Below are 70,954 nucleotides of genomic sequence, written 5' to 3' on the forward strand. Positions count from 1 at the left end.
AGCCCTACCTGCTAGGGATTGAACCTGGGTGTCTGGAGTGAGTCCCCAATAAATCACACAGAGTCAGTGAAGTTAACTCTTTATTAGAAGAAACAAGGTCAGCTCAGGGGTGCCAGGCCTAATGAGCACAGCAACTCTTCTCAATGGTCCTGCCTCTAGGAGGCAGTTGTGGACAGAGTAGATAGACTAATAGAGTTGGAAGAGACCCCAAAAGTCATCTAGTCCAGCCCCTGGATTGCAAGAATCATAGCTCAAGAATCCCTGACAATTAGCCACCCAACTGCTGTTGAAAATCCTCTAATGGAAAATCCTCCATGGAAGTCTGTTCTTCTGTCAAATGGCTTCTATTAGTTTTTCCTAATATTTATTCAGAACTGCATTTCTTGACATTTGAATCCCTTGGTTCGAGTCCTGACCTCTGAAGTTGCAGAAAACCAGCTCGCTCCATCTTCCACGTGACAGCCCTTCAGGTAGTAGAAGATGGCTGAGCTAAATAATAGTGAGCTGGGTGGAGCATCACTGCAAGACAACTTCATGGACACTGACATCTAATACCAAATATATGGCTCTGACAATCTGGACCATTGGCCAGTCAGCTCCATCTTCCATGCCAAGGATAGACCATGTGGTGCCTTTCAGATATTGGTGGACTACATCTCCCATCTTCCCTGACCACTGGCCGTCCTGACTGGGCCTGGCAGAAGTCGGAATCCCAACATCTGGTGGCACAGGTCAGAGGCAGCCAAGGTGGTACACTACAGATGTTACTGGACCACAATTCCCATCACCCCTGACGATTGACCATGCTGGCTGGGGCTGATGGGACTTGGAGTCCCTCAGTGTCTAGAGGAGACCACCTTGGACACTTTTGCTCTACACCAACATATGCCGAGGGCTGTAACTAGGGTAACTTTTGCCGCGCAAGTTCATTCCGGCTCGGTTGACAGCTTGAAATCTTGTTGATATTCTATTATCAGCTTCCTAATGAGCATGTAAAGGAGGTTGTACACCGAGATTGCATTACACCAGAGACTCACCCCTGTAGACTCGCTTTCGCTTTATAATTCTATTTCCCCACATTATAGCACTCGATGGGTATCAGAATACCACTTACACTTTTACAAGACACAATAAAGCTTGCAGGAAATCTAATTGGTTTTCCTTGCAAATCTATGCTCCTCCCCCCACTCCCCATCTTGTAAACACTGTGTATACATTTAACGAAGTGCCATTCAGGAGCTGCACGGCTGAGATCTTAATGGCAGGTCTTGTGTTGCATCCGAGTGTTTAAAAACATATTAATAACGTCCCTTTGACATGAGGGCATCCCACCAGGATTCTAAACAGGAGGCTTGCTTGCAAGACAGCGGATCACAAGAGAGGGCTTTCCTTTGCGATGCCCTCTGTGTTGGTTTCTTCCGAGGCTGCAATATATGCATTAAGAACCCCTTGGAAAAGAATTGCTCCCTCTAGGTTTAATTATATGGGAGACTGGCTAAGCATATTTCATGGTTCCTAGGCTACATTAAGAAACAGGGCTAGATTAGCCAGTAAACCAGGAATGCTGCAACACAGAGCGTCTAGGCTTGCAGCATTTTTGGAGATTTCAGCCAGACTCTCCTTGGTTGTAATGGGGAAATAAAACATACTTTTCAGATGGCTAGCTTTGTTTCCCCCAAAGTTATTATTATTTTGTCCGGCCTTTCAAATAAATATATCTCTCCCCCTCGCATCACACAGGACTTGCAGACATCTGATGAAGATCCAGGACAGAGAAAACAAAGGACTTCTTCACACAGCTCAGAGTTAAACTAGAGAACTCCCTTCAACGGGAGATTGAGATGGCCACCAACTTGGAGGGCTTCAGAATATGATCAGACAAATTCATGGAGGAGAGGGCTATTAACAATGACTACTAGTCATCCTAGAAATGGAGGCAATGAGAGATTGTACTTTCTTGGGCTCCATGATCACTGCAGATGGTGACAGCAGCCACAAAATTAAAAGACGCCTGCTTCTTGGGAGAAAAGCAATGACAAACCTAGACAGCATCTTAAAAAGCAGAGACATCACCTTGCCAACAAAGGTCCGTATAGTAAAAGCTATGGTTTTCCCAGTAGTGATGTATGGAAGTGAGAGCTGGACCATAAAGAAGGCTGATTGCCAGAGAATTGATGCTTTTGAATTATGGTGGTGGAGGAGACTATCGAGAGTCCCATGGATTGCAAGAAGATCAAACCATTCTGAAGGAAATCAGCCCTGAGTGCTCACTGGAAGGGCAGATCCTGAAGCTGAGACTCCAATACTTTGGCCACCTCATGAGAAGAGAAGACTCCCTGGAAAAGACCCTGATGTTGGGAAAGATGGAGGGCACAAGGAGAAGGGGACGACAGAGGATGAGATGGTTGGACAGTGTTCTCGAAGCTACCAGCACAGAGTAGGAAGTGACGGAGACAGGATGTTTATGTTTCTGTGTTCCATGAAGTGGGACTATTGTCCTTTGTTCTTTTTCTATTTGCTGTCTGATGCTAGAGAGAGAGGGAGCCATGTTGCAGTGCTCCGTGTGTGTTTATATGTAAATATAGTAGATTAGCCAAAATGCTGAGTTGCTGAGGTCTGTTACACAAGCTGCAAAGACTCTGTGGATCCCTAAGTGTGCCGGTGTCGGTTGGCATTGGTTGCTGTGATGTTCAGGCTGAAGAAAGCTTTAGAAGCTCCTGAACGATCAACCAGGAGGGAGGGAACATGCCAGTCGGGTTTGTGTCTTTGCCAGGGTCCTACTCAAGTGTAGGCTGAACTCCTGACAGTACCGTGGGTTACAAACACCTCAGGTTACAAACCCTTTTGGGTTACAGACTCCGTTAACCTGGAAGTAGTACCTCGGGTTAAGAACTTTACCTCAGGATGGTAAAATTTTGAGGGTCTGGCATGGTGGCAGCAGGAGGCTCCATTAGCTAAAGTGGTACCTCAGGTTAAGAACGGTTTCAGGTTAAGAACAGACCTCCAGAATGAATTAAGTTCATAACCAGAGGGCTAATAATGGACTATAATAATAATAAAAAAAACGACACACAAGGGAAAGGGACAAGGAGGGATGAGGAAAATTATCTGTTAGGTATAGAAATGGAATAAGAAGAGCCTGGCTGCTGGATCAGAACAAAGGCCTGTCTTAGCCCAGCATCCTGTGGTCATCCAGCTGCCCAAATGGGAAGCCCACTAGCACAGAACCATAAAATTCTAGAATTGTAAAGTGGGAAGGGACACTGTGGGTCATCTAGTCCAACCTCCTGCAATGCGGGAATCTCAACTAAAGCATCCATAACAGATGGCCACCCAGCCTCTTCTGCTCAAACCCTGCTTGTGGGTTTCTCACTGGAATATGGGACAAAATGGGCCATTGGCCTGATATAGCAGGCTATTCTTACATTCTCAAGATGCGAATTGTAGCCCCGCAGCACTTTGAGGCCCTGCAGTTTCCCAACCCTGCATTTAAGAAAGCATATTTCATCCCTAGGAACTCTCCATCCCACTAACTATGGAAAACCTAAAATGAAATCCCTATGGAGATTTTACATTCCACAATACAACATTTGAATTGTGGGTGCGGGTGTGCAGTGGGAGATGCATTCAGGTGAAGGTCGGCGATGATTTCACAAAGTTATACATAAAAATGGTAATAGGGAAAAATGACTGGGTCCTCCTGGCAAATGTTATCTTTATTAATGCATCATCTGCATCTGCTTTGCCTGGATTTAATTTCATTTGCTCAACTGTACTACCGACATTTACACAGAGATGAACGCCAGGCTTGCTGCATTGCTATGAGCTATTTTCCTAATTCTCAATATTTGTCCTGTTGTTTACATCCACTATATTTTCAGTTAGGTCTCAGGTGTCGTGTTTTTCAGCTGCTCTCATTCATCTCAATGGAGCGAGCTCAGGAGAAAGTCCTGGTGATTTAAATTAATTGCAAATGCCCGCCTTTGCATAATTCAAATTCCAGGAATCTGGATAAATCCTTACCATGTTTCTACCAGCTGCCACATTTCACTCAATTCTCACCTCCAATTCCACCCGGCTTAAGCTCACACCTTACCGGCAAGGTTGCAAAGTTATCTAACAGGTTGGCAATGAAGGTTTCTAGTCCACAAGACCAAAGGAGCTGTCCAGCCATAGCCACAGTGAGCTGAGCTATACAATATGTGTCAGGAGCTCAGCCTACACTCGAGTAGGACCCTGGCAGAGACACATGCCCAACTGGCATGTTCTCTCCCTCCTGGTCTTTCATTTGGGAGCTTCAAAAGCTTTCTTCAGACCAAACATCACAGCGACCGATGCCAACAGACACTGGCACACTTAGGGATCCACAGAGTCTTCGCAGCTTGCGTAACAGACCTCAGCAACTCAGCATTTTGGCTAATCTACTTTATTTACATATAAACACACATGGAGCACTGCAACATGGCTCCCTCTCTCTCTAGCATCAGACAGCAAAGAGAAAGGACAAAGGACAATAGTCCCACTTCATGGAACACAGTAACACAAACATCCTGTCTCCGTCACTTCCCACTCTGTGGAGTCAAAACATACACCGTCATGTAAAAGACAACAATCCCATGACTGCAATCATAGAGCAGGAATTCTAACAGGTACCACTGTATAATACAAGCCACAGCACCAGCGAGTGCGGGTTGTCACAATCATGCCCTGTTTCTGAGGCCAACCCCAAAAATGGTGCCCTGCCAGGGAAGAAGGGGTGAAAGAAGATCTACATCAGGATCAAGGGGGGGGGATGAAAGATTGACATTGGGATCTGCTGCGCCAGTGGACCCTGCCACCTGAGGCAGTCATCTCGCCTTGCCTCGTGGGTGGAACAATGTAGGGAAGGAGACTAGAAAGGGTTTTGGTGTAACCTAGCAAAACTCTGCTTCTGCCCAAAAGAACCAGAAGCAAAATAAATCTGCCCTCTTTCTTTGATGTTGGTTTTAATGTGATGTTCATTTGCATGAACAAGGCAGCAGATTTTAATGAGAACCCCAATTAACTCCCCTCCCCCCTGCCAACTGTTGTCAGTACTATTTTGTTGATGCTGTTGGTTTGGAATTAAAAGTAAATAAATGAAAAAGCTGATAAAAGCTACAGAGCCATTAGCTTTTTTAAAATGACTTTTCAAACAACAACCCACAAATTAGTGAGCCCAGAATATGCGGTGTTATTATATGCAATTAATCAATGCTTTTTAAGCTGCACAGCCATACCTGATTAATCAATGCTCTTTAGCCATGTGCTCATGCCAGACCCTCGAAATTGCATAAAATCTCAGACGTCTGTAAAAATGGTAATGGGTGCCCAGGCGCAGGGGTCACAGTTTCCTTTTGTGTTGGTCTGGCTGATGGGTGATTCCAGAGGCATCGGCGACGAAGTGTAGAAGAGAAAGGGGCCAGATGTGTCAAGTGTTTTATCTTTTAATTGAGCTCCATGGCTCTCTCTGCTTCTGGAAGGGGGGAAACATCAGCGAAAGCATGTTTTAGAGTAGGAAAAGTAGCAGATTCAGGCAGCTGAAGGTATCAGAGGGCTGGAGCATTTTCCAAATGAGAAAAGGTTGCAAATAATTGGGGCTTTCGAGTGCAGCAAAATAGCAAATGCTGGAAACATGAGAAAGGTCTGTACAATTAAGCACAGTGTAGCAGTGGCGTAGCGTGGGGGGTGCCAGGGGTGCCGGCCGCACCGGGCGCAACATCTGGGGGGGCGCGAGTCCAGAGGGAAGGGACAAGATCCTTTCTCCGCCGGGCTCCCCTCGGCCCAGCCACAGGTGGCGGCTGCTTCTGCCGACTGGGAGGGAGGAGAGCTCCGAGGGGCCTCGCCGCGCCCTGCGCTCCCCAAAACCCTCCGAGAGGAAGCCGGCGGGCAGGCGAGGGTCTCCCGGCGGAAGGGGGCGCCGCTGGCTCCGGCTCTCAGCGCAAGTCTCAGCCAAGGGGGGGGCGGGCGAGGACGGAGCGCGGCTGGAAGCCCCCGGACCCAGCCGGGAGGAGGAGAGGCGCTCGCCAAGCCCGGATCTGGAGCGCCTCGGAGCGCGGGCTCCACCTACAGCCCAAGGAGAGGAGGGGGCGGGGAGGCGCCCGAGGGGAGGGGGCTTCGGCTGCCTCGGCCCGCAGGGGCTCCGCAAATAATAAATTTAATAAATTCCTGCTGAGCCTTTGGGGGGGGTCCTTGGCTCCTTCGCTGGCCCCAGCCCCAGTGGCGTAGCGTGGGGGGGCGGGGGGGCGGCCGCAACATCTGGGGGGGGCGCGCTCGCACTCGAGTGCTAAAATCCACGGGTTAGGGGGCGCAAATTACTTGCCTTGCCCCAGGTGCTGACAACCCACGCTACGCCATTGCAGTGTAGAGAAAATGGATAGAGAGACATTTCTCCCCACTCTCCCATAGGATTAGAACTCAGGGCCATCCATTTTCTGTTGCAGGATGGGAGATTCCGGGCTGGCAAAAGGAAGGTGGTATTTGACCCCTACTATGCTGGCAAAAGGGATGCAGGTGGCGCTGTGGGTTAAACCACAGAGCCTAGGGCTTGCCGATTGGAAGGTTGGTGGTTCGAATCCCTGCGACGGGGTGAGCTGCTGTTGCTCGGTCCCTGCTCCTGCAAACCTAGCCATTTGAAAGCACGTCAAAGTGCTAGTAGATAAATAGGTACCGCTATGGCGGAAAGGTAAACGGCGTTTCTGTGCACTGCTCTGGTTCACCAGAAGCGGCTTAGTCATGCTGGCCACGTGACCCGGAAGCAGTATGCCGGCTCCCTCAGTCAATAAAGCGAGAGGAGTGCCGCAACCCCAGAGTCGGCCACGACTGGACCTAATGGTCAGGGGTCCCTTTACCTTTACCTATGCTGGCAAAAATGTATAAGTCAAGTACAAATACCTGCTGGAAATGTAAAGAAAAAGAAGGTACCTTTCATCATATGTGGTGGGTTTGTGAGGTAAAAAAGCTTTCTGGGAGATGATATCTAATGAAGAAGAAGAAGAAGAGTTTGGATTTGATATCTCGCTTTATCACTACCCAAAGGAGTCTCAAAGCGGCTAACATTCTCCTTTCCCTTCCTCCCCCACAACAAGCATTCTGTGAGGTGAGTGGGGCTGAGAGACTTCAGAGAAGTGTGACTGGCCCAAGGTCACCCAGCAGCTGTGTGTGGAGGAGCGGGGAATCGAACCTGGTTCACCAGATTATGAGTCTACCATTCTTAACCACTACACCACACTGGCTCTTCAGTAGCTTAGGGCCTCATCAAACCTAAATCCGGCCCTGCTGATGAGCTTATGTCCGGGTTGTGGGCTTCCCAGAGGCACTCTGGTTGACAATTGTGGAGAGACAGGTGGTCAGACTAGAATCATAGAATTATAGAGCTGGAATAGAACCTGAGGGTCACCAAGTCCAACCCCTTCAATGCAGGAATCTCAGCTAAAGCATCCATGACAAATGGCCATCCAGCCTCTGCTTAAAAACCTCCAAGGAAGGAGAGTCCATCATCTCCTGAGGGAGTTTGTTCCACTGTCCAACAGCTCTTACCTTCATAAAGCTCTTCCTGATGTTGGGCCTCCGTTGGGCCTCCGTTGGATAACAACCATTCCTAGACCTGTCCTTCATGCATGTGTCTGTTTCTGAACACATAGCTTTTGCATCTGCATCAAAGTTTCACTTGTCCTCCAAAATCTCTCTAGTTTCATCTAAACTCTTTTTGACTTCCTTCAAAATTCCTCAGATGTCTTGCCTGAAGGGGAGAAATCACTTTGTGGCCACTTTCAGTATCAGTTGTAATACATGCGCACACTGGAAGAAATGATGTATCTAAATAAGTATTGCAAATAACATGCTAGATACTCTGGAGAAGAAGAAGAAGAAGAAGAAGAAGAAGAAGAAGAAGAAGAGGAGGAGGAGGAGGAGTTTGGATTTGATATCCCGCCTTTCACTCCCTTTAAGGAGTCTCAAAGCAGCTAACATTCTCCTTTCCCTTCCTCCCCCACAACAAACACTCTGTGAGGTGAGTGGGGCTGAGAGACTTCAGAGAAGTGTGACTGGCCCAAGGTCACCCAGCAGCTGCATGTGGAGGAGCGGAGACGCGAACCCGGTTCCCCAGATTACGAGACTACCGCTCTTAACCACTACACCACACTGGCTCTCTGACTGGAGAGACAGTCCCACAATTTGACAGTCCCTGTAACTTGACTGCAATCTGGTTTCTTCATCGGCTGATGTTTCCTCTCACTTCCAGTGAGTGTTCTGGTCATGAAAACACACAGTTTCTCTTTTGCATCTGCATCCCATACACTAAGGTATAGAGTGAATCATTGCAGGTGTGTTGAGAAGCTCAGTATGAGCTCAAGAGATCTCATCAATATGAGAGCAATGCTGCTCTCTGCATGCGTCTTGCTTTGCCAACTGAAGAATCATTGAATATTCAAGTTCTCACGGAACAGGATGACGTTCAGGAAGGTGAGAAGGATTAAGTGAAGAGGTTGTCAATCTCGAACTCTCGGGGTGGAATAAAGCATTGCAAGGAACTCAGGGCAGCTAAAAACAAAAGGCATGTGAAATGTTCTCCTACGTTCAATGTCTGGAACAACTCACTCCATGACCTGACATCAGGAGATGATTCTAGCAATGCTATAACTAGCAATGTAATTGGGTGATGTGGATGGAGGGGGAATCACAGTCCTTGTGAATGGACAAAACACCTTCTGTCTAAGAACATACAAAGAGTTCTGCTGGCCCAGGTCAGCATTCTGTTACCACAACTGCCGACTACACATCTATGGAAAGTCTTCAAGCAGGACCTAAACAACAGCATTCTCCTGCACCTCTTTCAGAGGCATGCTGCCTAGTAGTGTAGCATGGGTTGCCAGTGCCTGGGGCAACAACAACAAGAAGAATTTATTTATACCCTGCCCATCTGGCTGGGTTTCCCCAGCCACTCTGGTGGCTTCCAACAAAATATTCAAATACAATAGTCCTTCAGATATTAAAAGCTTCCCTAAACAGGGCTGCCTTCAGATGTCTCCTAAAAGTCTGGTAGTTGTTTTTTTCCTTTGACATCTGGTGGGAGGGTGTTCCACAGGGCGGGCGCCACTACCGAGAAGGCCCTCTGCCTGGTTCCCTGTAACTTTGCTTCTCGCAGTGAGGGAACTGCCAGAAGACCAGAAAATCGCTTGCCAGCAGCGCAGCAGCAGCGAGGGGCCCCATTAGCTAAAGTGGTACCTCAGATTAAGAACAGATTCAGGTTAAGAACGGACCTCTGGAATGAATTAAGTTCTTAACCTGAGGTACCACTATAGAAGGAAATATATGGGGAGGAAAGGCACCCCTTGTCTCAGTCGGGAGGGCCAGAGGAGACACAATGTCTCCTACCCCTGCTTCCTCGTGGTTATCTAGAGTTATATACATATACTGCGCAAAACTCTATTTCCACATTAGCCATGTCCCCATACTTATTCGGGACTGGGTTCAGGGCAAATAGTGTTTCCAAGGTACAGCCGGAGTGGGTCAGCTGTTCCCTCCCCACAGGTCAGAGCCATGGGGCAGATCAAGGTGTGCATGTGTTTGGGCATAGCCCTAGTTAACACTGACTCCCTTTCCAGCACATGATGTGAGGAGAGGAGAGGTTATAACTCTACAAGCCCTGTGTTTTTTTGATGTGCTCTGTTCCATCCATCCTCTATTCCAGAATTAAGATTGCTGGAAGAAATATCAACAACCTCAGATATGCAGATGACACAACATTGATGGCAGAAAGTGAGGAGGAATTAAATAACCTTTTAATGAGGGTGAAAGAGGAGAGTGCAAAATATGGTTTGAAGCTCAACATCAAAAAAACGAAGATCATGGCCACTGGTCCCATCACCTCCTGGCAAATAGAAGGGGAAGAAATGGAGGCAGTGAGAGATTTTACTTTCTTGGGCTCCATGATCACTGCAGATGGTGACAGCAGCCACAAAATTAAAAGACGCCTGCTTCTTGGGAGAAAAGCAACGACAAACCTAGACAGCATCTTAAAAAGCAGAGACATCACCTTGCCAACAAAGGTCCGTATAGTTAAAGCTATGGTTTTCCCAGTAGTGATGTATGGAAGTGAGAGCTGGACCATAAAGAAGGCTGATCGCCGAATAATTGATGCTTTTGAATTATGGTGCTGGAGGAGACTCTTGAGAGTCCCATGGACTGCAAGAAGATCAAACCTCTCCATTCTGAAGGAAATCAGCCCTGAGTGCTCACTGGAAGGACAGATCCTGAAGCTGAGGCTCCAAGACTTGGTCACCTCATGAGAAGAGAAGACTCCCTGGAAAAGACCCTGATGTTGGGAAAGATGGAGGGCACAAGGAGAAGGGGACAACAGAGGACGAGATGGTTGGATAGTGTTCTCGAAGCTACCAGCATGAGTTTGACCAAACTGCGGGAGGCAGTGGAAGACAGAAGTGCCTGGCATGTCCATGGGGTCATGAAGAGTCGGACACGACTAAACAACATTCCATCCTGATGTTACAGAGCATCACATCTCTAAGCATTTTGGGGTGAAGGGCTTGATGTTCCTTTCCCCAATTCTCTCTCCCCATCGCTTCTTGCCTTTCTTAATAGTCCTAATTTCCTGAATGCACTCCACACCCCCAGCCTTGTTGTTCAGTAGCAAACTAAGTAGCTTTTAACTGCTGGCTGGATATTAATTTTACCTCTCTGAGCTTTAAGAGCTTTGGGGAGTGTGGGGTAGGTTTGGGAGGAGGATGGAAGAGTAGCTTTTAATAAAGGGGAAAGCATTGGAATGGCAATCATTTCACTTTTCTCCCTGCCTCTTCAGCGGCTGCAGAGAGCGCTATTTAATTAGATTAATTCATAACTCATATGCAGAAAGCTTTTCTCCCCTTCCTATTTTTCCAACCTCTCAAACCACCTGAAAGGTATTCAGCCACCTTTGCTCAAGAGCTGCCTGCCAGCAACAAGTACCCTCATTTACTCTTTCGGTAACAAGGCAGCCGGCCAACGAGGACAGAGCTACATGCCCAATTACTCCAAAAGAGGGGAAATGGATCGCATTCATGCAAAGAGGACGGAGATGCACGCACGAAAATTGAACACGCTAATGGATGGGTGGGTGCAAATGCAGACACAATCACGATAATTTAAACACCACGCAGCACAAAATAGTGGAAATGATCTCCAAAGTCCCTGCTCGGTCTGCAATCTGGGTGCTCACTGTGGATGCGTAACTTCAGGGCCCCTCCTGCTCCCCCAACTTAGAATTATTGACCTACAAACTGGACTCATACCAGACAGCCTTTCACACAAAGGGTGCCTTTGTTTGAACAGAGAGGACATCCTCTGTAAAGTAGGACACTTGGACACCGCAGGAGACACAGGGACTTGAGTGGCGCTGTGGACTAAACCACTGAGCCTCTTGGGTTTGCCAATCAGAAGGTCGACAGTTTGAATCCCTGTAACGGGGTGTGCTCCTGTTGCTCTGTCCCAGCTCCTGCCAACCTAGCAGTTCGAAAGCATACCAGTGCAAGTAGATAAATTGGTACCACTGTGGCAAAAAGGTAAACAGCGTTTCCGTGCGCTCTGGTTTCCGTCACGGTGTCCTGTTGCTCCGTAGCGGTTTAGTCCTGCTGGCCACATGACCCGGAAAGCTGTCTGTGGACAAACGCCGGCTCCCTTGGCCTGAAAGTGAGATGAGCGCCACAACCCCATAGTCGCCTTTGACTGGACTTAACCATACAGGCGTCTTTTAACTCCCCGCCCCAACCTTGTGGCTAGTTGCCACTGATAGCGTTCTCCTCCATGAAAATTGTCTAATCCTCCTTTAAAAATCTCCATGTTGGGAGCCACCACTGCCTCCTGCACTGTCCTTCCTTTTGTCTTCCAATGTTCCAATGTTCAGGAGAAAGGGAAGAAAACCTCTCTTGTCCATTTTGCCTTATCGAGCATCATTTTACACACAAACACACACACACACCAATAATATAGTCACAACCATTTGCAAACATAGTCTTGCTTAGCTTGAGGCAGATCGCTGCATTTTGTGCCTTCAGAGCATAACTGTGGCTCGATTTAATCTCAGTCATAATAATAATAATAATAATAATAATAATAATAATAATAATAATATGTTATATCCCACCCATCTTGCTGGGTTTCCCCTGCCACAGCATGTATAAAAAAACAACAAAGCATCAAACATTAAAAAACAAAATGTCCTATACGAGCAACAAACAAACCAATAAATCAATTGAAACCAATAATAACAACAATAACAGTAATAATAAGCAGTTTGCAGTTATACCCAAATTAATATAACCTCCAACCCCAACTAAACATTTAACCAACATCAGCCTGGTGAAAACAAAACAGAGGAATCAAAATTAGAACCGTTTAAAACATTTTAAACCATTTTAGCCAACCCAAGAGTGCATGCCTGAGAAAGTAATGGGGGGATTTCTAGATCTGAATAACAAATGACCTGACTTGTTGCGCCCTGATAGCACATGCTTTGGTGATCCTCTGATACATACTTGGTGCATATATCTTCCCCCCACTATAATATGCACCTCCGATGTTATGCAGACATTAGCCATTGCAGAAACAATAACTCTCAAAGTTAGACTATTTCGAGGAAAAGAAACGCCTGAACATTTCTACGCTGCATGTTGGGACTTTATCAGCCACAAAAGAAATCTGGAACTTATAGTATAAATGATTCTGATACTTAAACACACACATATCCATACTGAGGCGACTGTTTTGACCTGCATATCTATTGCTTTAGGAGTTGTTGCTTATCGGGTTCTTTGAGATATACAAGGCTAAATAAACAAAGATTATAAAATACAGTGGACGCTTGGGTTGCGAACGTGATCCGTGAGGGATGCACGTTCACAACCCGCAGCGTTCGCAACCTGCAGCTGCGCATCTGTGCACGCATGGGTTGTGATTTGGCACTTCTGCGCATGCGCAAAGTGCAATTTAGCGCTTCTGCACATGAGCAACTGCTGAAACCCAGAAGTAACGCAGCATGAAGCATCTGTAACCCAAGGTATGACTGTAAGATGAAAAGTAGAACCTAAGCTATGTACGCATGGTGGCATATCTTAGCCTTCTGAAATGTGAAATGCCTCTCTCTGTGTCTAGTATTGCTGTCGTTTTGACTAGTGACTGTAGGAATCAAGCCTTGTCAGAGGAATTGGCCACTCTCCAGGCACCCGGCTTGAGTTCCTTGTTGACCTCCCCGTCTGCAACTCCCGACAAGATCAGGCGAGATCTCAATTGGCGATCCTCCTCTAACGTGAGAAGAACACACCACTCCTCCCCTGCCATCCCCAGGGAGGGGAAGGAGACAGGCAGAAATGTATTTACATGCCTTTATTTCTGTCTTTCCAGCAGTACAGAAAAACGTGTCTGCACTCTCTTAACACCAACAGCAGAGAGAGAAAACTCCTCCCATGTACTTCCAGTACAGGTCAGATGACACTCTGAGCTAACATCCGGTGCTCAGTACTATGAATAGACTGTTCCTTTGTTCCCACGGTACAGTCCCAAGCATCAACATCCTGTTTGGCTTTCCAGCCATCTGGAGCTCGCTGCTGCATTGCTCCTTTTTCGTAACAGTGACTGGGTAGATGACTGGTAGTTGCTCGAATCTTCTCACAGTCACAAGTGGTACAGTCATCTGCAGCTGTTGTACTGCAGCACAACCACAAAGCCAGGCTCCCCATCGCCAGCACAACCGTAGTTTACCTGGACGGAGCTGGGGTGGGCCAGGGGTGGGGTGGCAAGTTTGGAGCTGGTGGTATGGGCAGGGTGGCTCAACAACTCCCTAATATCCAGAAGCTGAATGCAAGAGAGAGAAGGAATCCTCTCCATGTGAAGAAGAAGAACCCCCTTTCGCAGAAAACTTTTTAATGTAGGAAGCATTTCAGATCTTTTATTGAGATTGCCATGACAACGGCACTCCGAGCTTGGTCATCCTCATTTTATGGGCAGAAAGTAAAGGATTTCTTTTCCCTGGCTCTTTTCCACAGCTGGATTCTAGAACATGCTGGAGAGAGAGAGCTCAGACTCCAGATTTTAGATGCTGTGCCCTCATTAAGAACTCCCTCTCCCTTGCTTCCAGGAAGGCGATAAATATCTCGTGGAAGAGATTCCAGCTTTGACAGATGCATCTCTCGTCCAGAATTCCTTCTGGATATGTGGGGCCAAAAGCCGCATCCCATTCGCCAAGCCTTTCAGCCGCACAGCTGCACACCCTCCAACATTTCTCTGATCGAAATAGAGACATCCCATTCCATACCCTTTAACATTTCTCTGATTCAAATAGAGACTTCCCCCCTCCAACATTTCTCCAGCGGAAATAGGGATGTCCTAAAGAAAAGTGAGACATTCCGGGATCTAATAATAATAATAATTTGTTATTTATACCCTGTGCATCTGGCTAGGTTTCCCCAACCACTCTGGGCGGCTTCCAACAAAAGATTAAAAGTACATTAAAACATCTGAATATGAAACCAGGATGGCTTCTGTAAATCCGGGACTGTCCCTGGAACATAGGGGCACCTGGAGGGTCTGGCAACTGTAGAATTGGAAGGAACCCAGAGGGTGAAATATACTCGGAGTCGAGTGTGGATTTCATGCTCTTTATTCAGATCATAGTAGTGAGGAATGGAAGTTCCCCCGAAATGTCTGCTTTATATACATTATTTACACAATGGGTCCCACGTGATTGGCTAATTCTGAGCTTCTCCTGTAGGCTAATCAGGTTGCGGATTCACTTCCACCTGGAGTTGGATTGGGTGGTTCCTGTGGACCAATCAGACTGCTGCATTCTGGATCCTATTGTTCTAGAACCAATCAGACTGCTGCATTTTGGATCCTATTCAACTCAGTACATAACAGATGGTCATCTAATTCAACCCCCTGCAATGTAGGAATCACAGCTAACTTTTTAATTTCTCCATCCTCATCCCCATACGAAATGGAGCCTATCGTCACTTGTGTTTCCTCCACAGTTTCCAGGCATGGTCCACATTCTTTTCTACACCGCAGAGCTTTCTCAGCGAAAACTGGCTCTTTACTGCTGAATTGGAGCAAACTCGAATCCATCTGATATGCAGGCTGAGACCCTACCTGCCCACAGACTGTCTCGCCAGAGTGGTGCATGCTCTAGTTATCTCTCGCTTAGACTACTGCAATGCGCTCTATGTGGGGCTACCTTTGAAGGTGACCCGGAAACTGCAACGAATACAGAATGCGGCAGCTAGACTGGTGACTGGGAGCGGCCACCGAGACCACATAACACCGGTCCTGAAAGACCTACATTGGCTCCTAGTATGTTTCCAAGCACAATTCAAAGTGTTGGCGCTGACCTTTAAAGCCCTAAACAGCCTTGGTCCTGTATACCTGAAGGAGTGTCTCCACCCCCATCATCCAGCCCAGACACCAAGGTCCAGCACCGAGGGCCTTCTGGTGGTTCCCTCACTGTGAGAAGCAAAGTTACAGGGAACCAGGCAGAGGGCCTTCTCGGTAGTGGTGCCTGCCCTATGGAACACCCTCCCATCAGAAGTCAATGAGATAAACAGCGAACTGGCCTTTAGAAGACATCTGAAGGCAGCCCTGTTTAGGGAAGCTTTAAATGTTTGATGTATTATCGTGTTTTTAATATGCTGTTGGGAGCCACCCAGAGTGGCTGGGGAAACTCAGTCAGATGGGCGAGGTATAAATAATAATATTATTATTTGTTGTGCTTCGGTTTTAATGAGCAAGTTTTCACTGGGAAACTTGGGCGGGGGGAAAGAGCTTTCGGATATGGAGCTTTAAATCTGTGCCTGGAAAGGGTGAAGCAAAGGATAAGTGTGGATAAGCTCAGATCTAAAGGCAGATGCAGAGAGACCCTCCAGAAATGGCTGAACTACAGCTCCCATAAGCTCCAAGAAGCATGTACAATAGCCAGGAATCATGGGAGTTGTAGTTCAGTAACATCTGGATGGCCAAATAGGGCTTTAAACAATACAGGAGATGGTATACCGCCAGCAGTAAAGCATTTGAGGCTTTTTCAATTTCAAAAAAGAGATAAAGGAGGAGATGCAGAAAGAAGATTACACCCCAAGCTTGATATTCATACGTCCCTGGGATTCCCAATGGACTATTGTTCGATCCATCCGTGCAGCAAATGATGAGTCTGACTCGTGCCATTTTCTTTTTAAATTTCTCCCCGCAGAAGCTATTCACCAGCCAGCTGCCCTCACACTGGGAGACTGAGCCGCAGAGGCAGTCAAAACATCTCAGCGGAAAAAACCCAGCAGTCTGGCTTCCAGAGACTGCCTGCCACCTTGTGGCTGAGAGACTGGATAGCTGCTCTGCTCTCAGATGGTTTTGTTTCCAAACCAACAAATGGCTTCTGAAGGAAGGACGCTTTCAGTTGGACCAGATTCAGTAGCACGAAATCTCCAGTAGGGCCGGCCCTTCCGTTAGGCTATGTGGAAAAGCTGCCTCGGGTGGCAGATGCTGTAGAGGAGGGCGCAGGCAGCGAGGTGAGGTGTTGGAGAGCATCGTAGGTGGGGTACCACATTTCCAGCAGCTTCCCCTAAGCTCGCCTGCTGCACGCTGGTGTGGTAATGGATGCTCACAAGGCAACAAGGAATGCTGGAGAATTCTGACAAAAGCAGAAAGAGGAACAAAGTTTGCTGCTGTTCGCTTGTTCAATCTGTGTTCAAGTCAGGATTCAATTCAACGAATATGAGCTCAGTATTGTTAGTTTGTGAGCACAGGTAAACAGGAATATGTTGTTGTTGTTTAGTCGTTTAGTCTTGTCCGACTCTTCGTGACCCCATGGACCAGAGCATGCCAGGCACTCCTGTCTTCCGCTGCCTCCGCAGTTTGGTCAAACTCATGCTGGTAGCTTCGAGAACACTGTCCAACCATCTCATCCTCTGTTGTCCCCTTCTCCTTGTGCCCTCCAACATCAGGGTCTTTTCCAGGGAGTCTTCTCTTCTCATGAGGTGGCCAAAGTATTGGCGCCTCAGCTTCAGGATCTGTCCTTCCAGTGAGCACTCAGGGCTGATTTCCTTCAGAATGGAGAGGTTTGATCATCTTGCAGTCCATGGGACTCTCAAGTCTCCTCCAGCACCATAATTCAAAAGCATCAGTTCTTCGGCGATCAGCCTTCTTTATGGTCCAGCTCTCACTTCCATACATCACTACTGGGAAAGTTTAGGAACTTAGAAAACTGTTTGGTCACATCTGTATTGTGCATGATGGCATTTACTAAGTCAAACAATCTCTACTACATTTTCTTTTGCTGTGGTAAACTGAATCCCATACCCAGCAGGGACCACTCTGGACAACCCTTTGCTCCCACTGGTCCACATACATGGCTCTGTCCATAGCTATAGATTGATCTATTAACAGGTTTAAGGCATGACTGCCCTGGTGGGACACAATCTTCAGATGGAGCAATGGGAAAGACTATGGAAGAATGAGAATGCGCTCTGGGAAGATGGATGCCAGTGACATTTATATACCGCCTTTCCTCCAAAGTGCTCAAGGTGGCATGCATACTTCTCCCCATTTTATCCTCAAAAAGAACAACCTTGTGAGGTAGGCTGAGAGTGAGGGACTGGCCCAGGATCACCCAATGAGCTTCATGGCTGAGGGGGGATTTGAAGGAGCAGGTGCACAGCCTGGGAGTCATTTTGGACTCACAGCTGTCCATGGAGGCGCAGGTCAATTCTGTGTCCAGGGCAGCTGTCCACCAGCTCCGTCCTGCCCGCAGACTGTCTCGCCAAAGTGGTGCATGCTCTGGTTATTTCCCGCTTGGATTACTGCAATGCTCTCTATGTGGGGCTACCTTGAAGGTAACTCGGAAACTGCAACTAATCCAGAATGCGGCAGCCAGACTGGTGACTGGGAGTGGCCACCGAGACCATATAACACCAGTCCTGAAAGACCTACACTGGCTCCCAGTACGTTTCTGAGCACAATTCAAAGAGTTGGTGCTGATCTTTCAAGCCCTAAACGGCCTCGGTCCAGTATACCTGAAGGAGCGTCTCAACCCCCATCATCCAGCCCGGACACTGAGTTCCAGTGCTGAGGGCCTTCTGGCGGTTCCCTCGCTGCAAGAAGTGAGGTTACAGGGAACCAGGCAGAGGGCCTTCTCGGTAGTGGGCTCACCCTGTGGAACACCCTCCCAGCAGATGTCAAGGCAATAAACAACTATTTCACTTTTAAAAGACAACTGAAGGCGGCCCTGTTTAGGGAAGTTTTTAATGTTTGATGCTGTATTGTTTTTAATATTCGGTTGGAAGCTGCCCAGAGTGGCTGGGGAAACCCAGTCAGATTGGCGGGGTATAAATAATAAAATATTATTATATTAGCCTTGTCTCCAAGGTCCCATTCCACTATATCACACTGGCTCTGACCCCACACGCATAGGTCGAGAAGGAGGTATCTGAGTCCAGGGGAGATGGGAAGCATAGGAAACTGCCTCTCATCATCTGACCATTGATCCACCTACCTCAGTATTGTCTATCTGACTGGGAGTGGATCTCCAGCATTTCAGCCCAGGAGTTTTCCCTACATTTATCTGAAAATACTGGGTATCAGACCTGTGACTTTCTGCCTGCTCTACCACTACAACTGCATGATGCAACAGTCAACAAGGAACATCGCCTGCAAAGAAATTGCCTCCCACCGACTGAAGACATTTCCAAGAACTGCAAGCTGGATGTCATCTGAAGTCCGCCATTCCACTTGATTGAAGAGGTACAATTACATTGTTGGGTGGAGGGCATGTCCCAAGTCCAGCGCTCACGTGCCCGAGGTTCCTGTTATGAGGCACTCAAGAATGAAATTACCATCCAATTATTCCGGGGAGGATAACACATTTAATCAAGAGCTATTCTCCAATCCAAATCACACAGCCCTTGAAAGCTTGATCTGGAGTCGTTTGTGGGGGGAGAAGATGGGCTATTTGATGAAAATTGTCACATAATTTAAAGGTCTGAGACCAATTACAGATACTTTGCCAGAGGAGAAGTGGCAGTGGGGTAGAAATTTCTATTCCGTGTCAAAGCAAAGTTCATTAAACGCTTTTTCTCAGGATGGCCAGAGGGGCTTATGATCCTTGGGGTTATATATTTCTTAATTTTATTACATCTGCATTCCATTCTTTTCCCCTCCAGGGTAGGTTGAATATAGCACGCATGGTGTTTGCCTAACATCTTAGACTCAAGGAAATGTTAGGCTTTGCTGATGGAATTGCAACAACTGACTCCTGGCCATGCCCTAGACCAGGCACCCCCAAACTCAGCCCTCCAGCTGTTTTTGGGACTACAACTCCCATCATTCCTAGCTAACAGGACCAGTAGTCAGGGATGATGGGAACTGTAGTCCCAAAACAGCTGGAGGGCCAAGTTTGGGGGTGGCTGGTTTAGACCAGTGTTTCCCAAACTTGGGTCCTCAGCTGTTGTTGGACTACAACTCCCATCAACCCTGACCACTGGTCCTGCTATCTAGGGATGATGGGAGTTGTAGTCCGAAACATCTGAAGGGCACCAGGTTAAGAATGTAAGGTGAGTCTGCTGGAACATGACCCATCCAAAATTCTGGAAGTTGTAATTTGTTAAGGGTGCTAAGTGTTGTGAGGAAAACCCTATTTCCTTCCTGGAGCTACAATTCCCAGAGTGGCTCAACAATCAGTGCCTCTTTCCAGGGAACTCTGGGAATTGTAGCTCTGGGAAGGGGAAAGGTTTCCTCACTGCAAGAAGTGAGGTTACAGGGAACCAGGCAGAGGGCCTTCTCAGTAGTGGCGCCCACACTGTGGAACGCCCTCCCATAAGATGTCAAGGAAATAGACAACTATCTGACTTTTAGAAGACATCTGAAGGCAGCCCTGTTTAGGGAGGTTTTTAATGTTTAATCATCTATTGTGTGGTGTAGTGGAGGCAGTGTGGTGTAGTGGTTAAGAGCGGTAGTCTCATAATCTGGGGAACCGGGTTCGCGTCTCCGCTCCTCCACATGCAGCTGCTGGGTGACCTTGGGCCAGTCACACTTCTTTGAAGTCTCTCAGCCCCACTCACCTCACAGAGTGTTTGTTGTGGGGGAGGAAGGGAAAGGAGAATGTTAGCCGCTTTGAGACTTCTTAAAGGAAGTAAAAGGCGGGATATCAAATCCAAACTCTTCTTCTTTTTCTTCTAATATTCGATTGGGAGCCGCCCAGAGTTGCTGGGAAAACCCAGCCAGATAGGCGGAGTATAAATAATAAATTATGATTATTGCCTAACCGCTCTCAGCATCCATAACAAACCACAGCTCCCAGATTTCTTCTGAGGAAGCCATGACTGTATAAATTAGCATTATGCATTGCAGGAGATTGGACCAGATGATACCTACCGTCTTTTCCAACTCTACAATTCTATGATTCTATGACAGTATAATATTTTAAACATATGGTGTGAACATAGCCTCAAATGACAACACTTAACAAATGTCTTTTTCTTAGTGCGGTCAAGATTCACCCACACACCACACAAATATAGATTTATACAACTGCATCTGTCCTCCACTTTTATGTATAAATTTAGACAAATAAATTTTGCAGATAATGTAGATTCCACTGTGGTAGTAGGGCCAGGGCGTGAGAGTGCCAGAGCTCTGTCTAGTCAAGTTGTATGGGATCAGTTTCAACCTGTTAGCTCTGAGGATATGGACAGACTGCTTGGACAAGTGAAAGTGGCCGCCTATCTCCTTGATTCTTGCCCATCACTCATAAAATTAAGCCAGGCAGGGCTAGGCAAAGGGCTCCATGGGCTGCTGAATTCTTCCCTCTGTGAGGGAGTCTTCCCAGACCCGCTTGAACAAGCGGTTATTAAGCTGCTTTAAATATATATATATATATATTTTAAAAAACCACGACCTTTGGATCTGGCCTTTATGGCTAATTATGGCCCAGTCTCAAATCTTCCATTCCTGGGCAAGGTGGTTGAGCAGCTGGTCTCTGAACAACTCCAGGCACACCTGGAGAATGCAGACCATTTGGATCCCTTCCAGTTGGGATTCAGGCCCCATTATGGGGCTGAAACGACCTTGGTTGTGCTGGTTGATGGTCTCCAGCAGCCCACGGACAGAGCCATGTATGTGGACCAGTGGGAGCAAAGGGTTGTCCAGAGTGGTCCCTGCTGGGTATGGGATTCAGTTTACCACAGCAAAAGAAAATGTAGTAGAGATTGTTTGACTTAGTAAATGCCATCATGCACAATACAGATGTGACCAAACAGTTTTCTAAGTTCCTAAACTTTCCCAGTAGTGATGTATGGAAGTGAGAGCTGGACCATAAAGAAGGCTGATCGCCAAAGAATTGATGCTTTTGAATTATGGTGCTGGAGGAGACTCTTGAGAGTCCCATGGACTGCAAGAAGATCAAACCTCTCCATTCTTAAGGAAATCAGCCCTGAGTGCTCACTGGAAGGACAGATCCTGAAGCTGAGGCTCCACTACTTTGGCCACCTCATGAAAAGAGAAGACTCCTTGGAAAAGACCCTGATGTTGGGAAAGATGGAGGGCACAAGGAGAAGGGGATGACAGAGGACGAGATGGTTGGACAGTGTTCTCGAAGCTACCAGCATGAGTTTGACCAAACTGCGGGAGGCAGTGGAAGACAGGAGTGCCTGGTATGCTCTTGTCCATGGGGTCATGAAGAGTCGGACACGACTAAACGACTAAACAACAACAACAACAAACACACTATATATAAACAGTTGCTTGAGGAAGTCTTCTCTCTCTCTGAGTCCAGAGAGGGCTTTCGCTTTCAAAGCCATTGCTTAGGCAAAGCTCACAAAGCAAGTATAAAGTCCACTTGCCAAAGTCCTGCAGCACACAGATCTCCAACTCAAGTTCTCCAGTGGTCTTCCGATTCTCCAGCTTCTCTCCATCTCCACACTTCGTGTTATGTACTGAAGTTCTCGCCCTGGGCCAGCAGGGGGATACTGTAGATAGTTCAGGTCCACATATGCAAATAAGGGATCGAAAGTGACGTTCAGTGATTTACAGAAAGTTGCTACAGTTACGTTGTACTGGAGCTCTATATAAGCAGGCTGGCTGAACCCTTCAGTTCAGTTCTGTTCTGGCCTGTGAATAAATAAGAGCTGATCAAAGAATCGCTGTGTCGTCTGATATGTTCACCCACAACTTAACACTTCGTCTTCACACGTCTCCAGAATTTCTGCCTGAAAGGAATGCTGTGAAGTGAGCCTCTTACACAGGCCAGCAATACTTGCCAGGCAGCCCAGCAACAGAGATCAGGAATCTTGTATTGGGAGAGCAGCGCCACTCTGCTACTGGCTGGTGATGCCATCATCCTGAATCTTTTCGCTATAATGGCATAATAAGCTATAATGATAATGTCTCATCTCCTGTCAATTTGCTGGGTTTTAAATAGTTGTCGTGCTTTCATTTCACTTATTTCTTGCATGGTTGTTTTTGTATTTTATCTATTATAAGCCACCTTGAAAGGCAGCCTAAAAATACATTCATATATAAATACAATTATTTGCCTCCGCTGAAATGCCGCAATTACTGTTTGTTTTTCTTTAATGCAGTTTTAGATCAGATTATCCAATGACATGCAAACATCCATAGGCAACATTTTTGCTTTCTGCCTTGAATTCTCTTAACTCAGCAGAACATGTCGGCAGATTCTGCAGTTTCACCTTTCCCAACTGTGGCCGGTGTTTAGTTCAGCTTAATTTGTTGTATGTTCACTGATGTAATTGCTGGCAGCTGTATCTAACTTCCACATCACTATTGATTTAAGGTTTGTCTTAATCTACAGTTTGTAGATAAAGATTTGAACTTTTTGTGCTTGGGGCCCACTCTGCGGTTCTTTTTGTAATGAAAAATGGGCTGGAAATATTTTTAAACAAATATTAAATTATTATCATTTTAAAATAATTTGGGAGTGTCAGCTTAGGGTTTATGTAGCCTCAAAGGCTACATTCTACCTATCCTGTCACAAGCAATATGCTTCTGTCAATCAGTTACTGGGAATAATAATAATAATTTATTATTTATACCCCGCCTATCTGGCTGTGTTTCCCCAGCCACTCTGGGCAGCTTCCAACAAAACATTAAAATACAGTAACCTAATAAACATTAAAATCTTCCCTGAACAGGGCTGCCTTCAGATGTATTCTAAAAGTTTGGTAGTTATTTTTCTCTTTGACATCTGGTGGGAGGGCGTTCCACAGGGCGGGTGCCACTACTGAGAAGGCCCTCTGCCTGGTTCCCTGTAACTTGGGAACCACAGAAGGATACAATGCTCTTTTACTCTGGCTCCTGCTTAGGGGCTTCCAATAAGCATCTTGTTGGTCACTGTGGGAATATGATGTTGGACTAAATGGACCATTGGCCTGATCTAAGAAGGCTCCTGGTGTTCTTAACCAAGCAGGCAGGTGTGGAGGACTCCCTGGTCCTGAATGGGGTAACTGTGCCCCTAAAGGACCAGGTGCGCAGCCTGGGAATCATTTTGGACTCACAGCTATCCATGGAAATGAAGGTTGATTTTGTGTCCTGGGCAGCTGCCTGCCAGCTCCAACTGGTACGCCAGGTGAGACCCTACCTGCCCGCAGACTGTCTCGCCAGAGTGGTGCATGCTCTGGTTATCTCCCACTTGGACTACTGCAATGCGCTCTATGTAGGGCTACCTTTGAAGGTGACCCAGAAACTACAACTAATGCAGAATGCGGCAGCTAGATTGGTGGCTGGGAGCTGTCGCCGAGACCATATAACACCGGTCTTGAAAGACCTACACTGGCTCCCAGTACGTTTCTGAGCACAATTCAACGTGTTGGTGCTGACCTTGAAAGCCCTAAACGGCCTCGGTCCAGTATACCTGAAGGAGCATCTCCACCTCCATCGTTCTGCCCAGACACTGAGGTCCAGCTCTGAGGGCCTTCTGGCGGTTCCCTCACTGTGAGAAGCCAAGTTACAGGGAACCAGGCAGAGGGCCTTCTCAGTAGTGGCACCCGCCCTGTGGAATGCCCTCCCCTCAGATGTCAAAGAGAAGAACAACTACCAGACTTTTAGAAGACATCTGAAGACAGCCTACACACTGTCTCAATAGAGTGGCACACGTTCTGGTTATTTCCTGCTTGAACTACTGCAATGCACTCTACGTGAGGCTACCTTTGAGGGTGACTCAGAAACTACATCTAATCCAGAATGAGGCAGCTAGACTGTGTTAGGAGTTCGTCCTACACTCAAGTAGGACCCTAGTAGAGACACATGCCCGACTGGCATGTTCTCTTCCTCCTGGTCGATCGTTCAGGAGTTTCAAAAGCCTTCTTCAGCCCAAACATCACAGCGACCGATGCCAACCGACATCAGCACACTTAGGGATCTGCAGAGTCTTCGCAGCTTGCGTAACAGACCTCAGCAACTCAGCATTTTGGCTAATCTACTTTATTTACATATAAACACACATGGAGCACTGCAACATGGCTCCCTCTCTCTCTAGCATCAGGCAGTAAAGAGAAAAAGAACAAAGGGCAATATTCCCACTTCACGGAACACAGTAACACAAACATCCTGTCTCCATCACTTCCCACTCTGTGGAATCAAAACATATACCGTCATGTGATAGACATAAATCCCATGACTGCAATCACGGAGCAGGAATTCTAACAGACTGGTGACTGGGAGCACCCTCCGGGAACATATAACACTGGCCCTAAAAGATCTACCCTGCCTCCCAGTGCATTTCTGAGCACAATTCAAAGTTTTAGTGTTGACCTATAAAGCCCTAAACAGCCTTGGCCCAGTATACCTGAAGGAGCATCTCTACCACCATCATTCAGCTTGGACACTGAGGTCCAACTCTGAGGGCCTTCTGGCAGTTCACTTACTGTGAGATATGAAGCTACAGGAATCCACATTCCGCACTCTTCAGATCCAGACCAGTCCCTGACAGGTGGTTGAGTAGAGCCAAAGACAACATCAGAATAACCTCCTCAGAATGCCAGTATACTGTGCACCTGGTCACATTACTATTTAGTTTAATAGTCCTACTTATACCCAACAATTTACTAGCTATGGTTCATGGTGGAGGAGATGGGTGTAGTTTGGAGAAGCAGTGGCTGCAAAAAAGTCAGCCTTGGATTGAAATGGCTTGCAATAATAACAATAACAACAACAATAATAATTTATTATTTATACCTCGCCCACCTGGCTGGGTTTCCCCCCTACTCTGTGCGGCTTCCAACAGAATATTAAAATACAATAGTCTATTAAACATTAAACGCTTCCCTAAACAGGGCTGCCTTCAGATGTCTTCTAAAACTCTGGTAGTTCTTTTTGGTAGTCTGGTAGTTGGATGTCTCAAATGATTATTTTCTGCCCATGATTTGCAATGCTAGTGACTAAAGGAGCACCGATATGCTCTGGCTCTTTCATTCCTGAGTAATAAAGCAACTTCTTTTCTACTTCCTGGTGTGACAAGTTCTTTATTAGGCACAAGTTTTAAAGGTATACACACATATTTTTAACGGGCACATGTCAAAATGTTGCATTCTTCTCAAGAGCGGACGCCAGGTCTACACGAGTGGTGAACACGTACGCAGGTTCAGACATGCACCTTATAACAACAAACACACAAGAAATTGTGAAAGCAAATTCATTTGGTATGGTTCTTCTGTTTCATGGCAGACATATATTTTAACAAGTAAGGATGAGTACTTTCCCACAATTTCCAATCACTTCTTGATGCAAACTTATCCAACCTTGTCCAAGTTTACTCACAGGACCCCTTGAGTTCGACAGACCCTAGACTACGATCCTAAACACATTTATTCAGGAGTAGGCTCCATTGAGCAGAGGTGGGCTTACTCATGGGTAAATAGCACCCAGAGGATTGGGTTCCATGGCTGCTGAATCATATGCTAGCTTACTCAGAGGCCAGACCACACTGAAGTCAAAACGAATTTAGCGGGGCGAAACAGAAGCAGAAATTGTCCGCGATGATATATCTGCGGTGATTCAAATATTCACATCAAATTTGTGTTCCGGGAGCCTCAGCGACACATTTCCAAATCTGGATTGTTTTAAACAATGCAGACAATGTCAGGCTGTTAGCCTTCTCGCATCATGGGGAGAGAAGTAATCATATTGAAGCTGGATAATTTCTGTTGTCTGGGTTTAAAAACTCAATTAATTGCCTGGGGGTTTTCATATGACAAGCCCTCTGAATTAATTCTGTTCCTTACAGATCACACATTACATAAGGCCCTCAGCTAGGGGGAACTCCCTCTTCTGGAGACATTTACATTTACATGATGAATCTAATGCTCCCCGCCACTTAAATGTGCGGTATATTCCCCCCCCCCCAGGTGCTCTCGGCTGAAAATCCTCAACCTTCCCTGCGCATATTAACCCGAAACGCCCTCCTAATCATGATTAACGATCCTGTGCCCTCCTCCAGATGTCTGGAGGGAACTGTAAGGGGCGGCGTTGCTATGGCAACATCGAGTCCATTCCCAAGGATTCCATTCCACAGAGCCGTCTTCTCCTGAAGATTACAGCTTATTCCGCACTTCACAGAGGGCGAAACAGCCAATGTTGACCCAGGCTGAAACTGGGTAAATGGAAAGCTGTGAGAAATGTCCTTGAAATGTCCCGTCCAAACTGGATGCGGTGGCCTGTTGCCATGCAGTTATTTCCACAGTTTAGCTTCTGGAATCTTGTTGCAATTCCGATAGTAAAGCATTTGTAGGAATGAGCCGAAAATCCACGCTGAGCCAAAATGGCCTCCCAGAATTCAATGCACCATTTGTGGGTGATAAACAAATTTGTGGAGGTGGAAACCAGCAACGGCCACCAACCCTAGTGGCTATGTTCTACTTCCACGGCTGGAGGCAAAATGACTCTGAATTCCAGTTGCCGGAATGTCCACAGGACAGGACATTAGATGTTCTCAGACTCCAATTCCCATCAGCCCCAGGAAGCATTCCCAATGGTCAGGGGCGAGGGGTTTTGTAGTCCCCCAACATCCAGCAACGTGCTTCCCAAACTTAGGTCTCCAGCTGTTTTTGGACTACAACTCCCATCATGCCTAGCTAGAAAGACCAGGGGCATTCCAGAGGGCAGGGGTGGTGTGGTCCGCTCCAGGTACCATTCCAAAGGGGGGGTGACAAAATGCCAACCCCTGATTGGCGACACCCCTGAGGGCATGCGCCGCTTACCGCACACCACCCCCTGGGACAAGCGCTGCTCCAGGTACAGGAGCAGGTTGCTTCGCCTCTGAGCAAGACGAGTGGTCAGGGATGATGGGAATTGTAGTCCAAAAGCAACTGCAGACCCATGTTTGGGAAACGCTGGCCTAGCGGGTCCCATGTCCCTCATCCCTGTGTTAGAGTCCTGGCTGGCGGTGACTCTACCGGCCCACAAATAGACTGGCGTGACCATGTGACAAGATGAGCAACCTCTTCTCCTATATAAAGGAGAATCAGGACATACATTTGAGGGCTGGGAAATAGCCAACATGGAGTCCAATCAGCGGACTCCAACTCCCATCAGCCACAAACAGCAGGGCCAATAGTTGGGGGTGATGGGAGTTGTAGTTCATCTCTAGAGGCCCATCTTGACTACCCCTTTCACATCGCAGTAGGGCACAGCTAATCTATTTTTATTTTATTTTTTGTTCTGAAGTTTCCATGTTGTGATGTATCTTGGCAACACCGTGAGTTACTATGGCTTTATCGAATTGTATTAATTGTTTGGATGAATCTGGTGATGTAGATAAATAGGTACCACTCTGGCAGGAAGGTAAATGGCGTTTCCGTGCACAGCTCTGGTTTTGCCAGAAGTGGCTTAGTCTTGCTGGCCACATGACCCAGAAGCTGTCTGCGGACAAACACCGGCTCCCTCGGCCTATAGAGCGAGATGAGCGCTTAACCCCAGAGTCGTCCGCAACTGGACCTAACGGTCAGGGGTACCTTTACCTTTACCTTGATATTATAGCAATTGCAATGTTTGGGACGTTTGTGTGTTTTCAAGGTTTTTGTGATTATTGGGAGCCTCCCTGAGCTCAACATTTGTCGCTGGTACAGCAGAATACAAATATTAAATCAAATCCAAGTCAATAATCTGCTCCCTGATCTTGCCAATTGTTGAATTTTGCTTGCAAAGCAGGGGCTTGAGCCATAGTCTATTCCACAAAGCAAAATGAAGGAGCTGAAATAAGCAGGATGCAGCGCTCTGTATACCACAATTTGAGGAGGGGGGGGGACAATGGAGATTTCTTAACCATCATTTCCACTTCAGAGGCAGGTGCAAGAGATCCAAAATCTGAGAAATGAGGTCAGAATGTTCTATGCTGAAGCCACAATCTTTAAGCGATGGAGGTGCTTGGTTTAGAGAACTAACTCTCAGCTTAGTGATGAATCTGGGTGACAGCTTCTCCCAAAACTCCACATTCCTTTCTTCTGGTCCTTCCTGTTTCTTTTTGCCTTATCAGTCACGCCTAACACACCGAGGTTGTCATCTTGATGCCAGAACTCGATGGCACCGTCCACCTTGTCCTCTTCCTCCAAATCGGCATAAATCCATAGCTGTTGCCACGCCATTTCCGACAAATTTCCGCCTGTACCTTGAAAATCAAAGAGCTGCCATTACCAGAAAGCTGCCATTTCAGTTCTCAGACACAGTCAGAGTAAAAGTGCAAGGCTCTGACGGTGACATTTGTTATATGTCAAGAACAGAAGGAATAAACCTAAAACCTTTGGATTATGCTTAGCTATTTTGCACTTTGACTGAAATTTGTCAGTGCCAACAAATGCAAAAGTTTAGGTGTCAACTGTTGGCATGAGAAAACACAGTGGGCACTTTGGGGGGGGACTTTATGGTTTTTCTAGTGTTGCATCATTATTATTTTCTTAGTTTCACTGTTTAATATCTATCTACCTTAGAGACTGAGGGACGCAGGTGGTGCTGTGGGTTAAACCACAGAGCCTAGGACTTGCCAATCAGAAGGTCGGCGGTTCGAATCCCTGCAATGCGGTGAGCTCCCGTTGCTCGGTCCCTGCTACTGCCAACCTTTCAGTTTGAAAGCACCTCAAAGTACAAGTAGATAAATAGGTGCTGCTCCGGCGGGAAGGTAAACGGCGTTTCCGTGCGCTGCTCTGGTTCACCAGAAGTGGCTTAGTCATGCTGGCCACATGACCCGGAAGCTGTACACCGGCTCCCTCGGCCAATAAAGCGAGATGAGCGCCGCAACCCCAGAGTCAGTCACAACTGGACCTAATGGTCAGGGGTCCCTTTACCTTTACCTTAGAGACTGTTGTGATATTAAGCAGCAAATAAATATATGGAAGGAAATAAGCAGAAGCTTCCATAGTATCAGGTCATTTTGATTGATTGATTGATTGATTGATTGATTGAATCACAAAATCATAGAGTTGGAACCGTCACTTGGAAGATGGAGCAATCCTGTTTTCTCCTGCTCTGGAGGGCAGGACCCAAACCAATGGCTTCAAGTTACAAGGAAGGAGATTCTGACTAAACATTAGCAAGAACTTTCTGACAGTAAAGAGCTATTCAACAGTGGAAGGGACTCCTTCAGAAGGTGGTAGACTCTCCTTCCTTGGAGGTTTTTAAGCAGAGGTTGGGTGGCCATCTGTCATGGATGCTTTAGCTGAGATTCCTGCATTGTAGGGGGCTGGACTAAATAACCCCCAGGCGTCCCTTCCAACTCTACAATTCCATGATTCTATGGCCCTGCTGATGATGGAGGCTGGGGGAAGCAATAATTTGTGTAACCACAAGAGGGCCACATCTTCACGAAGATGAGAACAGGGAAGGGTTTCTACCAGGCTTCCTCAAACTCGGTCCTCCAGATGTTTTGAGACTACAATTCCCATCACCCCTGACCACTGGTCCTGCTAGCTAGGGATCATGGGAGTTGTAGGCCAAAAAATCTGGAGGGCTGAGTTTGAGGAAGCCTGGTTTATACTCTCTGCTTCTGTGTCTTGTTGCACTTAGGATTTGCCGGCTGGATTTTGAATCGCTCAATTTTGTTTTCTGCTGCAGTCGTGGGAATCGCAAGCCTTTGCTTCCCTGAAAACTCAGCCCAGGAAAAAATAATGCAAAGTCCCCGGCCCCAGCCCTCCTTACCTCTTGATTTAGGAAGCAGTACAGAACAGCAACAATGAAGCCCTGTATAACAAGGAGGAAAAGCACAGAAGTTAAATACCTAAACCGGCAGCTGGGGGAACTCAGGTCTGTGGGCCAAATGGATTCCTCTGGACCTCTCTACCTGGTCCCTGGGATTCTCCATTGGCCGTGTCTCCTCCCCAAAACCACACCACAGTCCCTCTCCCACACCCTCCTCTGGTCCCCCTCCCCTAAGATGTAATTATGCTCCTGACAAGGATGGACCTTAGTAATATGGTGCCCTTGGTGAGGACAAAATTTGAGGCTCCCCCCCCAGCTCCCAGTCTTCATGTCACCTTCCAAAGTCAGGGAAGTGAGGCGCTGGGAGTGGAAAAGGAGCTGTGACGATCTGGCAGGGTCCTTGAGTCCTCCTGCCTCCTTCCCAAAGCTGGGCAAGTAGTAGTAGTAGTAGTAGTAGTAGTAGTAGTAGTAATAATAATAATAATAATAATAATAATAATAATAATAATAATAATAATTTATTTTTATACCCCCCCCCACCTGGCTGGGTTTCCCCAGCCACTCTGAGTGGCTCCCAACAGAATACAGTGGTACCTCAAGTTACAGACGCTTCAGGTTACAGACGCTTCAGGTTACAGACTCCGCTCACCCAGAAATAGTACCTCGGGTTAAGAACTTTGCTTCAGGATGAGAACAGAAATGGTGCAGCGGCGGGAGGCCCCATTAACTAAAGTGGTACCTCTGGTTAAGAACAGTTTCATGTTAAGAATGGACCTCCGGAATGAATTAAGTTCTTAACCCGAGGTACCAGTGTATTAAAAACACGATAAAACAACAAACATTAAAAACATCCCTATACAGGACTGCCTTCAGACAAGTCAGATAGTTGTCTATTTCCTTGACATCTGATGGGAGGGCGTTCCACAGCGTGGGCGCCACTACCAAGAAAGCCATCTGCCTGGTTCCCTGTAACTTCACTTCTCGCAGCGAGGGAACCGCCAGAAGGCCCTCAGAGCTGGACCTTAGTGTCCGGGCATAACAATGGTGGTGGAGACATTCCTTCAGGTATACTGAGCAGAGGCCATTTAGGGCTTGAAAGGTCAGCACCAACACTTTGAATTTTGCTCAGAAACATCCTGGGAGCCAATGAAGGTCTTTCAGGACCAGTGTTATATAGTGCTAACTAGGCTTCAAGAAGAAGGACTCTAGGTCCCTGTCAGAGCCCTCACACCTCCTTCCTGAAGCAATAGCTTACTAGGCTTTGGGAAGGAGGCAGGAAGTCACCGCTTTGGCTCATCAACCTGTGTTTTGGGCGGCTGGGCCAGGGACACTTACTGACAGAGATATGTGATCCTTGGGTGTTTGAACCACTAGGGAATATGACCCCCAGGCTGAAGCAGGCTACTTAGCAATGGTCCAACTCTTATAAAGGCAACTTCATCCATGATCAGAACTTTTGTCTAGTCACTGCTAGACTATAAAGTGGTATCCCTGGTTGTGAACAGGATCCATTCCGGAAGCCCATTCGTAACATGAAAAGCGCACAACCTGAAGCGCCGTATCTGCGCAGGTGGGCGACGCGATTTGGCACTTGTGCGCATGCGCGAGCGGCGAAACCCGGAAGTAACCCTTTCCAGTACTTCCAGGTCACCGCGGGACGCAACCTGGAAAAACGTAACATGCAGCAAATATAACATGAGGTATGATTGAGAGCCAGTGTGGTGTAGTGGTTAAGAGTGGTAGACTCATAATCTGGTGAACCGGGTTCGCTTCCCTGCTCCTCCACATGCAGCTGCTGGGTGACCTTGGGCTAGTCACACTTCTTTGAAGTCTCTCAGCCCCACTCACCTCACAGAGTGTTTGTTGTGGGAAAGGAAGGGAAAGGAGAATGTTAGCAGCTTTGAGATTCCTTTGGGTAGTGATAAAGCGGGATATCAAATCCAAACTCTTCTTCTTCTACCAGAAAATATGGCTGGGGCTGATGGCAGTCGAAGAGACAAAGGTACCTCAAGATTAGGAGGCCCTGACGCTATAGCAGCATCGGAAACACCCATGCTGTTACAAGATTTAATCTCTGCAACAAAAACAAAAAATCCTACACTTGCACTATAAAAAACTTTACTTAACAGGAAGAAATATGATTTAGAATATGAAAGACAAGAATGGAGTAAAGAGCTAGGAGTACAGATAACAAATGATATATGGGAGACAAGTATAAAATCAATAGAAAAAACCTCTATGGATTTAAGGCTGAGACTTATTCAGCAGAAGATAGTATTTAGAGTTCACTGGACTCCAGCAAGGTTATATTAGAAGAAAATAACAAGTGCAGATAATTGCTGGAGATGTGGGTGTAAAAACGCGAACTTCATACATATGTTGATTAACCGCCCGATGATCAGACCATTCTGGAGCAAGGTGAGGGTATTTATAGCAAAAGTAATAAAAAGAAATTGTTATTTAGTGGAACTGAATTTAATTCTAAATTATATTCCGGAAACTTGGAAGATCTTGAGGGGCCAAAAAAGGTGGTTGTATATTAGAAGGGACGCGGGTGGCGCTGTGGGTAAAAGCCTCAGTGCCTAGGGCTTGCCGATCGAAAGGTCGGCGGTTCGAATCCCCGCGGCGGGGTGCGCTCCCGCTGCTCGGTCCCAGCGCCTGCCAACCTAGCAGTTCGAAAGCACCCCCGGGTGCAAGTAGATAAATAGGGACCGCTTTCTAGCGGGAAGGTAAACGGACAGCGCTGGCCCCCGGCCTCTTGAGTGAGATGGGCGCACAACCCTAGAGTCGGACACGACTGGCCCGTACGGGCAGGGGTACCTTTACCTTTTTTTATATTAGAAGCAAAAAAACTTGTTTTGATGAATTGGAAGAGTCGCAAAAAGATTCCACTGAGCATATGGACTGATAATATGGACAGATTAGCTACATACAAAAGAATTGCTTGTCGATGCAAAATAAGAATGGATAAATACAAAGAAATTTGGAACGAATATCTAAGTGACAAGGCAGATAACAGTGGGAAATAGAGGGGGGAGAGAATGGTGATAAACAAGGAGCAGGCATAGAGACATCACCTTGCCAACAAAGGTCCGTATAGTTCAAGCTATGGTTTTCCCAGTAGTGATGTATGGAAGTGAGAGCTGGACCATAAAGAAGGCTGATCGCCGAAGAATGGATGCTTTTGAATTCTGGTGCTGGAGGAGACACTTGAGAGTCCCATGGACTGCAAGAAGATCAAACCTCTCCATTCTGAAGGAAATCAGCCCTGAGTGCTCACTGGAAGGACAGATCCTGAAGCTGAGGCTCCAATACTTTGCCCCCCTCATGAGAAGAGAAGACTCCCTGGAAAAGACCCTGATGTTGGGAAAGATGGAGGGCACAAGGAGAAGGGGACGACAGAGGACGAGATGGTTGGACAGTGTTCTGGAAGCTACCAGCATGAGTTTGACCAAACTGCGGGAGGCAGTGGAAGACAGGAGTGCCTGGAGTGCTCTGGTCCATGGGGTCACGAAGAGTCGGACACGACTAAACGACTAAACAACAACAAGGCATAGGGATATTACTGTATCTAAATTTGCGCTGTCAATTTGTGTTATTATTGTTATTATGGTTTTTTCTTGTACATGTCTTTTTAGTTTGGTGTTTGTACTGACTGGAAAAAGTGAATAAATAAATAATAATAACTCAACAGTGGCAAAGCACACTTGTAAAATCCCTTAAGTCCATACTTCACCTGGAATGATCCAATGCAGAGCTCCAGGGAGAGCCGGACCCCCACGTTGGCGTAATCGGGAAGAAAATTGAAGATGATGTAATGTGTCCCAAACAGAGGGATGAGGAGCAGAGTCGACTTACAGAGGCGTCTGGGTTTGGGAGGAGAAATCGGAAGAAAAACACGGTCATGACAACCTGGCTTACAGAAAACAGGCACAAGATGGCGCTCCCAGCATCTCAATTGATCTAAAGTTATGATCGGCCCGTTGGAACTGGCAAGGCAGGAGATGAGGAGAGCCGCCAAATGGTGGAATTTGAGCCAATGGAAATGAGAGCAAACAGATCCTAGCTTTGTCCCCGCGCCTACCTGTTGATGGGAGACAGCGTTAATGAAATATACTCGGAGTTGAGAGTGGATTTCATGCTCTTTATTCAGCTCATAGTGGTGAAGAGGAATGGAAGTTCCCCCATAATGTCTGCTTTATATACATTATTTACACAATGGGCCCCACGTGATTGGCTAATTCCGGGATTCTCCTGTAGGCCAATCAGGTTGCGGATTCACTTCCACCTGGAACTAGATTGGGTGGCTCCTGTGGACCAATCAGACTGCTGCATTCTGGACCCTATTGTTCTAGGACCAATCAGACTGCTGCATTCTGAATCCTATTGTTCTAGGACCAATCAGACTGCTGCCTTTTGGATCCTATTCAACTCAGTACATAACAGCTAACAAGGAGGTGCAGCCATTGGCACCTGCTGCGCTGGTTGTAAGTAAAGAGGCAGGTGGGTGTGACATTAACATATGAGAGTGCTGGAGGTGAAATAGTTAAACAGGTTACCCAATCAGAACCCGGGGGTGGAGTTCAGAGGGACTATAAAACCAGCTCTGGGAGGGGCAAAGGGAGGAGTTCGTTGGGAGTTGGGTGGTTGGTTGGAGTGGGAGTGCATTGGGACAGAGTCTGTGGGTAGGTTGAGTTAGTGTAGCGAAATAAGCTGAGTCAGGAACAGGAGCTAGGAAGACAAGTAAATATCTGAGAGGTGGTTTAGTGAGGGAGAGCAGGTAGCGGAAGTTATAGGTCTGGATAGGCACCCTATGAATGTAATTGACTGATACCGTTTATGAAACCACACGCTTGTTAAACTGCAATAAATAAACAGAAGTTTATGTTCCAGTTTAACCCTGACTGGACTCAGTATTGTACCAGGTAGGGCCTGGGTGGTGGCAGCAAGAAATCAAGTGGTGGCACAGGGATCAATAGACGGTGAAACGTCCAGGGACCCTGTGTGATCGCCACAGTGGGGACTGACTGAGATTGGTGGATCAGTGCCCCATTCCCTCATACTCTGTGGCCATGAATCCTGCACATTTGCTAAAGGAACTTCCTTCCATCCTAAGCTTTCTACCACTCAGGCAGAGAGAGAGCAGGACCACACTACTGGCCGAGAGACTAGAAACATTTGGCTTCTCCTCTCCTCGAACTGTTTATACTCCACTTTTATAACTAAGAACCAAGTGCCTGGGTTTGCTTGTTTTTCCTCCTCCCTCCTCCTCCCTTTTTTCCTTTTGTGCTGTGCCTCTTAGATTGCAAGCCTGGGAGCAGACACTGCCTCATTATTGAAATGTACAAGGCACTCCAGGAGTCTTTTTAGCCAAAGAGTAGGGTTTTTTTTTAATGCCTGAAATAAATAAAATAGTACATAAACAATAATTCCCAATGTGTCACACCCCCACCCCAGATGTTCTAGAATTAAGGAATGAAAAAGAAACATTCCACTACCTTCACCCCATTCCAAATTCATAGGAACCTCAGATCTTTCTCTAAGCCCTCTGCTCAAAAATAGGTTCACAGTATGCAGCCTGCAAGCCCTTCATCATGCTGGCTGGTTCCACTCAATTCACCTGTACTGAGATGAGTTGTTGAAACTGATTTGTCCCGGGTCCAGTTTTTTCAGCAGGATTCTGATTATGTTGATAAAAAGAATGAAGTTGACCTGTCCCAGATGTAGGGAGGAGAGAGGGGAAGAGGGAAGAAAAGAGCACAGTTAATGTTAAGACAATATATTTTTTTATTGATTGATGGATTGATTGGCCGCCCTTCACCAGATTGAAAATATATCCTCCGAAATGTTCTGGATGGAGAAATGATCTTGACGGCTGAGGGTCTGCTTTGCGGGAATGGGGGAAATATTCAAATCGTATTCTGGAAAACACACTCGTTTTCTTTCTTTTCTTTTCAGATATATTTACAGCGGTACCTCTGGATGCGAACGGGATCCGTTCCAGAGCCCCATTCGCATCCTGAAAGGAACGTATGACGCGACTGCACATCTGCGCTTGTGCAGGTCACGTTTCGCCACTTCCGCGTATGCGCGTGACATCATTTTGAGCATCTGCGCATGCGCGAGCAGTGAAACCCGGAAGTTACGTCTTCCGTTACTTCCAGGTCGCTCAACCTGAAGCATATTCATCCCGAGGTATGACTGTATTGATACTCGCCCAAAGATATACAAAAGTTCATACCCAATACAAACGCTCTCTTTTTCTATGGGAGTTAAAAAGAAAGAAAATTCTCAGGAAACCCTCTTCCGAGAAGGTTTGGCTTACTCTGCAATAAACCACGACATTAACAACAACAACAACAACAACAGCCAAATAACCATTAGAACCACCGGATAAAATTAAGCTGTAGGCAAGATTTAAAAAGGCCTTGATCAGCAGAGACTGGGATGAAGCGTTAGCAGTCTTTGAACTTCTCTCTCTCTCTCTCCTTAACACACACTCACACACACACACACAGGTATGAAAGCCAGAACTTCCCACCATTCAAATGTACAAAAAGGCAAATAGTATACATACCCCGACAGAAAAGATAATGGGTCCTTTGATTAGCCACCAGTAAGGAGAACCTTGGTTTGCATCCCAGCAACTGGAAAGAACATGCAATGGTTAATGCAAATGAACGTGTGATCTTTTCTGAATATTGTATGACTGAATTATTTATCCTTCCTCTTGTGTCTCCCTCTCCATTGTTATTGGTGGAGTGGAGGGTGGTTCATTCTTAACAGGGCCGGCCCTACTATTTTACAGAGACAACTGCCTCAGGTGACAGAGAAGGCAGCAGTCAAATGTGGGAAGACAGTGCTTGTATGTGCAACACAGCCGACCTGTGGTACCCTCTAAACAAGGCGGTCTTAAATTTGCTTTGTCTCATTTTTGCATCACTTTACAATCTCTTTTGTTTAAAAAGTCCTCCTCCCAAATTTGCCAGCATTTTACTGTGTATTTTTACACACTGCTTTGCCAAAATCAGGGATGTTCCTGGAAAACAGGAACACTTGGAGGGGCTGAGACGAGAAATGCCATAAGGGACCTCCGGTGTGGCGTAGTGGTTAGGAGCGGTGGATTCGTAATCTGGTGAACCAGGTTCACTTCCCCGCTCCTCCACCTGCAGCTGCTGGGTGACCTTGGGCCAGTCATACTTCTCTGAAGTCTCTCAGCCTCACTCACCTCACAAAGTGTTTGTTGTGGGGGAGGAAGGGAAAGGAGGATGTTAGCCGCTTTGAGACTCCTTCGGGTAGTGATAAAGCGGGATATCAAATCCAAACTCTTCTTCTTTACCTGAGCAATAATGATCTTCCAGGCATTTTTTTTTTGGATTTTTGTGTGTGTTAAGCATCAGCCCAACACTAATCTGACCACTTTAAGCCTGCACAACTTGTGATACACACACATTACAATCCAATCACAGGCCAACAGCCACCACTTGCCACGTTTGCAATAGCAGGTTGACCACCAAAAAGGAGATGAGATGAACACCTCCAGGGTGAGTAACCTTGCATGGCTCATAGATCCATAGCTTGGTGGGCCAGTATTTCTGAAAGCCTGGATTACATTCTTGTCTCCTGTGCCCTCCCCCCCCCTCATTTTTATGAATCTGAACATAGGACATGACTCACGAAATGTCTTCGAAATGCACCTTGACTAATATCCACAGTATGGTAAAAAACGTTGGAACACCTGTAGGATCGAAAACAGAGGACATGGTGATTTTTATGGATGCAATCAACCTGCATCATTTTCCAAAACCGACCACCTACTTGTTAAGGGGACAGATCCTTGATCTGTGTCTCTACAGCAGGTGTGATGAACCTTTGGCTCTCCAAATGTTGCTGTACTACAACTCCCATCATCCCTAGCCATGCTTATTGGGGGCTGATGGGAGTTGTAGTCTAGCAACATCCAGACAGCGGTGGTGCATATGCCCGCACTGCCCAGGGCAGGCACTCACCCGAGGAGGGCATGACATCCTCCCAAGGGGGAGTGTGGCACGGAGGGTGCCCTCCCAGGCACGGGATAGCCGCTCGGGTGCCCGGTGTTGGGATTCCATTCCACCCTTTGGTGCAGACATGGGATTGTTACATGTCACATGTCTGTTTATATTCCAGCACAGATTGCTGGCGTGAGCAGAACTTCCGCTCTGTATTGCTTCTGTTTTCTGTCTCTCTCCGAGAAGACAGCAAGGAGAGATGCCATGTTTTCTTTGTCCTGATTTATGTGTAATAAATGCGTAGTTTAGTATGTGTCTACAGCCTCAAGCCTCTTCTGTTGCAGCAGTTACACTGCTGAGTAAAGTGTGCTCAAGTCTGCAATCTTGAGTCACTGATGCACATTGGAGCAAAGTTCAATGGGTCTCTGCAGCAGCAAGGCTGAGGGGAAATGCTCCAGCTGGGGCCAAGCCAGCTGGCCTTTTTGACCCCTGATTCCGACATTGAGGTTATGGGCCCAGAACCAAGGCTTTACACCGGAGTAGGACTGCTGTTGGCTGCTGCAGCATTCCGGGGATTTATGAGGTAATGTGCAGCATGCACAGGATCAGAGTTCAAGGGCAAATTCCAGCCAGGCAAAAGCACTTGCGGGTGAAGCAGAGTTAGTGAGGGGAGTGGCCTGGATAAACATCTAGGGGCCAGACTAGGGGTGGCTTGGAGAACAGCATTTGGCTTGCCAGCCTGAGGTCCACCACTGCTGCAGGTCCTCCTCACTTACCCCAGCCAAACAGCATGAGCCACCAGTAATATTTTCTTCCATGGGGAAAGGAGGACAGCAGCAGGCAGTTGAGGTAGAGAGCTTCCACCAGCAGCCACATGAAGTTAGCCATTGTGAAATATTGACAGAAAACAACCGAGATCTTGCATTCGGTCTAAAGAACACAGAAAGTGAAATTTCAATGAACACCTTCATTTGTAGGGCATTGCTTTTTTTGTTTTTTGTTTGTGTGTGTGTGTGTGTGTGTGTGTGTGTGTGTTATTATTCTTACTATTATTTCTTCAATTTGCATACTGCCCTTCATCAAAGATCTCATGGCAGTTCACAGCATAGAAATACAAAACAGAAACACAAAAGACATAATATGAACAAGAACCAAACAAACCCAGAACCCTTCTATAGGTGCCCCGACAGCACAAACGATAGGCTCCCATATTGCACAAACTACCTCTGAAACTCAGGGGAGCTTCAGAAGGAAGTTATGGAGAGGGTAGAAACATTCATTCGAATCTGAAAGCAAAGGAAAAAACCTCCAGGTGTTGTGCAGTACAGCTCCCATAATCCATGGCCATTGTCTGTGCTTGTTGGGGCTGATGGCAGTTGGAGTACAACATTTGGACACAGGTTCCTCAGCCCAATTCTAACAGCATCCATGTTTAGGATTTGTAGATTTGGGGCATATCAGTTTTCAAATTCTCCACATTTTGCAGCAATTTGTGAATTTTATTTTTAAAAGATTTGTTAGGCTAATCTTACTGTATGCTTATGAAACACGGACCACTTATAAACGCCATCTCCAACTCCTCAAAAGATTCCATCAATGGTGTCTCCAGAAATTTTTACACATCACTTGGGAAGACAGGCGAACTAATACAGTGTACTGGAAGAGGCAAAGATCACCCGTGTTGAAGCAATGATTCTTCAACATCAACTTCATTGGACTGGTCATGTTGTGCAGATGCCTGATGATCGTCTTCCAAAGCAACTACTCTATTCCGAACTTAAAAATGGAAAGCGTAATGCTGGTGGTCAACAAAATAGGTTTAGAGACTCTATCAAGGCAAATCTTTAAAAATGTAGTATAAACACCGACAACTGGGAAACACTGGCCTGCAAGTGCTCCAATTGGAGAACAGCCTTTTCCAAAGGTGTCATGGGCTTTGAAGACACTTGGACTCAGGATGAAAGGGAGAAACGTGCTAAGAGGAAGGTACGCTTGGCAAATCCACACTGTGATCAACTCCAACCAGGAAACCAATGTCCCCACTGTGGAAGGACATGTGGATCCAGAACTGGCCTCCACAGTCACTTATGGACTCATTGTTAAAACTGTATTAAATGGAAGACAATCTTACTCGGCTACGAGGGATTGCCAAAGAAGAAGAAGAAGAAGAGTGCAATTTTCTTTCACCAATGTACACGTTTCCACAGCAGTTTCCCCTAATATAATGCATTTTGTATGTTATTTTTACTAATAAGTTCCTTTTCTATGTTTGCCTCCTCCTAGTGCTGTTTTTCTAGATAAAAAAGTGCCAGAACTCACCATGAACGCCTCCCTTGTTCTCTTAGAACAGCAATGGTGCCCAACAGAGGGGCTGGAACAGAATTCTGGTGAGTTCCAACTGAAAAAAAAATTACTTCCCCTGATATGTGCATTTTTGTAAACCTTGTTTGCAGTTGGAGGCAGCAAAGTTTCCAGATTTGCTGGAAACCAAAAGAGGTGAGGGCTGCTTGTGGGTTTCCACAGGCATCTGGTGAGAACAGGATGCTGGACTAGATGGGCAAACTGGCCTGATCCTGCAGGCTATTATGTTCTTATGTTTGGAGAACTAAATCACAAAACTCAGATAAGTGCGAATTTTGAAAACTAGCTGTGTTTCGGTTTGCATTTTATCATCATTATCATTATTATTAAATTTATACTCCAACTGTTTCCCTGACAGGGACTCACGTTGGTTTACAGATTAAAAACAAGAACAGCTAAAAACAACATGTTTTGGAAAATGCAAATTTGATAGATTTGGCATTGAATGAGTGCTGAGATGCTCCTCCCATCCCTCTCAGGGACTTGTTAGACCCAGAGAAGTGGTGGAGAGTCATGGACCTTCAGTCTCAACAACTGATTCATGAAATTGAGCTGCTGTGCTCCTAAGGCCTGACATCCAGCCAAGGCTGTGAAGATTGTATTCTTTTTAATAAAAAGTTAACTCCGACTTTGAATGGTGTGATTTACTGCCGGCTCAGACCCTGTCTCCTGCTGAAAGCAGAATGCCGGATTACATGAAGCTTTGTTCTGCTAGAGCCAGGCAGTTGGTGTGTCCCCCCCCTTTAGGTTCTTATGAAAGTTTCCAGGCTATAGTTTGTGATTTGGAGAAGGACCAAGCAGAAGAAAGCAGCCCTGGTACTCATGTGGCCATGACACACACAGATGAAAACCAGAGATAAAAGCAAGTCACACTTTTTTACACCTTACCGTGGAAAAGCTACAATAGTCAACATCTTCTGTTTTGAAAAGAACCTCATCCTTGACGAAGACGGCAATGGTCTTCAGGATGAAGGTGAAAAAGAGATGGACATGGATGTAGTTTCTGGGGCAACGGAGCCTCCTGCAGGAGCAGAATATGGAACCGTTAGAGGCTGAGAGCAGAAGCTAAGAGACTGTCAGTGTCAACCCTATGCTTGTCTACCTAGTAAACTTAAGTAGAGAGGAGTGGTGATATATGCAAAGGAGAAACTCTCACCGAAACAAATTTTTAAAGATGAACAAGGAAGATATTTGGCTATTGAAATTCAATTTCAAGGAGAGAAATTTCTGATTGTAGGGGTGTATGCACCCAACGAGGGGAAATCTGAATTTTTTAAGAAGTTGCATGAGGTTCTTCTGGACTATATGGACTATAATATAATCTTGATGGGGAACATGAGTGGAGTTGTATCTACAAATATGGATAAGGCACAAAAACAGGTAGTCACCAAAGATGGTAGATTACCAAAGACTTTTTTTGAATTGACTGATAATATGGACTTGATCGACATCTGGAGAACTAAGAACCCCCTGGGGAGAGAGGGAACTTTCTTCTCTGAAGCTAAGATGACATGGACTAGAATTGACCCAATTGGGATTACTAGAGGAATGGCACCAAAGATAAAAAAAGTGGAAATCTGCCCTAAAACTTGCTCAGACCATAATGCTACCTAGTAAACTTAAGCAGTAGTAACAGTAATCATCATCATCGTCATCATTTTATTATTTGCACCTTGCCCATTTGGCAGGGTTGCCCCAGACGTTCTGGGCAGCTTCCAACGCATATAAAAAGACCAAACATTAAAAAATTCCTGATACAGGGCTGCCTTCAGATGTCTTCTAAAAGGTGTGTAGCTCCTTGACATCTGATGGGAGGGCGTTCCACAGGGCGGGCACCACCACCGAAAAGGCCCTCTGCCTGGTTCCCTCCAACTTCACTTCTCGCAGTGAGGGAACCACCAGAAGGCCCTCAGAGCTGGACCTCAGTGTCCAAGTTGAATGATGGGGGTGGAGATGCTCCCTCAGGTATACTGGGCTGAGACCATTGAAGGTTTTAAAGGTCAGCACCAACACTTTGCTCGGAAACATACTGGTAGCCAATGTAGATCCTTTAAGTGTTACATGGTTCTGACAGCCACTCGCTGTCACCAGTCTAGCTGATGTAATAAAAGATAGCTCAATGTTCAGGCAGAAATGAAATCCCTTTGGAGGAAGGGATTCTCCTAAAGTCATATACCTCTCATGATTCACCCCTCCCTCGGCACAGCATGCTACCTGTCAGGTTTCCATGAACATACCTGAATGCGATGAGGACCATGATGGCCATAGCAAGGGAGGTGGTGGAGATGCTGTAGCCCACAGTGTAGATGGTTTTGACGGTTGTCAGGTAGGCATGCTGAAATGGAAGGAGAACAAGGGCATCGGCGGGATGAATCTTATTAAAGAAAAGTATTGGATAGCTGTTACTGAACAAACCCAAAATATTGAACCATTTGAAAGACGCCTTACTCAAGGAGGATTTGGGGGTAACGTTGAACTATCTCCTGCAAAATAAAAATGGCTAAATCATTGGGGGGGCAGGGAGAGGGAGCCACCACCACCAGCCCCAGTCTCAGAATGGTTTGAAAGAATCTGAGATATTCTAAAGTTGATTGAATACATGTCCTACAATAGAGCAACAAATGTACAAACAAAGAGATTCTTGCAAAGAGGGGTACCATCAGTTATGATCTGGGAGGATAAATGCCCTGTTGTCTGTTATGCAATGGTCTGAGAACCTCACTGGCCTGGCTGCATTTGAACATCAGTTTCATGTGGATATCTGTTTGGACATCTGGAGGCTGTAAGTTGACTTATATGTTTGACTTAAGGTATATGTATTGGTAGGGAGTGGGTGGCCCTGTGGTTTAAACCACTGAGCCTCTTGGGTTTGCTAATTGGAAGGTTGGCGGTTCGAATCCCTGTGACGGGCTGAGCTCCCATTGCTCTGTCCCAGCTCCTGCCAACCTAGCAGTTCGAAAGCACAGCAGTGCAAGTAGATAAATAGATACCGCTGTGGTGGGAAGGTAAACGGCATTTCCGTGTGCTCTGGTTTCCGTCACGGTGTCCCGTTGTGCCAGAAGCGGTTTAGTCATGCTGGCCACATGACCTGGAAAGGTGTCTGTGGACAAACACCAGCTCCCTCGGCCTGAAAAGCGAGATGAGCGCCACACCCCATAGTTGCCTTTGTCTGGACTTAATTGTCCAGGGGTCCTTTACCTTTACTTACAAGTATTGGTGGCTTCTGTGCCCACTGATGGTGGGGTTTTGTTATTTCTTATTTGTTTAATGCATTTCTATTCAACTCTTAAGCCAGGAAGGTTCCCACAGTGACTACATACATCCAGTTAAAGCAGGATTGTCCCTGCTCACAGGCTTACAATCAGAAGAAACACGACACACTGGTCTCCCAGGGTAAGAGGCTGGGAGGAGAAAGGAAAAATACCAGGTGAGAGCTAGGAGGAGCTACTATCTTCTGCAGGTGGTTGTAAGGGCTAAGAATTACTTTTAAGAGAGGACTCCATCTTGCACTTATTTTGTTTGAATTTTTGTAACCGCTATTTTAATGTATTATGGAAAACTTTAATAAAAATCTAATTGCCAAAGAAACACAACAACACAAGAGAAAGGGGAACAGGAGAGGTGGAGAATGAAAACTCAGGCACCAATTCTTAAACAGTTATTATTAGTACTATTTGTAAATTATTTCTCTCTCTCTCTCTCTCTCTCTCTCTCTCTCTCTCTCTCTCTCTCTCTCTTTCTTTCTTTCTCTCTCTCTCTCTCTCTCTCTCTCTCTCTCTCACACACACACACACAATTCTTTCTCCTTTTCTTTCTTTTTGCTAACTTTGTAAGTATTTCTCTCTCTCTCTCTCTCTCTCTCTCTCTCTCTCTCTCTCTCTCACACACACACACACACACACACACATATTTCTTTCCCCTTCTCTTTCTTTTTGCTAACTTTGTAGGTATTTTCTTTTTAAGAAAGAAAATAAATGCTTTTAAATAACTAACAATTCTCTGTGGGCTTTAGCTACTGTTCCCGTTGCAATGAAATATTGCAAATAGAAAGCAGATTTGAGGCTTAATGGTCAATTATAAGCAAATGGCAGACAACAATAACACGTGTGAGCCACAACAATGATTCAGATTTCCATTCTACTGCTTGGAAAAAGATGTGCACTTTTGAACAGGGAACACAGTGTGCCTTTCAGACCACTGTGGATAATCTTTCCTTTGTGGTTGTTTGTTTGTTTACTGCCGCCATCCCACTCTTTGGCCCCGGAGGGTTTCCAGCAAACAATTAAATATTGAAACTACTAGGTTAAAAAAAAAAGCAAAAACAACAACCCACATGAACAGAGCATATAATTATAAAATAGTGGAACGGTAAAAACAAATACCATAGAATCACAGAATTGTAGAATTGGAATGGACCATGAGGGTCATCAAATCAAACTCCCTGCAATGCAGGAATCTTTTGCCCCACGTGGGGCTCGAACCCACAATTCTCATGCTATAAACAGATGAACAATCTGGGCCAAGCAAGCATAAACTCCTGAAATTCTTCAGGTATAGATTCCAACAAATCTTCAGAAATATTGTGTGCTCTACACTGAACAACCAAACGGTTTTGAACCTCAGCATTCCTCCCTGCAGCCTGCTTCGAAAACAGCAATTATTAGAGATAGTTTTTTAGTCTTCGAAACCTCAGAGGAGGCAGGAACACCACTGAGCTCATAACCTAGAAGCCTTGGAGCCAACCGTCTCAGCATCAGCAAGCGCCAGGGGGTCCCCAAGAGGGTTGCTAAGCTTCCCAAACAGAGCTCTGCCACTATTAGTTTGGGGCAAATGTGTAGGAGTGGCCCAAACCTCTGAAGAGAAGCAGGAGATTAAAGATATAAGATATAAAGATTAAAGATATAAAGATATAAAAAAAAGCATGAAGACCAGTCTTCCACAGGACAGGAAAGGTATGGTGCTTTGTTCAACAAAAATATAAAACGTGGCTGGCGAAACCTGTGGCCCTTCAGGTGTCACACCAACCCCAGCTCATGTGGATGATGGGCAAGGATGAGAAAACCTGCAATATCTGGATGGCAACAGCTTCCCAGCCCTGGTACAAAACCAAGGAAGTGGCCCAGACTTTGTGGAATGTATCATCTCTGGAGCAGTCAAATACAACATTTCCTGTTTGCCCAGAGTGGACACACAGGGGAGTGTTGCTCCAGCCAGGAGGACTTCCTGTCTCACCTGGTCTGGAGCATCCTCCCCCTGTGTGTGACCAGGTAGGTGGGCGTGACCCTGGCAGCCCCTACAAAAGGGCCAGTCACACAGCCATCTTCCCTTCTCTCTCTTGACTCTTCCTGATGCTCTTATGCTGTCTGCTGGCTCTCAGCTAGCAGCACATGGACTCATTCACCACATGGGATGAACCCACACTCTCTTCTGTAACTACAAGCTAAAGCCTGCCTTCAGGGGTCATACTGTGAACTGAATGTAAGTAAACTTCTTATTACTTTTAAAAGAAGGCTGTTGTGTCATTATTGTTTTAAAGAGAGAGTTAAAGGAGTTAAAGGGAGTTAAAGGAGTTAAAGGGAAAGTTTAAGGGACGTGGGTGGCGCTGTTGGTTAAACCACATAGCCTAGGGCTTGCCGATCAGAAAGTCGGCGGTTCAAATCCCCGCGACAGGGTGAGCTCCCGTTGCTCGGTCCCTGCTCCTGCCAACCTAGCAGTTCGAAAGCACGTCAAGTGCAAGTATATAAATAGGTACCGCTCCGGAGGGAAGGTAAATGGTGTTTCCATGCGCTGCTCTGGTTCGCCAGAAGCAGCTTAGTCATGCTGGCCACATGACCTGGAAGCTGTGCGCTGGCTCCCTCAGCCAATAAAGCGAGATGAGCGCCACAACCCCAGAGTCGCCCGGACCCTTAAAGGGGAATTTACCAGGAAGAAATCCAATCTGGACAAGCCAGACTGGATTGCTTAACTCAAGAGATGCTAATGAATCTACCAACTAGCTTTCTGCAATGTACAGGGAATGTGCTCTGCTACTAGCTCACTAGTGTGAGTGAGGAAGGATAATATTTAATCAATATATCCTCTCCTACTATAAACAACATTCCCACAGACTTGAGGCTGGTAGAGCTGGGAATGGTTCACACCAGCAAGGCCTTTGCTGTTTACAACAGAGCAGAACAGGGAGCTGTCCGCCGGTTCCCTGACACCAGTGGTGCTGAAGCTGAGTAGTAGCCCTTGTGGGGCTACTCAGAATGTGTTGGGGACTTAGACCAGAGGCCTGGGTTAGGGAGAATGGTGCCTTTCTAGACTTTTGACTCAGAAACCAAACTGAGCCCCCTTTTTGAATGGTAGCAATTTAATGCCAAAGCAGTGTAGTGGCAAGATCAGGAGAGGGGGACTTATGGCTCTCCATATGTACTTGTACTTTGGCTCTCAACAGGCCTAGCTGGCATGCCCAGTAGTCAGGGATGATGGGAGTTAAAGTCCAACAGCATTGGGAGAACTTCAAAGTCACACTCAACTGTGAACCTAAGCCAATCTCTCTCTCTCTCTCTCTCTCTCTCTCTCTCTCTCTCTCTCTCTCTCTCTTTCTCTCTCTCCTTCCCTCGCTCCCTCCCTCTCTCTGTCAAACCATGTACACCACCCTGAACTAGGGAGATAAATTTGATTCAGTTCACATTTAACTCAGAACTGACCAAATCCACACTTTCCAAAAGCAATATGTGGACCAAAATTCAGCCATCCTTCAAAATTTACTTTTCTTGGAATTTTGGAATGTCATTCTCCTGCCAAGTACTGTGTACAAGAACAAATACAACTCACACAAAAACATCACATTATGGAAAATTGTTTTGAAAAACAGAGGTGTATATTAGAAAGTGACACTAAAATCTGACGGGTTTTGATGAAAATAAATTGCATACAGGTGTGGAAATGTAGAGAACAGAACCTGAGATTTGAAAGAAGAGAAACAGGAAATTATCACACTCACCGAACCCTATTCTGAATTTCTTGGATGAAATGGGGGGATGTAAGAAATATGTTCCCCTTCATGGATCACTGCCTTGTAACGGCGAAAGGGCTTGGATAACTCCAAGACGCTATGAGCTATGCTGTGCAGGTCCACCCAAGATGGACAGGTCATAGCTGAGAGTTTAGACTAAATGTGATCCACCTGGAGAAGGAACTGGCAAACCACTCCAGTATTTTGCAAAGAAAACTTCATGGACATAAATAAGGAGAAGCTTTGAGAAGAAAGTGAGAGTTTCCAAGGGATGCACTGATTCATGGGGTCACAGAGAGTTGAACACGACTAAGACAACTAAACAACAACAAAGAAACACGTTAAGTGTGGTACCAGAATAGAGTCCTTCCCTGACTTGAAAAGTGTGCCAGTCCAAGAGATTGTGATGGCCTGGGACTTGGGCTCAGACTCGGAACCAGAGGAGTCTCAGTCCGCACCGGATCCTCTACCTCAGGTGGCACCTGAACAAAGTCTGGGGCCTGATTCTGAAGAGTCCCAGTCTGCACAGGTTCCCCTGCAACAAGCACCAGCTGGGCTGAGTCAGGGGCCTGAGCCTGCCCTGGCTCCAGATGCAGGAATGACCTTGCTGCCTTCAGCTGGGCCATCACTTACAGCTGCTCCACTACCGGTTTGGTCAGGGGAGGCTGAGGCGGCCTCTGGGTCTAGTAACCCACCGACGTCTCCCGAGCTGCAGAGACTAAGGTCTGAGAGAAGGAGAGGCCTGAGTACTTGCAGGAGGAGTGCTCGCCTTCGGGCGAAACAGGGAAGTGAGTCGCCAGGGGATCAGGACCTACCGCTACCCTGACAAAGATAAAAGGCTGCCTGACCCTGTCCCAGGTTGCGGGAGCAACATTGATGTATGCTAGATCCTGCCTGAGATCCTGTACCTGTCCTTGCCTGGTTTCCTGCCTTAGCCCTATCGGACTGACTCCTAGCGGAACCTCTGGATTCTGGTCTGGTCCTGGACCGCGTTTCATGGGTTACCCCCAGGGCCAGCACAGAGATCCCCTATCAGCAAAGAAACTCGAACTGCAGAGTTAATTCAATGCCAACTTTTTGAGGCACCATTCCTTGCCATCCATCATGCTCTGCCTAATCGCAGGAAGCATTGATCTCCTGAAGAAGTTGCTCCCTTCCCCCCCGCCTTCCCCTTGCCTCCCAAATACCAGGGAGTATCATTCTGAGGTACTTATTCAGATCTACCCACCTCATAAAGAGTAACCTCATCTTCCACTGGACATGCTGTGGAATAGGGTGGAAATGGTTCAGACCAGCCCTGAGCCGTGCAGCTTCTTTTCACTGAGCCTGTGAACAACAAGGGGGAAAGAGGTCAGAAATGTCAGATGAATTTATTATTTCAGTCACAGACCAGTTCCAGCTCACACACAATATCAAGGAAATCATAAAACACGATAGGGATAACATTCGAATTTGCAATTGGGTACAACAGGGACAAGACAGATCTAGCAGCGGTTGAAAATATATAAGTTAAGAAGAAGAATGGAGAAGGAAATTGACCGAATATGCAGAATTGGGCAAATTGACTGGGAAGATTCGATACCAGAAAGACCAAAAGTTCATCGAGGACTGGGGGAAATTTACAGAATATCTGAAAAATATATGTGATGCACAGACAACACTTGTTGGTTTTGAAGAGACTCTGTGAAATAGTAAGAAATACTGCAAAAAAGAGAGTAAGAGGAAGAGGAGTGGGGAAAGGCAATATCATGTTTAGAAATGCATCAATAAATAGAAATTTTTCGAAAGATTGACAGAGAAACTGAGGGAAGTCAAAAATTGAAGCATGAGTGTAAAATAATTTGTTGACTGTATAAAACTTGTTTGGAAAATGAATAAAAATTATTTTTTAAAAAAGAAGAAAATATATAAGTTAAATCTTAATCACTAAAATATATAAGTTAAATCTTAATCACTAAAATATAACCTAAAATTGTCATTTAAGGCCTTAGTCATTATGGTAGCACAGCTTGTTCCCTAAGTTTTATGGCTGTCACACAGAATTCGACCATCCTTAGTGTGATTTCTGAATCATTGTCCTCTACCAGGGATTTTAGTTCGGACCTGTTTGGGGATTTTTGTATAGCAGGGATGATAAGTGCCAAGCGTATACGCCCATAGAAATGACAGTGTAACAAGACATGAGAGACAGTTTCTACCTCCATCAAGCCGCAGGGGCAGACTCATTCCGCGTATGGTTTACCCTCGAATCTGCCCTGCAATAAGGCAGATGGCAGCACGTTGAATCTAGCGAGGGTAAACGACCGTCTGTATTTAGCTATTTGTAATTTTGACAAATATATTGCTGAGGTGAACCCTCTCCCATTATCTTTCATTGCTGGGTGTTTGTTCATCTCACTCGCGTGACATTGCAGTTCAACATCCCAAATTCGTTGGAAGATTATAGCTCTAGCTTTCTCATAACCAACAGCTATCAGGGCCTGTGGGGAAAACCCCAAGCCTCTTAGCTTTTTGTACAGTGTAGCTTTCCATTTGGATTGGTAGGAATCCAGTAGGGTTATGGGAACCAACCTGACAGGCGAAAATGTAAGATGGGATTCTCTCAGTTCTAAACTGCCTCTTCTGAGTCCTGTTCTCTTGCAAACTGTGGGTCTCTGCTGCTCATTACAACACTTGAGGCACCCCTACCATTTACCATATTTTTTGCTCCATAAGATGCACCTGACCATAAGACACACCTAGTTTTTAGAGGAGGAAAGGGGGAAAGCCCCTTTTTTGAGGATCAGCTCAAAGTTCTTGAGCTTACTGTATTTTTCGCTCTATAGGACACACTTTTCCCCCTCCAAAAATGAAGGGGAAATGTGTGTGCGTCCTGTGGGGCGAATGCAGGCTTTTGCTGAAGCCTGGAGAGCCCCAGCGCCAGCCCCACAAGGTCGGGGGACAGAGGGAGGCGGAACGCCGCCATCCCGCTGTCTCCCGAAGTGGTTTGGAGGCTGATGGCGGGGAGACCCCGCTGCCAGCCCCGCAAGCTCCGGGGACAGCTGGGAGGTGCAGCGCGTCTCCCTGCTGTCCCCGGACCTGATCTGAAGGCGGGCGGCGGGGAGAAGGGCGCTTCTCCCCGCTGCCTGCCCCGCAAGATCCGGGGACAGCTGGGAGGCCCAGCGCGTCTCCCTGCTGTCCCCAGACCTGATCTCAAAGTGGGCAGCGGGGAGAAGAGCGCTTCTCCCCGCTGCCTGCCCCGCAAGATCCAGGGAAAGCTGGGAGGTGCAGCGCGTCTCCCTGCTGTCCGCGGACCTGATCTGAAGGCGGGCGGCGGGGAGAAGAGCGCTTCTCCCCGCTGCCTGCCCCGCAAGATCCGGGGAAAGCTGGGAGGCGCAGCGCGTCTCCCTGCTGTCCCCGGACCTGATCTCAAGGTGGGCGGCGGGGAGAAGAGCGCTTCTCCCCACTGCCTGCCCCACAAGATCCGGGGACAGCTGGGAGGCGCAGCGCGTCTCCCTGCTGTCCCCAGACCTGATCTCAAGGCGGGCGGCGGGGAGAAGAGCGCTTCTCCTCGCTGCCTACCCCGCAAGATTCGGGGACAGCTGGGAGGCGCAGCGCGTCTCCCTGCTGTCCCCGGACCTGATCTCAAGGTGGACGGCAGGGAGAAGAGCGCTTCTCCCCGCTGCCTGCCCCGCAAGATCCGGGGACAGCTGGGAGGTGCAGCGCGTCTCCCTGCTGTCCCCGGACATGATCTGAAGGCGGGCGGCGGGGAGAAGAGCGCTTCTCCCCGCTGCCTGCCCCGCAAGATCCGGGGAAAGCTGGGAGGCGCAGTGCGTCTCCCTGCTGTCCCCGGACATGATCTCAAGGCGGGCGGCGGGGAGAAGAGCGCTTCTCCCCACTGCCTGCCCCGCAAGATCCGGGGACAGCTGGGAGGCGCAGCGCGTCTCCTGCTGTCCCCGGACCTGATCTCAAGGTGAGCAGCGGGGAGAAGAGCGCTTCTCACCGCTGCCTGCCCCACAAGATCCGGGGACAGCTGGGAGGCGCAGCGCGTCTCCCTGCTGTCCCCGGACCTGATCTCAAGGTGGCCGGCAGGGAGAAGAGCGGTTCTCCCCGCTGCCTGCCCCGCAAGATCCAGGGACAGCTGGGAGGCGCAGCGCGTCTCCCTGCTGTCCCCGGACCTGGTCTCAAGGCGCTTCTCCCCGCTGCCGGCCCCACAAGCCTGGGGGGGGAAATATTTTTTTTTCTTTATTTCCCCCCAAAAAACGTGATGCGTCCTATGGGCCGGTGCGTCCTATGGGGCGAAAAATACAGTACTTTGCAAAGGGAAAAAGTCCCGCAGTTCCGCAGCTTCTTTAGGAAAGGAAAGGGAGCTGTTTCTACAGTTTTCAGACAGATAATCTAATCAGCCAGTCACATGTCGCTGGGGGAACAAACAGCCTCCATCTGCAGAACATTCAACAATGGAGGCCTGTGAAAGGGGGCAAGGGGCCGGAAAGGGAGCCAGCGATCAACCACACATTTGCCCCATAAGACGTGCAGACATTTCCCCTTACTTTTTAGGAGGGAAAAAGTGTGTCTTATGGAGTGGAAAATACAGTATGTCATTTCTGCGAAAAACCAGAAGTTTCACAGGAAACTGTGCTCTTCGAAACATTGGGGGGAATTACTGAAAAAGATACCTCAGGTAAGCTACAGCCCCCTCACCTGGATGTTTTGTGAAGTGGAGAAGGATGCCCGGGCAGGTAAAGGTGAGCGTTTGTCCAGCATTTGTATCCGGCCAGCACAGGAGTTGGTCCCATATTCTCTTGCAACCTTGCAAAGGGAGGGGAAAAGGCACTTTGAAATCTCACATCTCTTCGCCATGCTTGGAAATGGGAATACAAAAGCAAATAGGACTTTCTCACTGCCCTGAACTGAGCCTAGAGGCTGATTTGTAACCTCTGGAGCTCCTTCAATATCATGGCTATAATATTCCTAAATCCACTGGAGGGCATCTCAACCAAAATGTCTAAAAATAGCATGCTTTCAAGGACCCAGAAATTATTATCAGGCTAGATGTTGGCAATGGGGACAAGACCACAAGGGATGAGGGGAGAGAAAAAGCTCTTGGTATTAGTTAAGCCGTCCATATACAGTGGTACCTCTGGTTGTGAACAGGATCCGTTCCAGAGCCCCGTTCGCAATCTGAGCAGAACGCACCCCGCGTCTGCGCATGCGCAGGTTGCAATTCACTGCTTCTGTGCATGTGCATGAGGTCATTTTGAGCATCTGTGCATGCGTGAGCAGCGAAGCCCGGAAGTAACCCTTTCTGGTACTTCCCGGTTGCCGTGGGACGCAACCTGAAAACGCTCAACCTGAAGCAAATGCAACATGAGGTATGACTTTAAGAGGGAATATGGGAGGAGCTAAGAGCCATTCAAATGAGACACTTTCAGATGCTTTAGGTTTAGGGAAATTCTTCCCAGAGAGTTTTGGTGAAACCTGTAAACACATGAAATGCTCTGCTTGAATGTCTACTAGCTGCTCCCACATTCCGTCTTAGAACTTGTATAGAACTTCTATAGAAACTATAGAAATAGTTAAACTATGGAACTTGCTCTCTGGGGAGGCAGTGATGGCTACCAAGATGGATGGCTTTTGATGATGTTTAGACAAATTCACAGAGGATAAGCTGATCAATGTCTACTAGCCAGGACGGCTTTGCTTTGTCTCCATGATTGGAGACAGCTCTGCTTCTGAATACCACCTGGAATACTGCTAGAAACTGCATAAGGAGAGAGTGCTCAAGTCCAGCAAGCACCTGTTTGCCCACACTGTGAGAACAGGATACTGGCCTCCTCCCCCCCCCCTTTTTTCTTATGTTTGGATTTTTAAATACCTAGCCTGATGGAGAACTCTGCAGAACTAGGAAGCTTGTGCACTATTTTGTGGCATTTTGGCTGGCCTAAAATCAAGGGTTTGCTCTAATATGGACATTGGGATTTCCCTTATGAAATCCCGGCTCTACCTTTACATTTTGTGTGACTATGTAATGTACTGGTGTAAAGTTCACCCCAGCCAGTAACCAGGCAGCCTCATTCTGCACCCCTTGAAACACCCAAACTATATTAAAGGGTGTTCCCACACTGAATGAAAGTTAGTAATCAAACTGCAAAGTGAATGGCGGTAACACCAGGCTCCAGGACCTAAGCAAAACACAGGCTACACAACTGTGACCCAACACCTTAATGCTGACTAGGTAAAGGGACCCCTGACCATTACATCCAGTTGTGGACAACTCTGGGGTTGCGGCGCTCATATCACTTTATTGGCCGAGGGAGCCGGCATACAGCTTCCGGGTCATGTGGCCAGCATGACTAAGCCGCTTCTGGCAAACCAGAGCAGCGCACGGAAACGCCGTTTACCTTCCTGCTGGAGTGGTACCTATTCATCTACTTGCACTCTGTGCTTTCGAACTGCTAGGTTGGCAGCTGCAGGGACCAAGCAACGGGAGCTCACCCCATCGCAGGGATTCGAACCGCCGACCTTCTGATCGGCAAGCCCTAGGCTCTGTGATTTAACCCACAGCGCCACCCGCGTCCCTTAACGCTGACTACATCTTTCTAAAATAGATACATGTGAGCTACTTGCACACCCCTCTCTGCCCTCCATCCCTGCAAGTAAAAGGCATGATCAGAGTTTGAGGACATGTTGTTTCAGCCAAACAAAGGATACTTAAGGAAGGTGTGAAGCAGAAGTAGTGAGGGGCATGGCTTGGGGTGAGCGTCAAGAGCTAGAATGGAGGTCTGGGGTCCCAAGGCATGAAATTTCCCAACCTTGAGATATCCAATGCCTCTCCAGAGATCCAAGCACTTCTTCTAAGGTACCTGCTGTTTCATTCATGTGCTGCCGAATCTCCTTGAGGCATTCACTCTCGTTTTTCTTCCATTCTGTTAAAGCTTCGCATTCTGCTTGAGACATTCCAAGACCCTGGAAACAAGGGAGAAATAAGAGGCGCATTGATACAACCTCACATTCTTTCCATCTCTGCACCCCCACAAAAAAACCCCTCCTTATAGTACAATCCTAACCACGGTCCCATCTGCACCATACATCTAAAGTATTATGATACCACTTTAAATAACCATGGCTGCCCCCAGCAAAGAAACCTGGGAACTGTAGTTTGTTAAAGAGGACAGAGAGAGTTGTTAGGAGATCCTATTTGCCTCCTAAACCTACAATTTCCACAGTGTTCTGTCAGTCAATGCCTCTTCCCTGGTAACTCTGGAAATTGTAGCCCTGTGAGGCAAATAGCAGTCCCCTAGCAACTCTCAACATCCTTAGGAAACTACAGTTCCCATGATTCTTTGGGAGGGGACCTATGGCTGTTTAAAGTGGTATGATAGTGCTTTACATGTATAGTGCCCATGTCTACTCAAATGCCCCTCCTACTGAATACAATGGGACTTACTCTCAGGGAAGTAGGGTGAGGATTGCAGCCTTTGTTGTTTGTGATGCTATTAACATTTGAGTGATGTATTCCTCCCTTCTTCTTCCTTGCACATCCTACATCAGTTCACTATGTCAATCATCATTCAGTTGTTGAAAATAGTGTGACATGTAATAGTTATTACTGAATAAATGACTCAATGTTAAGTATATCTGGGGCTCAGAAAAAGGGGAAAATGTCATAGAATCATAGAATTGTACAGTTGGAAGGGAATCTAAGGTTCATCTAGTCCAACTGCCAGGGCCGGCTTACCCGCTAGGGGTGCAGAGCACCCGGGCGCCAGGCTCTCAGGGGCGCCAGGCTGAGAGTCTGGGGCAGAGATTTGGAATCCGGGGATTGAAGAGCCAGGCCAGCCAACAGCCACTGCCGAGCAGAGCAGAGCTCGTTGGAGCGCCACAGGTTTTTCTGTTGCGGGCACTTAAGGTGGCAGGCCAGCTTTGCCCTCCTGCGTGCCTGGGATTGGTGGGCCGTCGAGAGGCACACGCACACTGCTCACATGAGGCGCTCAGCTTCTGTCCCAAGCCTCTGTGGGGATTGCTCTCCTCCCTCCACCCACAGCGGAATGGGCGGGAGTTGCAGCCCCCCCCCAAAAAACTGAACAACTCCAAGCTGCCCCCCTAAAAAAGCTCAAAAACTTTGGCCTGCCCCCCAATTGGGGGCGCTGGGTGGTTTTTTGCCCCAGCGCCACATATGCTAAAGAAGCCCTTCCAACTGCCTACAGTGCAGGAATATGCAGCTGTCCCATACAGGGATCGAACCTGCAACCTTGGTGTTATCAGCACCAGGCTCTAACCAACTGAGCTATGCAACCTCTCCTTCCTGGAGACCACCACCTTTTAGGAACACAAAGGATCCTTTAGGAACACAAAGGATGCTTATGCAGAATCAGAACAGTACTCCATCAAGCCAAGCATTGTCTACTGTGATGGCCTGGGATTCGGGCTTGGACTCGGAACCAGAGGAGACTCAGTCTGCACCAGATCCTTTGCCTCAGGCATCATCTGAACCAAGTCTGGGGCCTGATCCTGAAGAGTCCCAGTCTGCACAGGTTACCCTGCAACAAACACCAGCTGGGCCGAGTCAGGGGCCTGAGCCTGCCCTGGCTCCAGATTTGGGGATTACCTCGTTGCCTTCAGCTGGGCCATCACTTACAGCTGCTCCACTACTGGTTGGCTCAGGGGAGGCTGAGGTGGCCCACCAATGTCTCCCAAGCTGCAGAGACTAAGGTCTGAGAGAAGGAGAGACCTGAGTACTCGCAGGGACAGTGCTCACCTTCGGGCAAAACAGGGAGGTGAGTCGCCAGGAGATCAGGCTGTCAGACCTCTTCCCAGGTTGCGGGAGCAACATTGCTGTAAGCCAGATCCTGCCTGAGATCCTGTACCTGTCCTTGCCTGGTTTCCTGCCTCGTGTCCTGCCTTGGCACTGTTGAACTGACTCCCCGTGGAACTTTCGGATTCTGGACCAGTCCTGGACCGTGTTTCACGGATTACCCCCAGGCCCAGCACATCTACAATGACTGACAGAGGCTCCCCAGCTTTGCCTGGCATTGCAAGAGTTTGAACCTGGGAACTTAGATGCTCTGCCACTAAGCTATGATCTTTCCTCAATTGTCAGCCTGATGCAGCTTTTACCCCTGCAATTTTGGGAAAGCTTTGTAAGGCTGCCCTTCCACCCCTTAGCAAACAAGTAAATTAGCACCACCAGGGGCTCTCTGCTAATCCCACTTTTGGACCACCTGATTTTCTGTGAATCACAGCCAATTTAAAACCTAGACAGGCATATACAGAGGATGTTATATATTATTTTGCTTTTTAAAAGGGCAAAGATATGTTCCTCCAAATGTACTGAGCCATCTACAGATGACAATACAGTCGTACCTCGGGTTACAGACGCTTCAGGTTACAGACTCCGCTAACCCAGAAATAGTACCTCGGGTTAAGAACTTTGCTTCAGGATGAGAACAGAAATTGCACAGCGGCAGCGGGAGGCCCCATTAGCTAAAGTGGTGCTTCAGGTTAAGAACAGTTTCAGGTTAAGAACGGACCTCTAGAACAAATTAAGTTCTTAACCCAAGGTACCATTGTATAACACTGGTCATGAAAGACCTACATTGGCTCCCAGTACATTTCTGAGCACAATTCAAAGTGTTGGTACTGACCCTTAAAGCCCTAAACAGCCTCGGCCCAGTATACCTGAAGGAGCGTCTCCACCCCCATCGTTCAGCCCGGACACTGAGATCCAGCTCTGAGGGCCTTCTGGAGGTTCCCTCCCTGTGAGAAATGAGATTACAGGGAACCAGGCAGAGGGCTTTCTCAGCAGTGGCGCTTGCCCTGTGGAATGCCCTCCTGTCAGATGTCAAGGAAATAAACAACTACCTGACTTTTAGAAGACATCTGAAGGCAGCCCTGTTTAGGGAAGTTGTTTGATATTTTATTGTATTTTTAATATTTTGTTGGAAGCTGCCCAGAGTGGCTGGGGAAACCCAGCCAGATGGGTAGGGTATAAATAAATTATTATTATTATTATTATTATTATTATTATTATTATTATTATTATTCCCCCCTTGCATTCTGGGATTCAGCACATGGCTGCAAACTTTCCTTCTGGCCTCTGCTCCTGATTCTTTTGACTAGTCATGGCTGGATGCTACAACCCATTGATTTGTTCTCGTTAAGGGGCGGGAGAGAATGAGACCCAGAAAAATCAAAACACGGTGAAATCGACCTACTTGACAGGTGGCCTAGCTGATGCTGCTCGGCTCATTTCCACACCAGCGGGATAAATATTCAGCAAAGTTTCCAGATCTCTGGATCATATATTTTTTTGGGGTCACAAAGAGTGCAGAAGGCAATGACTCCCTAATGCATGCGATATTCATATTCACAGCCTTCTTCATTAAAGAAGAGGCCTGCAGCCAAATACATGGCTGGAGATGGCAAATACTTTACCCACTGCAAGTCTTCTATTTGCCACGCTCCTCTCAATTCTGTAAGAACATATAAAGAGTCTGCTTCTCCCCCTCTCTACACACTGTCCCAAGAGGGGAGTCTGTGCTATACTAAACCTTTTGGGTGCCCCTAGATTAGGGATGGGGAGAATTTCACAACCGATCCATTTTCCCAGAGAACTCTGGGAACTGTAGTTCTGTGAGAGGGGAAAGGGGCTCTAAACAACTCCCAGCACCTTTAGCAAACTACTGGATTCTTTTGGGGAAGCCGTGATGATTTAAAGTGGGATTATAGTGCTTTAAAAGTGTAGTGCAGATGAGATAGTGAGATTTATGAATCTAAATCTTCCTGGTCCAAAAGCTCTAGCCAGTACACAATCATTGAAATGTGCACATTAATTGAAATGCCGTGGGGCGCTGAATGACTTAACCACACAGTAGATGTCATAACATTCCCTTCTTTAATCTTGGCATGGTTAAGTTTAAATAATATACAGTGGTACCTTGGTTTAGGGACGCGGGTGGCGCTGTGGTCTAAACCACTGAGCCCAGAGCTTGCTGATCGGAAGGTCGGCGGTTCGAATCTCCGCGATGGGGTGAGCTGCCATTGCTCTGTCCCTGCTCCTGCCAACCTAGCAGTTCAAAAGCACGTCAAAGTGCAAGTAGATAAATAGGTACCACTCCAGTGGGAAGGTAAACGGAGTTTCTGTGTGCTGCTCTGGTTTGCCAGAAGCGGCTTAGTCATGACCCGGAAGCTGTCTGTGGACAAACGCCGGCTCCCTTGGCCTATAGAGTGAGATGAGCGCCGCAACCCCAGAGTCATCCACGACTGGACCCAACAGTCAGGGGTACTTTTATCTTCACCTTGGTTTACGAATTTAATCCGTTCTGGAAGTCCGTTCTTAAACCAAAGCGTTCTTAAACCAAGCCGTGCTTTCCCATAGCAGCGGGGGACTCAATTTACAAATGGAACACACTCTGCCTTGGAAGCAGAACATGTTCTGCTTCCAAGGCAAAGTTCACAAACCAAAACACCGACTTCTGGGTTTGCAGTGTTCTTAATCCAAGTTGTTCATAAACTAAGCTGTTCTTAAACCAAGGTAGCACTGTATAGCCAGAGCAGAGGGTTCCAACACTATGACTAACTGGGGGGGGTGGGGAGCTTGAACCCTCAAAAAGTCCTCCCTGGATTTGGAGGTGTTTGGTAACAATAGCTAACACCCCTTTTAATGGATTTGCTCATCAATGGAGTTGGTGAGACAATTTCAGATGGGCTTGGAGGCGATGGGTTATCAGGACTCAGTTCAGTCCAGCTTCAGGCAAAATCACTAGATTCATACTGGGAGCCAATTTTTTTGGAAACATGGATCGTCCCAGCACTTCAGAAAAACATCACATGAATTAAGCTTTTAGTTTATATGTTGAACTGAAACTTTGGGACTCTCTTGGGCATCTTTCAGATTTTGCTTCCGAAATAAAGCTCTGAGGCTCACTCTAAATGAAGTCAGACCTCAAGCTTTGGCAGTGGATTTTAAATGGCAACTTGCCACTGTGAATATTTTCACAACCATCACATACACCCTCCCCTTCAATCCTCAATTTATCCACAGCTGCAAATCTTGGGGACACTTTGAAATTAGGAGAACCTGCATCTGGAGTTTTTGCAAGCTAACTGACTGGAGAATTTCTTTCTCCCAGATTTGCTTCGCCACAGATGGAAACAGTGATGGCAGAGTGGAAAGCGTAGGTGGATTTTGCAGACAAGATTGGCAATTTCCCTGATTACTTGATTTATATTTCAAATAATGTACAAGTGACCTTTAGCAGAATACCGGAAGGGGTGAGGTAGTTGGAAGCCTGGAACATAGTCAAACCATCAGTCCACCCAGTTCTGAATTGTTTACACTGACTGGCAGAAGCTCTCTGGGGTTTGGGGCATCTCCATGCCTATCCGTAGACGCCGGGACCACTCAGCAAGACATTTTAAGCAATACTCAAGGCGACAAACCAACAGATCACACAGAGTTGCCACTATGTCCCCACACAATGTTTCCCAAGCTCTGCCCCATCATTGAATCAGAACAAGCCCTTAAATTTCCTCATTTATTCCTCTTATCCCTAGTGCTTCTGAGAAACAGAACTGGAGCTCTGTAAATCAGAGTTTGCATTCACAGGAAACATTCGCAGGTAAGCGATACAATTTGACAGTCAAAAGAAATCCCATTAGCGCACCTTCCTCTGCCCTTCTCTGATCACCTCCTGTCAAATCAACGCCAGAAGAAAGAAAGATTGATGCGATATCAAACAGGGATCTGATCTGAGCAGAAGTGGACAGATGCACGGGAACAATGACAACAAGACTTTTGGACTGTTTACTTACAAGAGACGGCAGAGTCAACAGGAAGAAGATCCATATATTTCCCGAGTTCATGTTGCAGGAGTTAGAGAGGCACCCCCACTTCCGAGCATCCCTTTCTCCTCTCTCCTCTCTCCTCCCTCCTCCCTACTGCCTGTTGCTGATCTGAAGCACACAAATGACCAACAGAACCGGTGAATATGTGTAGTGGAAGTGAGGAGGGGGAGTGGTGTGGAGAGAGAGAGAGAGAGACTCAATATTATTAGCAACTCTCCTGGCTGCAATTGATTTGCCTTCCACCTGTGTGCATTTGGAGAACTCTGCCAATTACTGCCAACGGGAGCTGGCAGGTCCCTCAAAACTGCAACGCAAACAGCGACAACACAAAAGATGTGCACAGACCTGCTCAAGTTGACTGCTTTCGTGCAAATCAATGCAACTTGCACATGCAGGAAACATATTAATTGGGAAGGTGGGTGTTCCAAGCAAGGAGCTGGATTGTTTGGAGCTATGGGTGAAGGGAGAAGGAAAGCAAATTTCCCCAACCTGATACTGTGGGCTGATGCTTTGGACTACAACTCCCATCATCCATGACCATTGGCTATGTTGGATGGGTCTGATGGAAGTTGGAGTCCAACAACATTGGGAGAGCATCGGGCTGTTTCTCTGGACTCAGTCTCCCATCCCTGGGCATTGGAACATAGGAAGCCAACAGTGGTCCATATAGCCCAGTAGTGTCTGCACTGACTAACAGCAGCACTCCAGGGTTTCAGATATCAGATATTCCCAGGGCTACCTGAAGATGCTGTGGTTTGAACCTGGGACCTTCTGCAGGCGAAGCTGGTGCTCTGTCATTGAGCCATGGCTCTTCCCAACCTGGGTGCCATCCTGTCATCATTGAGGTTGAGGACTACAACTCCTGCCATCCTGAGGAGTGTCTCCGCACTCATCATTCAGCCTGGACACTGAGGTCCAGCTCTGGGGGCCTTCAGGTGAATCCCTCATTGTGAGAAGTGAGGTTACAAGGAACCAGGCAGGAGGCCTTCTCGGTGATGGCACCTTCCCTGGGGAACATCCTCCCATCAGGTGTCAAGGAGATAAATAAATTGAAATACTTTATTGTCACTTGTACAACTTGTACACAGTGAGATTACACGAGCACCCCCCACTCAGCTCTCTTTGTCTTAATTCCCCTCGTTTACTGACGCACACCCACCAAACCCGAAAGTCAGTTGCCCTGTTGTTATCTTTTCATTCAGCAGCCTCACAGCCCACGGATAGAAGCTGTTCTTTACCCTGTTGGTGAGACTAATCATGCTTCTATATCTTCTGCCTGACAGCAGGAGATCAAGAAAGTGCCGGCCAGGGTGTGAATCATCCCTGAGAATTTTCCTCACTCTTTTGAGGTAACGTTCTTCCGCTATTTCATCCAGTGGATTCACAGGACAGCCCATAATATCTTGTGCTGTATTCACCACCCTCTGCAGGCAGTTCCTATCAGATAATGTCAAAATAACAATGCAACTTTAAGAAAACATCTGAAAGCAGCTCTGTATCAGGAAGTTATTAATGTCTGGTGTTTTATTATGTTTTTATGTGTGCTGGAGGCTACTCTGAGCAGCTGGGGAAACCCAGCAGGATGGGCAGGATATTATTATTATTATTATTATTATTAGTAGTAGTATTATCCTTGACCATTGGCTATGCTGGCTGGGGCTGATGGAAGTTGGAGTCCAACAACTTCTGTAATTCAACAGGTTCTGTTGCTGGACTGCAGATAATAATAATAATAATAATAATAATAATAATAATAATAATAATTTATTATTTGAACCCCGCCCATCTGGCAGCTTCCACAGAGACCAAAAATACACTAAAATGTCACACATTAAAAACTTCCCTGAATAGGGCTGCCTTAAGATGTCTTCTGAATGTCAGGTAGTTGTTTATCACTTTGACATCTAATGGGAGGGCGTTCCACAGGGCGGGTGCCACTACCGAGAAGGCCCTCTGCCTGGTTCCCTGTAGCTTTGCTTCTCGCAGTGAGGGAACCGCCAGAAGGCCCTTGGTGCTGGACCTCAGCGTCCGGGCAGAACGATGGGGGTGGAGATCCCATCAGTCCTAAATTTTGGCCATGCTGATTGGGACTGAAGGCAGTTTCATATAGTCATCAGAATCTATATGGCAGGGAGAAGCCATAGTTCATCACTCACCTGTCAGCTGAAAGACCTGGCTTATTGTGGCTGAAATGGCCAGATAAAGATCAATTCACTGCCTGCAGCTGCACACTAGGAAGTGCAATGGCCCTAAGTGCAATGACAACACCCTACAATGATGGATTCTCTGGGTCACAAAGCACAGTCAGATTGCAATGGGGAGAGGGGAGCGCCCTCCCACCTCTGAGCGTGCAGGCAGAGTAATTGGAGGCAATGAATTAATTTTAATTACACATAAAATGGGCAGGTGGGTTTTGATGAGGAGTGGAGTTGATTCGAGGAAATGTTGAACAGGAAGCTTTAAATCGCGCTAAGTAGGAGGTAGCTACGTTCAGGTGAGTAAGTGAGATATAGAGCTAACAGGAGCTGTTTTTCTGCTGTAGTTAGAAATGTTTTCTCTCCTCCCACCCCCCGTATTATTTTACGGGAAGAACTGGGCTCCATCCTTGAGGATTTCCCTAATTGCATCCTTTCCCCTCTTCCTGCACCCCAATCTATGCATCTGAATTGAATGAAGAGGGAGATCAATAATGTCTGTTTCAGCAGCCCTATTACAAATAGCCAATTTTTGTAAGGTTGCGAATTTAAGCCGCACTTTAACTTTTCACGGTTGGAATTGGGGGGGTGGGGTGGAAGTGTGGCTTATATTCAGGCCAATACGGTATGGTGTTATTTACAAATAGATACAACCTGAGCATAAGATGGAGGGGCTAGCAGCTTCGACACACCCAAAGGATCTTTCTTCCTTCTTCATTCATCCAAGCATGTCTCTATGCCTCCAGCTGCCAGCCTGTTTCCTGCTTCTTTTCTCTTACACCGCTGGACTCTGCCCCCTTGACCTGGGAGACTTTGTGCTGACTGAATTCTCAGTTGCCAACACTGGCTTTCCATAGTCTAGGGCAAACACTTCTTGAACTTAACAGCCAAGTGGGGATTTTCCTCCCAAATAAACCACAACAATATAAAACAGAGGGTCTTCTTTTGCACACTACTCCATTTCTGGGCAAGAACCTATTTTTGAGAGCCTGTGGTGGTGTGATGGTTGGGGTGTCAAAGCAGGATCTTGAAGACCCGGGTTCGAATCCCCCACTCGGCCATGAAGCTTGCGGGGTGACCTTGGGCCAGTCACTGTTAGGAGTTCATCCTATACTCGAGTAGGACCCTGGTAGAGACACATCCCTGACTGGCATGTTTTCTCTCCGCGGTCGATCGTTTGGGAGCTTCAAAAGCTTCCTTCAGCCCAAACATCACAGCGACCGATGCCAACAGACATCGGCACACTTAGGGATCCGCAGAGTCCCTGCAGTTCGCGTGACAGACCTCAGCAACTCAGCATTTTGGCTAATCTACTTTATTTACGAATGGGATGCAGGTGGCGCAGTGGGTTAAACCACAGAGCCTAGGACTTGACGATCAGAAAGTCAGTGGTTTGAAACCCCACGACGGGGTGAGCTCCCATTGCTCGGTCCTGCTCCTGCCAACCCAAGTAGTTCGAAAGCACATCAAAGTGCAAGTAGATAAATAGGTACCGCTCCAGCAGGAAGGTAAACGGCATTTCCGTGCGCTGCTCTGGTTCACCAGAAGCGGCTTAGTCATGCTGGCCACATGACCTGGAAGCTGTACGCCGGCTCTCTTGGCCAATAAAGTGAGATGAGTGCCGCAACCCCAGAGTCGTCTGCAACTGATCCTAATGGTCAGGGGTCCCTTTACCTTTACCTTTACTTTATTTACATATAAACACAAACGGAGCACTGCAACATGGCTCCCTCTCTCTCTAGCATCAGACAGCAAAGAGAAAAAGAACAAAGGACAATAGTCCCACTTCACGGAACACAGTAACACAAACATCCTGTCTCCGTCACTTCCCACTCTGTGGAGTCAAAACATACACCGTCATGTGAAAGACAACAATCCCATGACTGCAATCATGGAGCAGGAATTCTAACAGTCACTGCCTCACTGTCTACCTCACAGGGGTTGTTGTGGGGATTAAACGAGGAGGGGGTGAACCGCCATCTTGAGCTCCTTGGAGGAAAAGGTGAGATATAATTTCAATAAATACAAAAAATAAAAATAAAATATGAACACTTATTTCACCATGACAAGGTAAGCTTGAAATGCTTCACTGGCTGAAGTTCCAAATGATTTCTGCAAGTGCCCTGTGAATTAGGCAGAAAAATTGAAGCCTCTCTCCCGGAGGAAGAAAACTTTTAAGAAACTGATTTTGACACTAAGCTGCATAGCTTGCATAGAACATGGACTCTGAAAATGGGATTGTTTACAGGAGCCGTAGCTCATGGATCCCATCAATATGGAAATTAACAGCACTGACACTAAACTGGCCTATTTATATCTTCCACACAGGAGGAACATTTTTACATAGAAACAAGTAACCAGAAGGACTCACTCCCATTGTAGCAACTTAGCCTCTGGCCTTCAGACGTATCAAAAACAAGCGTAATCAACGCACCTCAGTGTAGCCAGCCAAGTACATAGATTAATCTGTTTGTGAATGAAGGGACTTAAAAAAAGAAAAGCAAAAAAGCAAATAGCAGCTAACCAGGTAATTTGAAACATTTCCATGGCTGCCAGGGACGAAATCTGTCCCAAGTTCTGTTGCTGCATACAAAACAGTTCCTTAAGATTCATTGCAACGAGCAAACTTCAATCAAAAGCTCCAACATCTTTCTGAAAGCGAAGCCTGGGCTTTCTCATCTGCCATCCAATTAAACCAAAGCTCCTGAGTTTTGGGGAAGAGCTGCTTGTGTGCAGTCGCTGCCCATGTGTGTGCCTGAGCACGTGGATGTGTGTGTACCAAGACATATTTGCAAGGAACCTTGGACAGATAGATGTGCATTGCAGGGGGCTGGATGATCCTTGGGTTCCCTTCTTTTTTTAAAAAAAAAAAATTCTTTTTATTAATTTCCGTTAACCAGTCAAACACAAACAACAACAAAACAAAACGAAATCACCACAAAAAAGAAAACGAGCAACAAAGAGCATCAAACAAATAATTGACTTCCCTCCACCTCGGTTTTGGATTATATAACGAATAATTTTTCCCCTCAGTTTCGATTTATAACATCTGCGCATCGAAGGGTTATATTGAACCTACTGTGATATTTAAATTTCTTACTTCTACTTCAATATATGTTAGAAATTTATTCCATTCCTTAATAAGCTTTGTATCTTTCTGGTCTCTAATTTTTTGTGTCATTTTTGCCAATTCTATGTATTCAAATAATTTACTTTGCCATTCTTTAACAGTTGGTATGTTTGTTGTCTTCCAGTTTTGTGCTATCAGTATTCTGGCAGCTGTTGTTGCATATTGAAATAATATCTGATCCTCTTTCTTAATTTCGCCTCCAATCATCCCCAAAAGAAAAGCTTCAGGTTTTTTAACAAATGTGTATTTAAATATTTTTTTTCGTTCGTTGTAAATAAGTTCCCAAAACTTTTAAATTTTTTCACAAGTCCACCACATATGGTAGAAATTTCCTTCCTTATTTTTGCATTTCCAACACCCTTTATCTCCAGTCTTGTAATTTTTTTCTAATTTTATAGGTGTGATGTACCATCGGTACATCATTTTTTCCATATTTTCTCTAAATGCAACACAAGCTGTAAATTTCATTTCTTTATTCCAGAGCTTTACGCAACTGTCATATTCCAAATTATATCCCAAATCTATGGCCCATTTTACCATAACTTCTTTTATCTCCTCGTCTTTAGTGTCCCATTCTAACAGTTGGTTATACATTTTTGATAAGAGTTTGGATTTTCCTTCTAATATTTCTACCTGAAATCTAGATTTTTTTTTTCATTCATCCCTATCTTTTTGTCTTCAGTCCACAGAGCATTGATTTGATGAAACTGTAGCCAGCCCGTTAATTTATTTGTTAACTCTTCATATGTTTTGATTTTCCATCCTTTTTCCGTTCTGACCAGTAGATCTTCGTACGTCCATCTTTCACCTTCCATATTTATTTTTTGATTGTTAAGATATTGATTGGTGATAACCACCAGGGAGTATTTCTTTCAAGTGTTTCTTTTTTACGTCTTTCCCATACCTCAAGCAGTGGTCCTCTAATGATATGGTTGGAGAATCCTTTGTGCACTTTCCCCTTATTGTGCCACAAATATGCGTGCCATCCGAATCTGATGTTAAAACCCTCTAAATCCAATAAATCTGTATTCTTTATGACAATCCACTCTTTAATCCAACAAAGGCACGAGGCTTCAAAATATAATTTTAAATTTGGTACCGCAAATCCTCCTCTATCTCTTCGATCCATAAGTAATTTAAATTTAATTCTTGGTCTTTTCCCCTGCCAAATAAATTTTGATAATTTTTTTTGCCAATCCTTAAATACCATGGTTCCCCTAATCACCAGAATATTTTGAAATAAAAACAGCAATTTTGGAAGTATATTCATCTTAATTGCCGCCATTCTTCCTGACCATGATAATTTTACCCTGTTCCAGGTATCCAAGTCCTTTTTGATTTCTTTCCAGGTATTTGTGTAATTGTTCCCTTCAAAGTCCACAATTCTATGATTCATAAGACCAGCTTAACTCAACAGGCCTGTGTTCTTCAGCCTTGGTTCCCTGCACAGACACTCCAGGCAGCCTCCTTGAGTGGCAGAAACACCATGATAATCACCTTGAATGCAGCAGCCAGACTGGTGACTGGGAGCAGCCTCCGAGACCATATAACACCGCTCCTCAAAGACCTACATTGGCTCCCAGTATGTTTCCGAGCACAATTCAAAGTGTTGGTACTGACCCTGAAAGCCCTAAATGGCCTCGGTCCTGTATATCCAAAGGAGCATCTCCACACCTATCGTTCAGCTCAGACATTCAGGTCCCGCTCTGAGGGCCTTCTGGCAGTTTCCTCTCTGCGAGAAGTGAGGTTACAGGGAACCAGGCAGATGGCCTTCTCGGTAGTGGCGCCTGCCCTGTGGAACACTCTCCCTTCAGATGTGAAGGAAATAAGCAGCTATCTTCTCTTTAAAAGACATCTGAAGGCAGTTTTTAATATTTGATGCTGTATTGTTTTTAACACTTGATTAGAAGCTGCCCAGAGTGGCTGGGGAAACTCAGCCAGATGGGCGGGGTATAAATGTGGAGATGCTCCTTCAGGTATACTGGGCTGAGGCCATTCAGGGCTTTAAAGGTCAGCACCAATACTTTGAATTGTGCTCGGAAAGGTTAACCATATTGATTCATATGCTGTTAGTGGATTCTTGTTGTTGTCTTGTTGGGCTGTGAAAGGGAGCCATACCAGGGTGAAGGCGTCTTCTATTTGTCCCCATGTCAGTTTCAGTTTATTGCTTATTTTTTCTAATAAGGCTGTTTCCCATACTATTTGGTACCATTGGCCCATGCTTACTCCTGACAGGTTTCTCCAGTGTCTGGCTATGATGTTTCTGGTTGCTCATTTGAGAGACTAAGGTCTGTTACTCTTAGCACAGAGACTTTTGTTGGCCACGACCTACTTTATCAGGTGCACAAAGCTGGAATCAGTAGATCAATTCTGGGGATGGATGGAGCGTGAGCTTGCAGGGCACAAATTCATCCAGATATTTGTTTGTCTGGCTGATGTGATTAGAGGGTTCTTCTTCTGTCAAAAGCTTATGTCCCCAGAGTTTAGCTCATGTCGTCTACTAGCAGTAACTTTCAGGAGTCTCATCTTTTGTGCTTTTCAGTGGGGGTCAACGTCTGCTAGCTCATAGGCCAAAGGCTGCTGTCTTTTTACACTGAGTTAGGCCATTAATCTAGCTAGCTCAGTATTGCTGGCACTGACTGGCAGAGTATCAGGAAGTGGACGATTCTCAGTCCTACTCTCGAGATGCCAGACATGGAACCTGGGACCTTCTCCACACAGAGAAAAAGCTCCTTGGAGAAAAAAGGTGTGATGTAGATGCAGTAAATAAAATATATATACAAATACAGTCGTACCTTGGATCCCGAACACCTTGCGAGTCGAACGTTTTGGCTCCCGAACGCCGCAAACCCAGAGGTGAGTGTTCCAGTTCGCGAATGTTCTTTGGAACCCAAACGTCCTGATGTGGCTTCTGCAGCTTCCGATTGGCTGCAGGAGTTTCCTGCAGCCAATCGGAAGCTGCACCTTGGTTTTCGAACATTCTGGAACGGATTCCGACTTCTGGAACGGATTCCGTTCGACTTACAAGGTACCACTGTACACACAAATGCGAACACATGTATTTGTTAGAATTTCCGCTCCATGATTGCAGTCATGGGATTGTTGTCTTTCACATGACGTTATATGTTTTGACTCCACAGAGTGGGAAGTGATGGAGACAGGATGTTTGTGTTACTGTGTTCCGTGAAGTGGGACTATTCTCCTTTGTTCTTTTCCTCCTTGCTGTCTGATGCTAGAGAGAGAGGGAGCCATGTTGCAGTGCTCCATGTGTGTTTATATGTAAATAAAGTAGATTAGCCAAAATGCTGAGTTGCTGAGGTCTGTTACGCAAGTTGCGCAAACTCTGCAGATCCCTAAGTGTGCTGGTGTCTGTTGGCATCAGTCGCTGTGATGTTCCGGCTGAAGAAAGCTTTTGAAGCTCCCAAACGATCGACCAGGAGGGAGGGAACATGCCAGTCGGGCATGTGTCTCTGCCCGGGTCCTACTCAAGTGTTGGCTGAGCTCCTGACAGTATTGCCTACTAATTCTACAGTTAAAGAATTGCTCAATAAATTACAAGTGTAAATAAGTTGTCAGAGAGGCGTGCCACAGACCTGTACCACTGAGAGAAGCCTGCTTTTGCATTCGATATGAACTCTGCGTGGAATGTGGGTGGCGCTGTGGGTTAAACCACAGAGCCTAGGACTTGCCAATCAGAAGGTTGGCAGTTTAAATCCCCACGACAGGGTGAGCTCTTGTTGCTCGGTCCCAGCTCCTGCCAACCTAGCAGTTCGAAAGCACGAGAGGCAGTGTGGTGTAGTGGTTAAGAGCGGTAGTTTCGTAATCTGGGGAACAGGGTTCGCGTCTCCGCTCCTCCACATGCAGCTACTGAGTGACCTTGGGCCAGTCACACTTCTTTGAAGTCTCTCAGCCCCACTCACCTCACAGAGTGTTTGTTGTGGGGGAGGAAGGGAAAGGAGAATGGTAGCCGCTTTGAGACTCCTTAAAAGGGAGTGAAAGGCGGGATATCAAATCCAAACTCCTCCTCCTCTTCTTCTTCTTCTTCTAAGTGCAAGTAGATAAATAGGTACTACTCTGGTGGGAAGGTAAACGGCGTTTCCGTGTGCTGGTCTGGTTCGCCAGAAGCGGCTTAGTCATGCTGGCCACATGACCCGGAAGTTGTATGTCGGCTCCCTCGGCCAATAAAGCGAGATGAGCGCCACAACACCAGAGTCAGTCATGACTGGACCTGATGTTCAGGGGTCCCTTTACCTTTACCTTTATGAACTCTGCAAGACAAGCTTTTGAAAGCTTCTGGAACGCTGACTCCATTCATATCCTCCTTGTTGGTTCGTGCTATGAAAGTACAGCTTGGTGTTCCGGCTAATTTGTCCCTAACTAGAGAAGCATGAATATTGCTCTTCCTAGAAAATAGAAGCCCGTGGCCAGGCAATTTATTTCATTAAGCCTTAATTAACCAGACTCGAACTACGTTGGAAACTCGGTACATGAAATCTCCAGCTGACCATCGAGTTCCATTTCTGTTTTTCAAAAGAAAAGAAAAATGGGGGAGAGAGGAAGGAGGAAAACAAAAGGCTAACACTACCTCCAGGAAATCCTAATATGGCTTGAATCATTTCGTTATTCCTAATGGTACTTGGGAGTGATGACTTGGTGCTTAGCGGAAATGTACAGATCTTGTTTTCAGCTTGGGAGATGAACAACAATATCAATGGTCCAGGCATTTTTTGCTGGGGACTGAAAAGCCCTAAGTCAAGAGACACTGCCAATTTCCCCCCTCAAATCTGGAGCAAGTACGCAAGACAAGGTTGTGGAGTAAATAAAAGCCAGTTTTATTTATTATAATTCTTAGAGGGCTGGTGCCAGCCCTGGATTCCCCTGGATTCATACCCTTCAAGTGTCCCTATTTTCCAGGGATAGTCCCAGAATTATAGAAGCCGTCCTGGTTTCAGATTTGATCCTGGAATGTCCCGCTTTTCCTTTTTCCTCCCTTCCATGTCTTGGAGCACAATTCAAAGTGGTGAGTGGGTGTAGGTGCAAAAACAGAGTCCTGTTTCTCCTGAAAAATAACATTCCTGCACCAAATGAAGGAAACAGTGAAACTGGAATATGAATCCCTTCCTATAATTTTGAAGGAAATTGTCACTAATCCACTTTGTATTCTTTAATTGCAATGCTTCAACAGCCAGTCGTTTTTAGGAAACACATGGAGTGTCTATTCCTTTCTTGTAAATGGAGCCTTACACTGACTACTGAGAAGTTCAATGGA

At 46.5% G+C, this 70,954-nt stretch overlaps 1 protein-coding gene across 1 annotated transcript; it reads right to left on the reverse strand.

Annotated features, from left to right (window-relative positions):
* Positions 1 to 27,269: 27,269 nt before the first annotated feature.
* GHRHR (growth hormone releasing hormone receptor) lies at positions 27,270 to 60,599 on the reverse strand. The gene is made up of 13 exons (XM_053410453.1): positions 60,328 to 60,599; positions 54,378 to 54,480; positions 52,216 to 52,323; positions 48,761 to 48,858; positions 42,770 to 42,867; positions 41,421 to 41,553; positions 38,948 to 39,101; positions 37,861 to 37,921; positions 36,761 to 36,830; positions 35,804 to 35,895; positions 33,920 to 34,049; positions 30,184 to 30,225; positions 27,270 to 28,660 (listed from the first exon to the last, which is right to left on the reverse strand). The coding sequence occupies exons 1-13, from the start codon at positions 60,376 to 60,378 to the stop codon at positions 28,535 to 28,537; spliced, it is 1,266 nt and encodes a 421-aa protein (XP_053266428.1). The 5' UTR covers positions 60,379 to 60,599; the 3' UTR covers positions 27,270 to 28,534.
* Positions 60,600 to 70,954: the final 10,355 nt, after the last annotated feature.

This window comes from Podarcis raffonei, chromosome 12, assembly GCF_027172205.1.
Source record: "Podarcis raffonei isolate rPodRaf1 chromosome 12, rPodRaf1.pri, whole genome shotgun sequence".
NCBI classification, from domain to species: Eukaryota; Metazoa; Chordata; class Lepidosauria; order Squamata; family Lacertidae; genus Podarcis; species Podarcis raffonei.

Coding starts and splice junctions, on each gene's coding strand:
- GHRHR (XM_053410453.1), bottom strand. CDS start 60,378: ATGAACTCGGGAAATATATGGATCTTCTTCCTGTTGACTCTGCCGTCT. Junction 52,324..54,377: donor GCACATGAATGAAACAGCAG/GTACCTTAGAAG, acceptor TCCCTTTGCAAG/GTTGCAAGAGAATATGGGAC. Junction 30,226..33,919: donor TCTGCATTGGATCATTCCAG/GTGAAGTATGGA, acceptor CTTGTTATACAG/GGCTTCATTGTTGCTGTTCT.